Source organism: Brachionichthys hirsutus, chromosome 12 (assembly GCF_040956055.1).
Source record: "Brachionichthys hirsutus isolate HB-005 chromosome 12, CSIRO-AGI_Bhir_v1, whole genome shotgun sequence".
Classification (NCBI taxonomy): domain Eukaryota; kingdom Metazoa; phylum Chordata; class Actinopteri; order Lophiiformes; family Brachionichthyidae; genus Brachionichthys; species Brachionichthys hirsutus.
In genome coordinates, this window is record NC_090908.1 from 759577 (window position 1) to 829549 (window position 69973).

The window sequence follows — 69973 nt, forward strand, 5'->3', positions numbered from 1 at the left end:
CACCAAGTGGTCAATAGTAGGTATTACAGGAAGCCCCCCCCCCCCTCATAATAATATGACGAACCCTCAGTAAATGTTTGTTGTTCATGCCGAACATCAAACGTTCCTTCATGTTCGTCTGTTTCAAGCAGCCTTTTGCTCCACATACTTCATGAAAACGTGATTAAAGGTCTTCTCGTTTGTTCGTTCTTTTAGGATTTAGATTTGTGGTGTCAGTAAAAATGTGGGACAGTGTCAATGAAGACAGCAAAGTAGCAGCAGCCGTCAATAATGCGATGACAGGATGATCCCATGGTCAAAAATAATCATTTCATAACGTGGTGCAAAACGGCAGTTACAAATAACGAGAAATGAATGAAAGAATCAAGAATCACTTGTTCACATCTTTCACAGAGAACTGCCTAGTTTCACTCTTCAGCCCCGTCCGTTCTATTTCTGTGGCAGTTTGTTGCCATGGCGACCAAGGACTCTTATTATTAACTTCACAAAGGATTATTTTATCATGCTTTATGGAAATGTTCCAATTTTGATGGAAGGCAAGTCGCCAGCGTCTTCGGAAAGCGATGCAGGAGACGGCTACAGACAGGAAGTTCATGTGATTGGGTCTCCAGCTTCCGGTTTATAACAACTGTTTGATCTGCATCGGAATGAAAACAAACAAACAAACAAAAGATCAGTTGGTTTGAGGTCGGTCGTTTCTCAGGCTCCACTTCACACGTAAAAAAAATCCTTTTGCTCATCCTCATTATTATTATTTTCCACATCTCACATTGGGAGGAATACTCTAAGCCACAAATATAATTTAATTCACACTCGTATAATACTCTTCAGTATTACTGACACGTTGGTCCTCATGCATGTGAAACATAATGTGATCACACAGCAATAAATAACAGTCACAAGGATTTGTAGTAAAAGATTAACATGAAATGTGTTTTCATTCTGCTCGGCTGGGTCCCAAAATATATCACAGTACATCCAAGTGAAGTAGAATAAGTATTTCTGTCGTATTAGTATAATGAATATAAAAACATTATGTCTTTATCTCCAGGTCACGTGCTCTGAATTTAATCTATTTATTATTGGCTAATAATTAGCACCAAAGTATCCGGAACTATTTTCTGCAGTAACAGAATACAAACAGCATCGTGTGTTTTTGGTAGCGCAGTAATCAAAGTCAGATTAAACTCTAATTCCGTTCATTCCTCGGTATCTACGGGAAGCCGCGTGGCTCCGTTTGACCGCGATCGGTGCAGAATGCGTGTATCGATCCGTGTCGGGGCTCCTGATCAGGTGAGCGGCGGCAGCGGGGATGGATCGTCCGTGGGAAGCGGGTCCAGAGTGGGTTCGGATCTCTGCAGCGCACACTTCTTCTCACCCGTCCGAATCACACGAGTGGGTTCTCTGCTTGGGAAAAAGGTAATCCGTTTTCATCGTCGCGTCTGAACACGTCGGATCACGTCATCGCACTTGTTTCCTGTTCTTGGTTTTGCTTTAGCGCAGCGAGCAGCAGAGTAAAGACACTGATCCGGTCCCCGTGGGATTAGGATTGGGATTGGGATTAGGATTAGGATTGGGCTACCTTTCAGCCTGGATATTTCCCCGGCTTTGATGGCGCACAGGCCAATTGAAAACGGCATGAAATGAATTAGAAGTTTGCACCAAATCACGTGATCAGGTGAACCTGCTTCGTGCACACCTGGAGAGTGTTGGATGAAATCAGCGCAGCTGCAGGGAGCGCGTTAGAAGGTGCACGAACGAGAAGAGTCATTAAAACTAGACGTCATTTAAGATCATCATCCGCTGTGTGTGTGTGTGTGCGTGCGTGTGTGCATGCGCACGGGTGTGTGTGCGCCCCACACCTCGAATCCTTCCACTTTGAGGATATTTTCTGTATTTTTGTATTTATCTGGGTTTCACATCTCAACCCTACGTCAACATGGTGGCCTGCTTGGGCCCGAGACAACGGTCCGCTGTGGACAGAAAGAGGAGGACGGAGACAAGGACAGGGTCCAAAGCTCAGCTGTGGACAGAAAGAGGACGGAGACAAAGACGGGGTCCAAAGCTCAGCTGTGGTCAGAAAGAGGACGGAGACAAAGACTGGGTCCAAAGTGCATCAGCTCCCGGCGCTGAGGTGACGCAGTCTGCCAGACATGTTTGCTCTGCAATATCCTGTCGCTAAAACCAAACGGGTTTGATCTGATCTGGGGGCTGGACGTGCACGCTGACGTGCACGCTGACGTGCACGCGTCTCACCTGAAATACTTTTATTGGACTGCAGGTGATCAAACACAAAACCGTCATGCAGCACTTTATGATTCTATTTATTTGCTTGTTTTATTTTGGCTCTTTGATGTTGCGGCGTTGCTGTGACAACCTGCACCAGGACGAAAACGTCGTGCACCGACGTGCGCAGGTTCGCGTCTCTGATTCCACGGTGAACCTTCTCTGGAGCCGAAGGAAGCCACCGTGAGTTCTGTAAAGGACGGAGACGATTGTAAAACCGCACAACGGAGCCTCCAGATGTTTCCTAACATCTGGAGGACTGTTAGAGGTGTTGGTTGGATCAGAAACGCATTTCCTGCTGTTGTAATTGGCTGAAGTTTAAGAGTTTGACATGAAAGCAGAAGTCCCTGCTCCTCCTGGAGGAGCCCCTGTTTTTCCAGAAGTCCCTGCTCCTCCTGGAGGAGCCCCTGATTTTACAGAAGTCCTTTCTCCTCCTGGAGGAGCCCCTGTTTTTCCAGAAGTCCTTGCTCCATGTTTTTACGGTTGCCCTGCGACTCTGACAGAGGTCAATCTGCTCCGTTTCTCGCCGTATTTATTGAGCTGCCTGCTCCAGAGCGTTCCTCTCGTCCCTCCAGGCCGGCAGAGCGCTCCGGGGAAGACGTCGACACCATTTTGGCCCGTCTGAACGGCGTGAAGGCCTTGGAGAGATTCCCCCCCAGTTTGCTGCAGCGGATTTGTCTGTGCGGATTCTATGAGTGTTTGGAGAAAGGCATCACCTGTGAGTCGGAGTATTCGTATCCATACGCGTGTGATCATGCGTGAGTGGACCTGCTTCCTGTCGGGCTGATCCAGGAACTCCTGCTGCTCTGGTTTCAGTGTATCGCCAAGGCGACATCGGCACCAACTGGTACGCTGTCCTCTCCGGCTCGCTGGACGTCAACGTGTCAGAGACAGGAAGTCATCAGGTCAGACTTGGGTTTGGGTTTGACACGTTTGATCTTTAGTCTCACGCTGCTTAAACCAGTTCTTCTTCTTTTTGGGTCTAAATCTGCACCTTCCTCGAAATGTTTTAACTTTTTGTGAATGTTTGAATGATTATTTTTGTTAAGCCTTACAAAAGAATGTCTAAAATTAAACAGAAACAATATTCTGTTATCTCTGGCTGCCTGTTGCAGGATGCCGTTATCTCTGTCTGCCTGTTGCAGGATGCCGTTATCTCTGTCTGCCTGTTGCAGGATGCTGTTATCTCTGGCTGCCTGTTGCAGGATGCTGTTATCTCTGGCTGCCTGTTGCAGGATGCCGTTATCTCTGGCTGCCTGTTGCAGGATGCCGTTATCTCTGTCTGCCTGTTGCAGGATGCTGTTATCTCTGGCTGCCTGTTACAGGATGCTGTTATCTCTGTCTGCCTGTTGCAGGATGCTGTTATCTCTGTCTGCCTGTTGCAGGATGCTGTTATCTCTGTCTGCCTGTTGCAGGATGCTGTTATCTCTGGCTGCCTGTTGCAGGATGCTGTTATCTCTGTCTGCCTGTTGCAGGATGCCGTTATCTCTGTCTGCCTGTTGCAGGATGCTGTTATCTCTGTCTGCCTGTTGCAGGATGCTGTTATCTCTGTCTGCCTGATGCAGGATGCCGTTATCTCTGTCTGCCTGTTGCATGATGCCGTTATCTCCGTCTGCCTGTTACAGGATGCTGTTATCTCTGTCTGCCTGTTGCAGGATGCCGTTATCTCTGTCTGCCTGATGCAGGATGCTGTTATCTCTGTCTGCCTGTTGCAGGATGCTGTTATCTCTGTCTGCCTGTTGCAGGATGCTGTTATCTCTGTCTGCCTGTTGCAGGATGCCGTTATCTCTGTCTGCCTGTTGCAGGATGCTGTTACTATATGCACCCTGGGACCCGGGGCAGCGTTTGGGGAGTCGATCCTGGACGACACCCCCCGCCGTGCTACCATCGTCACACGGCAGTTCAGCGAGCTGCTGCTCATTGAGCGGGGGCCGTTCCGGTCCTTGTGGGAGGTGAGCATCAGCTCGGGGTCGACTTCCTACAGAGACGCTCCGGCTGCTTTATCAGAGAGAACCAGCAGATCAGCTGTGACTGGCTTTATAAGAGCACTGCATGCTTTCACCACTAGATGGCAGTGCAGCTCTGTGAGGAAGCTTCTCTGGGTCTGTTAGTTTCCTCATGTCTTTATTCTATGAGCAGGTTCTGACACCAGAAGATCATTTTAATTCATCAGTCAAGGAGGAATATTGGGATGCAAGTCATTCTCTAACAGGCTGTTGCATAGCGTAACAGTTTTTGAAGTTTCCCATTGGTAAGTTTGGTAGAAATATTAATAGTGCCATTCACGAATGAATCAATGATCAATTAACCTACAATGATGTGGGACGTTAAATAATAGGTGTTTTGAGTTCTTTTGTGTTCAAATCCACAACAAGATGAACCCTCAGGCAGCATCATGTATTTACAAAGATTAATGAACTTTATGAGATGAAAAACTTAAATAGTTTACTGAATTCATGTGAAGGTGATCAAATGTCATATTCTGGTTTATTCACGCGTCACACGGCGTCTAAACGTTCTGATGTTCTGCCATCACAAATAGTTTGGAAGTTAATTATAGCCCAATATGTAAACTCTTTACTAGTTTAAAATGGAAATGTCAATTTCAACTCAAGATCCGTCCGTCCATCCGTCCAACCGTCCAACCGTCCGTCCGTACGATGAGCCCTCAGGCAGCATCATGTATTCATGCCGGTTATTCAGCATCATGTGTTCATGCCGGTTATTCAGCATCATGTGTTCATGCCGGTTATTCAGCATCATGTGTTCATGCCGGTTATTCAGCATCATGTGTTCATGCCGGTTATTCAGCATCATGTGTTCATGTCGGTTATTTACTGGATGAGCCCTCAGGCAGCATCATGTGTTCATGCCGGTTATTTACTGGATGAACCCTCAGGCAGCATCATGTGTTCATGCCGGTTATTTACTGGATGAACCCTCATGCAGCATCATGTGTTCATGCCGGTTATTTACTGGATGAGCCCTCAGGCAGCATCATGTGTTCATGCCGGTTATTTACTGGATGAACCCTCATGCACGGTGCATGCTGCAGCTTCCCTGACCCTTTGCCTCTTGTGATTTTAATGCATGCACACGTCCACATGACGGACTCCCTGCCTGCCTGAAGGCCCAGAGGTGCCTTCATGCAGTAAACCTGCTTTGCGTTTATCTCATGGAGCCGCTGACGATGAGCTTCTGGTCGCTGTTTGTTTAGCAGAGCGGACTTGAGCCGAGTGCGACGCTCGCAGGCACGCCGGCCTGATCATCAATTTGCTCCGCTCTTTGTTTCCTGCTTCCGATGGCCGCGGCGATTGAAACAACACGATTGTGTGTGTGCGTGTGTGTGTGCGGGGTTCACTGCAGAAGAACCCTGGTGGGCAGCCAGTGGATAAATCTGATGAACGTGAAGCGTCAGCAACGCAGCGAGCCCTCTGGCAGCGGAGGCTTGGGTGGAGGAGATTGTTCTAACGTCAGAATCCACATGGATCCTCCAGTATTCAGCACGGGGGCGGAGCCAGAGTCCTTCCAGGAGGACAGTGGCTATGTCTATGTTGAAGTCGATCGCTGTCAGCAGCATTATTAAATCTTCAGAAGCCCAGAATCAGCACAGTGGTGCAGTGGGTAGAGCAGTTGCCTCACAGCAAACGGTCCTGGGTTCCAAACTGTCTGGGACCTTTCTGCCCCCCCCTGTTTGGGTTACTGACTCTGACTTGGCCACAGGCATTAATGTAAGTATGATTGATTCTTTCATGTGGCCCTACAATAAACTGGCGACTTGTCCAGGGCGCACACCCCACCTCCCACCCAATGCCAGATGGGATGGGCTCCAGCACTCAGAGGGAGAGAGAGAGGGGGGGGGGGGGGGGCTCAATGACTGGATCACTGAGCTACTGCTGCCCATCAGCTGCCTCCTGCCACCACTCTGACGGGCAGGCTGCGTCCAGCGGGGCTAGAACTGTGGGGTAAGTGGGGGGGGTGGGGGGGGGGGGGCTGCATGGGACACTGGAAACCTCTGGAGCTAATCTTCCCCAAACCCTTAACTGCATTTGTTGCAGGAGAATCACTGTGTTGCATCTCTTTACATCTGGGTAAGGTCCACTTCAATCCAGGAGTAAATTCCTGCATAATATGCATTAAATTAGTTCCTGGAATATACGGCGCATTGTAACTGTTCTTGTTCAGGAGTGGAGGCGGCAGGGCAGAAGTGAGATGGGAGTCTCTGACGTGTCTCTGACGTGTCTCTGATGTGTCTCTAACATGCCTCTGACGTGTCTCTGACGTGGTCTCTGACGTGTCTGACGTGTCTCTGATGTGTCTCTGACGTGTCTCTGACGTGTCTCTGACGTGTCTCTGATGTGTCTCTAACATGCCTCTGACGTCTCTGATGGGTCTCTGACGTGTCTGACGTGTCTCTGACGTGTCTCTGATGTGTCTCTGATGTGTCTCTAACATGCCTCTGACGTCTCTGACGTGTCTCTGATGTGTCTCTGACGTGTCTCTGACGTGTCCGCTAACATGCCTCTGACGTCTCTGATGGGTCTCTGATGTGTCTCTGACGTGGTCTCTGACATGCCTCTGACGTGTCCTCTAACGTGTCTCTGACGTGTCCTCTAACGTGTTTCTGACGTGTCTCTGACGTGTCTCTGACATGCCTCTGACGTGTCTCTGATGTGTCTCTGACGTGTTTTCTGACGTGTCTCTGACATGTCTCTGACGTGTCTCTGATGTGTCTCTGACGTGTTTTCTAACGTGTCTCTAACATGTCTCTGACGTGTCTCTGACGTGTCTCTGACGTGTCTCTGACGTGTTTTCTAACGTGTCTCTAACATGTCTCTGATGTGTCTCTGACGTGTTTTCTTACGTGTCTCTAACGTGTCTCTGACGTGTCTCTCTTCAGCAGTTCAAAGCAACAGATGAGAATCTCCTCTGCCATGAAATAATTTTATAAAAATGAGCAGAGTTGAGCAGTTTGATTGTTCTTTAATGGGTGAATAGAAACACACACACACACACGCACACACATGCACGCACGCACGCACGCACGCACGCACGCACACACACACACACACATGCACACGCACGTGACCCGCAAGGCGATTAAAGCAGCTAATATGATGATTGATTCATCTCGTCTACAAGAACATGGATGGATGGATGTAGAGCTCCTCACGTGACGGGGTCTCGACCCCCCAGCCAGATGCGACCCCTCAGGGAGTGACGCTTCATTGGCTCGGAGAAGCTGAGTTCATCTGATCCTGTTGGTGCTGCCCTGATCCTGAAAGCCGTTGATCTTTGTCTACAGTCACTGGAACATTTTCAAAATGATTTTGATCTGCGCTGCGTCACCGTTTATAATCCAACATCACACGCTTTCAGGGCTTTCTCCATTCCCAAGGTCATAAAGCGATGACGAGGGCGAAGATCCAAGCACTGCAGCGGTCCCTTTGATGCAGAGTGCACAAGCACTGCAGCAGTCCCTTTGATGCAGAGTGCACAAGCACTGCAGCAATCCCTTTGATGCAGAATGCACAAGCACTGTAGCAGTCCCTTTGATGCAGAGTGCACAAGCACTGCAGCAGTCCATTTGATGCAGAGTGCACAAGCACTGCAGCAGTCCCTTTGATGCAGAGTGCACAAGCACTGCAGCAGTCCCTTTGATGCAGAGTGCACAAGCACTGCAGCAGTCCCTTTGATGCAGAGTGCACAAGCACTGCAGCAGTCCATTTGATGCAGAATGCACAAGCACTGCAGCAGTCCCTTTGATGCAGAGTGCACAAGCACTGCAGCAGTCCCTTTGATGCAGAGTGCACAAGCACTGCAGCAGTCCCTTTGATGCAGAGTGCACAAGCACTGCAGCAGTCCATTTGATGCAGAATGCACAAGCACTGCAGCAGTCCATTTGATGCAGAATGCACAAGCACTGCAGCAGTCCCTTTGATGCAGAGTGCACAAGCACTGCAGCAGTCCCTTTGATGCAGAATGCACAAGCACTGCAGCAGTCCCTTTGATGCAGAGTGCACAAGCACTGCGGCAGTCCCTTTGATGCAGAGTGCACAAGCACTGCGGCAGTCCCTTTGATGCAGAGTGCACAAGCACTGCGGCAGTCCCTTTGATGCAGAGTGCACAAGCACTGCGGCAGTCCCTTTGATGCAGAGTGCACAAGCACTGCGGCAGTCCCTTTGATGCAGAGTGCACAAGCACTGCGGCAGTCCCTTTGATGCAGAGTGCACAAGCACTGCGGCAGTCCCTTTGATGCAGAGTGCACAAGCACTGCGGCAGTCCCTTTGATGCAGAGTGCACAAGCACTGCGGCAGTCCCTTTGATGCAGAGTGCACAAGCACTGCGGCAGTCCCTTTGATGCAGAGTGCACAAGCACTGCGGCAGTCCCTTTGATGCAGAGTGCACAAGCACTGCGGCAGTCCCTTTGATGCAGAGTGCACAAGCACTGCGGCAGTCCCTTTGATGCAGAGTGCACTACAGCCATGTCGCGGGATAATGTAAACCTGTCAGTCAGTTTCTGTGACTGATCATTCCTTGTGTTTTCTACACATCTATAGGAGTATCATCAGTGCATGGCTGGACTGCTCGCCCCCCCCCGCGGTGTGAATCAGTGCATGGCTGGACTGCTCGCCCCCCGCGCTCTGATGGAAAGTGACAGTAAGTCGTCTTCAGCTGCAATACATCCAAGTCCTGGAATGATATTCTTAACGGTTTGCAGATTTCTTTATTGTAATAATTTGTTTAGATATGTTATCTATATTATCTATAAGCATGCTGCACACCAGCAACATATTGATCCGACTGAAAACGTGCTCTCAGTGATTTGTGCTTGTTCAAGCACATCACAAATGGCTTTATAAATTATATAAATATACGCCGTCTTCTGCCAACAGGAATGCTGGACAAAGGAAGCATCAGCAGCAACTCGTTTGCTTCCGTCCCCAAACAGCAGCACAAGGTCGATTCCCAGACACACAGATTTCATCATCTGGTTCTCGAAAGCGAGAGAATTCTGGTTTATTGGCGCCGCTCCTTTGCAGCAGTCTTACCCTGAACGAACAGTTTGGCAGCTATTTTTAGCCGAGCCTGATTAACGGCATCCCTTAGCGTCCCTTTCCCCGGAGTGAAAGGTCAGGTTTGTTTAAAAGTAGAAGCGAGACGAGGAGTCTGTCTCCATCCTCATCACTTCCTGTCCCTCCTTCCTCCTGCTGCCGTTTCCTGATCCCTGGACTGATAGCGTCTCACCGTAGCAGACTTATGGTGCCTGGCGCTGTGTCTGCTGTGAATTATGTAAAATACTTGCTTTCCTGTTATGTAACAGACAAAAATAACCCTAATGTAACAACATACAAGGATATGTACGATATGAGCCAATTTTCTGATGACCTTTAAGGCTTTTGTGTAAATGCATTCGTTGTGCTTGCAGGACGCATTTTAAATGTCACAGCCCTGAACCCCCCCCCCCCCAGCAGGGATAAAACACACATCCTTACAGCAAAGCACGATATCTGTGTCCTTCTCAGGAAATGAACGCATCACTCAAAGATAACACTCATTATCACTGAGAAACGATATAAAGCTCTGAGCCAATGGAAGGGGCCGCTGATAAACGGAGAGGAAAAACCTTTGACGTTTTGTTCCTTCCCTTGTTGCCGTGGCTTCATTTGACCTCATGTTTAGTTTACTATCATCTTCACTCCTTTTATAATGCATTTCATTTAAAGCCCTCTTAAATGTTGCTTTATTTTGTTTTGCAGAAGTCATTCTTTGAAATTCCATCCAAAGCTCAGCTTAAATGCATTTCTCAGGTAGTAAACGTCGACACCCTTTGTGGGGGCCGATCGTTGTCTGCTTGGGGGGCCGCTCAGCAGGGGTCTAACATTCATTCTACTGGACAGGTCCCTTCTGAGGAGATGCTGTGGGCGGGGAAGGTTATCCGTAACGCCATCCTCTCCCGGGCGCCTCACGTGATCAGAGACAGGAAGTGCCGTATGAAGACCTGCAGGTTAGCTGACATGAACGCATTAAAGCGCTGCCGTCTGGGTTCGGGCAGCAGCATCTCACGGGGATGCTTCTCCTTTCCCAGGCGGTGCTGTGTGGGCTCAGAGCTGGTCGACTGGCAAATGCAGCAGGGCTCCGGCGTCCACTCCCGAGCGCAGGCTGCAGGCATGTGGCAGGTGCTGCTGGAGGGGGGCGTTCTCACCCGGGGTGAGCCCGACACGTCTGCGTTTGTGCACACAAGCAGGGCGGATCCTTTAAAACCAAACCCTGCTGTCTGGGCTTTTGTGGCTTAGTGGACCGGGAGCTGAGCTTTCAGGACAAATACCTCTTCTACCGCTTCTTGGACGATGAGAAGGAGGACGCTCCTTTTCCCAGTGAAGAGGAGCAGAAGGAGAGCCTAGAGGAGCTGAAGGACGCTCTGCTCCTCCTCTCGCAGATTGGACCTGACGCCCACATGAGGATGATCCTGAGGAAGCAGTACGGATTCTTAAGCGATAATATCTCAGCGAGTCGTTGAGGTGGGGACCTAATTAGCATATTTCTCATTTCCAGTCCGTCTGAGAGAACAGCTGATGATTTGGAGATCATTTATGAAGAGTTGCTGCACATAAAGGCCCTCTCTCACCTGTCGACCACTGTGAGTACAGGACGTCTGCAGACCGGGCCTCCGGTGGCGCCGTTCACTCGGGGCGCAAAACGGGACAGGCAGTAATTGTTGTGACTGGAATGCGTTCTGAATGTCTCCTCCGGGACTAGCAGGAAACTACGCAGCTCCAGAGCTTCCTAATCTCACTGTGTGACCGCTACGCAGTGACAATACAGGCTTTCTATTCTACTCTGTTCTACTCTATTCTACTCTGTTCTGTTCTGTTCTGTTCTACTCTATTCTACTCTATTCTACTCTGTTCTACTCTATTCTACTCTGTTCTGTTTTGTTCTGTTCTGTTCTGTTCTACTCTATTCTACTCTGTTCTGTTCTATTCTGTTCTGTTCTATTCTACTCTGTTCTGTTCTGTTCTACCCTGTTCTACTCTATTCTATTCTAGTCTACTCTATTCTACTCTGTTCTATTCTACTCTGTTCTACTCTGTTCTACTCTACTCTACTCTATTCTATTCTATTCTATTCTATTCTATTCTATTCTACTCTACTCTACTCTACTCTACTCTACTCTACTCTGTTCTACTCTATTATATTCTATTCTACTCTATTCTATTCTATTCTTGTTGGCCGGCTCCCCGCTGCACTATTTACCTGGAGGGTTTGTGTTCGCGCTAATCCCACTGAGGTTTGATTCTGTCTCTCGATGCTGCACAGGTGAAGAGAGAACTTGCTGGCGTGCTGATCTTCGAGTCCCATGCCAAGTCAGGAACTGTGTGTAAGTAGTGCAACAAAATACATCCTGTGACTCGGATGGTCTGCTGCTGAAAGCTCAACGCTGGAGGAATCCATCGCTTCGTCCAACCACGGAGGGGGTGTGTGTGTGGGCGTGCCCGACTAAAGCCCTGTCTGTATCTTCCCGCTCAGTGTTCAGTCAGGGGGGGGAGGGCACATCGTGGTACATTATCTTGAAGGGCTCAGTCAACGTCGTCATCTATGGAAAAGTAGGTTTCCCTCCAGATGAGGCTGCAACGCTCTCTGACTGGGTCAGCGGCCTGAGACTGACGTGTGTGTGTGTGTGTGCGTGTGTGTGTGTGCACGTGCGCGTGCCGCAGGGAGTCGTGTGCACGCTTCACGAAGGAGACGACTTTGGAAAGCTCGCGCTAGTCAACGATGCTCCCCGTGCCGCCTGCATCGTCTCGCGGGAGGACGACTGCCACTTCCTGAGGGTGGATAAGGAGGACTTCAACAGGATTTTGAGGGCAAGTTTCCGTTTATCATCTTCTGCTTTTGAAGTCACAGAAAAAAGTGCCAAAAAGTGTGCAATGCAGCGCTCAGCGGTTCCCCCGGCATCCATTACTCATCCTGTTGAAGATGAAATAGCGTTAATAACGTGTAATAACGTGTGTAATTATAGGGTGGAGCTCAAATTCACATTTTCTTGGTTGATGCAGAGATCGAACCGACTCTCTCTAGATATTTATTAGTGAAATAAACACAACGTCCTGCCTGAACATTTCACCAGTAAATACACGATTCAGCGGATCATTAATGACGATCTTTCTGATAACGTCAGTTGATGCTCATATTCACTAAACACAACTCCTAACCTTGAGTGTTCAATCTGCAGTTTCCTCTGTCCGATCGCGTGTATTGATGAAGTCGAACGGGGCGTTGTTCGTCCTGCACACTGACAGAGTGTGTGTTTGTGTGTTTGTGTGTCTGTGTGTGCAGGACGTGGAGGCCAACACGGTGCGTCTGAAGGAGCACGGTCAGGATGTTCTGGTGTTGGAGAAGAGTCTCAGCAGCAGTCGGACCTCCAGCCGTGGAGCCGCAACCTCCCACGACAAGTAGGTGGACACGCATTTCAGCGTGTGTGTGTGTGCGTGTGTGTGTCACACTGAAGGGTTGTTCATGATGAATTAAGTAGATGAGTTATTGTTTTAAAGTAACTAGTTACATTACAGGTTACATCCACTAAAAGATGAGCTACTTGCAGCAGCCGATTCTGCAGCTATGGATCCCTGCGTGTGAAAATGCTTCCTGCAGCTCAGCCGCTGTGTGTTTATTCCGTGCTGCTCCAGATACAAGGTCATGTCGGGGACGCCGGTGAAGATCTTGGAGCACCTCCTCGAAATGACGCGACTGGATTCTCAAGTCACAGAGTCGGGTACCGCTCAGTCTGTTAAAGTCCTTTCATCTCTGTCGTGTGTTAACGCCCCTCTGCTCTTCCTCCGCTGTCTTCATCGATGACTGGCCACTCAATAAAGAGCTGAACTGATTACTCTCACTTATTTGGACACGCATGGCTTTCATCTGCGTGTCGTCTTGATGCCCAATTCCGATTTGTTGCTTAAATGTAGTTTTGTCATTTCACGGTGACTCATAAGCAGCGTCTGCGTTTAAACTGCTAGCGCTCAGGGAAATGTCGTTCAGCCACACACGTAGGTTTGACCAGGATCTAACGTAGTGCGAATCATCCAAACGAGTGCTTCTGAAGCGTTTCCGGAACTAGAGGAGTCGTTGCAGCCTCGACATTCACATTTACAAAAGAATCTATCTTCCTGGATGAGTCTCTGACTCACGAGGCCTGACTCCACGGAATGTTCGTGATTCTCTCCCGAACGCGTTTCGGTGATTCAGAGTAAACTGGATGATCTGCTCTAACGGAGGCATCAGAGCGGTTTGTTCTCGTTACAGACTCGGCCTTGAACGACTTTGTGCTGACGCACTGCGTCTTCATCCCAAACAGAGAACTCTGCCCGGTGTTGATGGCCCAGTATCCTTAATGCGCCGTGCTGCAGGACGTTCTGCACGGTCCTGGACTGGCCCGTTAGAGACGTTCTCCTCCCCTCTATCGCTCTGAACTTTAACTGCCGTGCTGCTACCACGCCGAGGCCTCGCAGGGCACCGACCAGGAGAAGCTGGACTACGCTCTGAACAGCAAGCGGCGGGCGATCTGCCTGGTCATGCAGTGGGCCGCCGTGCACGGAGATCAGCTGCAGGAGGAGGACGCCTCCGTGGCCTTCCTGGAGGTCGGCCCGACAGAACCGCAGACGTCTCGTTCCGCATCAGTCACTTTGATGCTTCATTTGAACTCTTTGCTCTTTGCTTGTCGTGTTCTGCAGGAGTTTCTCGTGGCGGTATCCAAAGACGCCGAAGTCATTCCAGCGCTGAGGGATCAATTTACAAAGCTGGACAGAATTGTAAAGCAAAAGTAAGAAAGTGTTTTTAAAAGATTTTTGGATGGATGCATATTCACACGGGTCATTCGTATCGCACGCGTTTTCTGCGTGGCTGCTCTCTTCAGATGTGATTGATGGATGACAGCCGCATGTCTTCTGATTGACTGTCGCCCGTTTGTTTTAGCACCGAGGAGTGGGGGGCCTCACGGACGAAGGTGGGCGACCCGCTCTCTATCCCTCACATCTTATATATGTATGAATGTTCTGAATCTGAGAACCGTCATCACAGCCCAGAGTCCTACTGCGGCAGTTTAGTGTGGGAGAAGAGAAGCTTCAGAAGCGCCGGCCAATCAGGAGCAGCGATGAAAGTAAGTCAAGAACTCACCGCCGCTGCCCCCCCCCCATTAACAGTCTGCAGGTGCTGGCCCATCTGGAGACGGCACTCGTACAGGTGGAGCTTATCGAGTGTCTTCAGAAGCCGACCTCATTTGCATAATGAACAGTCCGTGTCTGCTTCACGCCTCCAGTTCTGTTCAAAGTCTACGGCGGCGACCACACCTACACGACGATCCGTGCCTCCGTGGCCGCCTCTGTCGGCGAGGTCATCGGCGCCGTGGCAGATAAGCTGGGGTCGGCGGAGGACCTCCTCCTGGTCAACCTCAGCTCGGCGGGAGGTGAGCGCTTCAGCGACTCCCAGCCAATCAAACGGCTGACAGCCCGAGTCGTGTGTTTCTATCAGTGAAAAGCGCCGCCTGTGAATGGCCGCTGCCTTTAAGACGATACAATCCGTCATTAATCAATACTGGGTTCTGGTGGCTGCTCCCACCTGTGGGGAAGCTTCGTTGTCAGAGCCAGACAGGAGAGGGAGTCTGATAGAACGATATTATTGGCATCAAAATGAATTTGTGTGTGAAACGTTTTCCATCCATTTCTTTTTTTTTACTTTTTCTTTTCCAGAGAAAGTTGTCTTCAAGCCAAATGATTTTTGCGTTTTCTCCACGCTCGGCGTAAACGGGCGGCTCTTTGCCTGCCGGCGGGATCAGCTGGATTCTCTGGTGAGTTCGGCCCACCTTCATCGCGTGCTGCAAGTCTCCTTTAACCATGTGCAGCTCTCTGCTCCTCTTACAGGTGTTGCTTCCGGATCATGCATTTTAATTTTAATTATGCTGTGCCTGTATATGTGAATATTTCCTGTATATTTAATGTTAAGAACTGCAGTTTTTACAGTTTAACTGTCTTCTGGTTCGTACTTTTTGATATTAACCTGTATCGTAAGACACAAGGTGCGCTCTCATTCTCCAGAGCCCCTTACCTGAGCAGGAGGGCACCTGTGCAGGACTCTCGTCCAGCTTGGACTTCATGAGCTCCAGGGATGTGGCGTTCCACATGACTTCCTTTGACTGGGAGCTGTTTCACTGCGTGCACGAGGTGCGGCTGTGAACGCAGCGGCGTTGCGTCTCCGGCCCGGGTGTCTGCGTTGCGGTCTAATGGCGGCTGGCTGCTTCCTGCTGTGTTTTCCAGCTGGAGCTCATCTATCACACGTTTGGGAGGCAGCATGTGCAGAAAGCCAGCGTGAACCTGGACCTGTTCCTGAGGAGGTTCAATGAGATCCAGTTCTGGGTCATCACGGAGATGTGTCTGTGTTCTCAGCTCAGCAAGAGGGTGCAGCTGCTCAAGAAGTTCATCAAGGTCGCTGCACAGTGAGCGCGGCGCCCCGCACGGCTTTCTCTCGCTTTGCGTCGGGCTCTGGTCGCTGTTCAACTCGCCGATGCTTCTCTCCCGTCCCAGCTGTAAGGAGTACGGGAACCTGAACGGCTTCTTTGCCGTCATCATGGGGCTGAGCAACCAGGCGGTGTGCAGGCTGAGCCAGACCTGGGAGGTGGGCACATGTTCACAGCCCAGAGCGTTTGGCATCGTCACAGCGACTTACGCTTTACGCCGCCCTGCCTTCACAGAAACTCCCCGGCAAGTTCAGGAGGTCTTATGGGGAATTTGAAAACTTGATGGTGAGAAGGATCAACCTGCTTCCACCGGCCCTTCCATTGCTAGCGGTGTCGTCCGTGGTTGGGATTAGATCCCATAACCGTGTGACCATTTCCACAGGATCCCTCCCGGAACCACCGGGCCTACCGGCTGATGGTAGCCGAGCTGGAGCCGCCCATCGTCCCCTTCATGCCGCTGCTGATCAAAGGTCGGGGGTGTTTGCCCGCTGACCATTTACTCCTAACCGAACCTTTTTGGATCTATATGTCCCGGCTGTCCTCTCGTCAAATTGCTTCTTGGACAGCTTTAATCGCTACAGCAACGCGTCTTCCCTTGCGTTTCCTCCAGACATGACCTTCACTCACGAGGGCAACAAGACATTTATCGACAATTTGGTCAATTTTGAGAAGATGGTGAGTTTCTGGGGAGTCGATTATTGTCTGGCGTCTTTGCTCAGCCCTTCATCGCAGACGTCGTCCACTGAGTCCAGCTCTTTGTCTTGCAGCGGATGATCGCTAACACGGTGAAGCTTCTGAGGTACTGCCGCAGCCAGCCTTTCAGTAAGTGTGCGTCTCAATAGAAATAACACACTCTAGACTCTGTTTAGGTTTTGGGGAATTTACGGGAACCATGACGATGCATATCTGTTCAGGTCCAGATTCACCGCTGGTCAGCAAGAACCATCCGGAGGTTCGGACTTACGTCCGCCAGCTCCACGTGATCGACAACCAGAGGACGCTCACGCAACTCTCTCACGGACTGGAACCCAGAAGGTCCTGAAGCCAGTCGGAGACGCCGGAGACACGACTTTACTCCATGAGACCCGCACGTTGTGTCGGAGGACAGCTATTTCCTGTTCCTCTTTGCAGTTTAGAACGGTAAATGTTAGTTTACCTGTTGGGGGATCTTATTCATCATCTCATCAGTTCAGATTTAAACATTATGGAATGAAGTCTGGATTTTCCTGATCAGTTGTTTCCTATTTTTTGTATGAAATTATATTTATATATTTAAGATTGTGAGTGTTTTATGTGCTGTAAACTGGATACTGATATTTATTTTGACCTCAGCACGAAGCGATTATTAGGATTATATGACTTGTCTCTGATGTACAGTTAACGACTCCAAACAGTTTAAGAGCTTAAAGTTCTGAGTATTTTGGATGTAAATGTTCGATGTATCCACACCTTGTGTCTTACGATACAGGTTAATATCAAAAAGTACGAACCAGAAGACAGTTAAACTGTAAAAACTGCAGTTCTTAACATTAAATATACATGTTTTTTTATTTAATCAATGCATTCTCTTCAATTGTTCACGTGGAATATCAAACTAACGTATGTTCTGCAGAGGCTGGTACTGCAGTAGTTTGTGAACCACTTGTTTAATTCATATCGGCTCCAGATAGCTGTCAGAGAGCCGGTCAAAGAAGAAAGTGAAACGGGAGCCTGAATCCACATAACTTTCTGAATTTACTTCCTGTACAGTTAATTTCTTATTCTAGATGTGTTATTGTTGTGTGTGTGTTTATTCCTGTTTCACTAATTCCTATTCATTTATTTAATTTCTTATTCTAGATGTGTTATTGTTGTGTGTGTGTTTATTCCTGTTTCACTAATTCCTATTCATTTATTTAATTTCTTATTCTAGATGTGTTATTGTTGTGTGTGTGTGTATGTGGTGTCCTTGAGTGCCGAGAAAGGCGCCTTTAATTAAAAGTTATTATTCTGATTATATTTAGTGTGTTTGTTTTCTTGTTTTTTGATAGTTTGAGGAGCTTTGAACAGCTTTGCATTAAGCCTATAGCTCTGACACTGCTTATTGACAGCTCTGAGAATTCCCTTCTCCACCAATCGCATCGTCTCCATGCTGAACTGATCACTGATCAATAGCCTGTTGGTGTAAATACTCCCTGTTCAGCACAGCGACGTTCTCACAGACGACTGATCCTGCTATTCATGGATGCTGCAGGCGCTCTTTCCAACATGGAGCCCTTGTTTATCTCTGCTCCCCCTAGCGGTGGACTGAGGGAAAACCTTTTTATATGACTGAAATAGCTGAATAGTTAGTCAGTGAACAGCCTTGTGGCTAAGAGGAAGGCTAACCTCATATTCTCTGCTCCCTGACCTTTGAATTCTTCAGAATTTAATCTCAGGTTGACCTGCTGGCCCAAGTTTGGCTCCGCCGAAGCTCTTCAGGGCTGCAGGGGGGGTTGCAAGTTTCTCAACCCCACCCTTTCAAAGCCCCATGTACACAAATTCACCGCTTGTTTCTTTTCTAAGTGTCTAATATTTCACTTTGCATGCTTTTTATACAGACAGCAGTATAATTGTCAAAAGAAACCTCAATAAAATGTCGCGTCATTTTTGTAAGAATTACTTTCGTCTTGAAAATGTTGTGCTTTTGAGGATCGTTATTCAAGAGCTTGGGGATCCGAGTGGAAACCTGTTTCTATAGGAATATTGTATGCAGCATTCAGATCAGGCCGTGATTGTTACTCAAAGTAGAAGGGACATTTGGTCAGATGGCTTTTGTTCAGAGCGGGGTCTTTAGGGTCAGCGAGGTCTGCGGCGTTTTGCCCACGTTGTCCTTCAGTTTAACTCCTCGTTGCTGGGCCTGAATAAACGTGTCCACTGACCAGCAGGTGAGGGGTCGGAGAAAGGTCCTTCGTGTTCGCAGTGGTGACAGGGTGATGGATGATGCAGCTCCTCTGTTCTGCTGCCCCGAGCTTTAGAAACGGACCAAAGGATTTACAGAAGGACCGAGCATCGGTCTCGCTGCCTCTCCTCTAGTTCCCAGGAAACCTTGCTGACCCAACAGCCACTCAGTCCAAGTCTCTTTCATGTGTAACCCCTCCTTCCTGTCATTTGTCATGGTGCAGTGGTCAGTGGTGAATTACTGCAGTGTCCACCGGGAGCGCCCTCCAGAAAAAAGAAATGGAAAAAACAACCAGAGGGATTGTTGTTGTCTTCCCTCCAGGGTACCTCAAACCTGCACAGATGGATCGAGTTTACGCCACCGAGCTTAAAAACAGACGAGGACGAATCGTTTCCGTATCCGGTCGGAGTGAAAAAAGTAATATATTACTTTTGGAAAAAAAATTAAAGTAATATTATTACTCAAAATGAAAAAGTAACAAGTTACACTACTCGTTACAGGTAAAAAAAAAAAAGTAATATTACTTTAAGATACTAGTTACTTTAGTTACCCCCTCTCTATCTACCTACCTACCTGAGCCCGTGCCTTTGTGTTCCAGCAGAGGGCGCTGTTGTCCTCCGGACCCTGACCCAGTGGGTGCTGCTGGGAGAAGTTGTGTAACCAGTAAAACCACCGCGAGCGTCACAGAAGCTTTCCCGGAACTCCACGGAGAGATTGTGCAGCTTCCTCCGTGAGCTCCACCGACGGCCCGAAGCCCCAGCTGGACGCTTAATGCCGGTACGTTTGTGATTGATTGGTCGGTTGATTGATGACTGGAGCAGTCCGTCCGTATTGATCACATGTGACGATGTTCGCTGTCTGCTGGGCCTCGAACCCGAGGATGGTGATCATGAGCCGGGACGGGATCCGGACGCGTTCGCTGTCGTTCGGTCTGTAAAAACATTGCTCTTGTTATTACGCTCGTTATAACACGCACCATCCAAACAGGAAGACATGCATCAATAGCCCAAGAAGCTGGATGCTGCTTCCTGACGTTAAAAGACAAAGTAACGCAGCCTGATCAATAAGTAAATGATCAGGCTGCTTCTTTAAGGGACACTTTTATACTGCAGATCAACTAAAGGATGTAAAAATCATCCTGTGTGCTGCAGCTCGGCGGTATCTCAGTTTATTACCCCGTCTCCAGCGTGTCTCCAGCGTGTCTCTGGACACATCGCTGTCTCCAGCGTGTCTCCAGCATGTCTCCAGCGGGTCTCCAGCATGTCTCTGGACACATCGCTGTCTCCAGCGTGTCTCCGGACACATCGCTGTCTCCAGCATGTCTTCGGACACATCGCTGTCTCCAGCGTGTCTCTGGACACATCGCCGTCTCCAGCGTGTCTCCAGCATGTCTCCAGCATGTCTCCGGACACATCGCTGTCTCCAGCGTGTCTCCGGACACATCGCTGTCTCCAGCGTGTCTCTGGACACATCGCCGTCTCCAGCGTGTCTCCAGCATGTCTCCAGCATGTCTCCGGACACATCGCTGTCTCCAGCATGTCTCCGGACACATCGCTGTCTCCAGCGTGTCTCTGGACACATCGCCGTCTCCAGCGTGTCTCCAGCATGTCTCCAGCATGTCTCCGGACACATCGCTGTCTCCAGCGTGTCTCCGGACACATCGCTGTCTCCAGCGTGTCTCCGGACACATCGCTGTCTCCAGCGTGTCTCCGGACACATCGCTGTCTCCAGCACTCGTCTTTCCTCCGGAGACTTCGTTGAGTCCTTCCTTCCTTGTCGTTGCCCTCAGAAGCTGCCTCTGTGCCGTGAGACATTATGAGATGTCGTCTCCCACCTCCTCCTTCGTGCAAATCGAGTTCGACGACGTCCTCTTCTACGAGAACTGCGGCGGCGGCAGCTTTGGCAGCGTGTACCGGGCCCGGTGGATCTCCCAGAACAAAGAAGTGGCCGTGAAGAAGCTGCTCAAGATTGAGACTGAGGTAGGAGACCTCGTTGAGACTGAGGTAGGAGACTTAGCTGAGACTGAGGTAGGAGACCTCGTTGAGACTGAGGTAGGAGACTTAGCTGAGACTGAGGTAGGAGACCTAGCAGAGACTGAGGTAGGAGACCTAGCAGAGACTGAGGTAGGAGACCTAGCAGAGACTGAGGTAGGAGTCCTTGTTGAGACTGAGGTAGGAGACCTAGCTGAGACTGAGGTAGGAGACCTCGTTGAGACTGAGGTAGGAGACCTAGCAGAGACTGAGGTAGAAGACCTAGCAGAGACTGAGGTAGGAGTCCTTGTTGAGACTGAGGTAGGAGACCTCATTGAGACTGAGGTAGGAGACCTAGCTGAGACTGAGGTAGGAGACCTAGCAGAGACTGAGGTAGGAGACCTTGTTGAGACTGAGGTAGGAGACCTCGTTGCTTTTCATATACGTTTTAGTGTAGTAATCATTTTAATTATTATGCTCCCACACGCGTGGAATTATGCTGCAGAAGAAACTTTGTAGCCAAATGAAAGAATCCCTTAAAGTTTGTGCTCATTGTCTCAAAAACAACAAAGAATTCTCCTTGAAGTCCCTCCAGGGACATCAGTTGGGCTGAGATGAAGCATCATTTGTCTCCTTTATGGAAGACCCGAGATGAGCATTCAGCTCCAGTCAGCTGATGAGAGCTGATTGTCCATGTTATCTCTCACCTTGGAAACGTTCTCTGTTTGATCTCACAGTGAGCTTCCTGGTCTCATCATATTAATGTCCTCCCTTTATTCCACCCATTGAACAGATTGACGTTTACAGAGATATTCAGTATGTGCTACAGAAGTGTTGTCTCTGTTTCCGTCCTGATGAGGCGCATCGCCGGTGGAATTCAGGCACTGATGAATGTTTGTCTCCTTCTTCTCCTTCCTTGGTTGTCTCTCAGGCTCAAATCCTCAGTGTCCTCAGCCATCGTAACATCATCCAGTTCTTTGGCGCCATTGTGGAGGCTCCCAACTATGGGATTGTCACTGGTAAGACGATGTTTAAAAGCATTTCCACATCGACGCATGTTCACCCTCTGGAATTCACCCTCTGGCATTCACCCTCTGGAATTCACCCTCTGGCATTCACCCTCTGGCATTCACCCTCTGGCATTCACCCTCTGGCATTCACCCTCTGGAATTCACCCTCTGGCATTCACCCTCTGGCATTCACCCTCTGGCATTCACCCTCTGGCATTCACCCTCTGGAATTCACCCTCTAGCATTCACCTTCTGGAATTCCACGATTTAAAAAAAAATGATATTATGAATGAATGATCGATAAAGGTAAAGGCGGGTCTTCTTCTTGCTTCCTGGAATTCACCCTCTGGCATTCACCAAAGAGCCCCTAGAAACAGCCGGTCTGGGACACGGGCTGCTGTGTGACTGCTGCTGTGTGACTGCTGCTGCCTGCCTGCTGCTGTGTGACTGCTGCTGTGTGACTGCTGCTGTGTGACTGCTGCTGCCTGACTGCTGCTGCCTGCCTGCTGCTGTGTGACTGCTGCTGTCTGCCTGTTGCTGTGTGACTGCTGCTGTGTGACTGCTGCTGTCTGCCTGTTGCTGTGTGACTGTTGCTGTGTGACTGCTGCTGTGTGACTGCTGCTGTGTGACTGCTGCTGTGTGACTGCTGCTGTCTGCTTGCTGCTGTCTGCCTGCTGCTGTGTGACTGCTGCTGTGTGACTGCTGCTGTCTGCCTGCTGCTGTGTGACTGCTGCTGTGTGACTGCTGCTGTGTGACTGCTGCTGTGTGACTGCTGCTGTGTGACTGCTGCTGTGTGACTGCTGCTGTGTGACTGCTGCTGTGGCGCCCGATCAGCGGCTGCAGCGTTTCATAGAGAAACTAATTGTGTTTGAGGAACTTGTTGGCGCCTCCATTTATCAAAGCCGAATCTAATTAGCAGCAGATGCATGGAGGACGTCCACGCCATGTCCAATCAGCTGTTGGACATGTCCTTCCTCTGTTGACACAGCGTTTATTGTCTCTGCTCACCTGCTCGGCTTTAACACCTGCTGTCGCTCAGCAGCATCATAAACCTGCATGAATGAAGCTTTAGCATGTTGCTAGCCTGCATGTCGGTTCTCCTGAGACGCAGAACCAGGCTTTCTGTTCTTTCACACGGCTATCTGTGGAACGTTGTGGAATGCAATGAGGTGCAAAGTACAGAGGCAGAGTACTCGTCTGTAGTGAGTACTCACCTGCACAGAAAGGTGAATAAGGCCAGCCTCTTAACCAGACATATTAAAACACGAGTGTATGACGACAAAGGTCATTGTGGGCGTGGCAATATTAAAAGCCACTGGTGTCCTCTGTGCTCGTTCACAAGTCCTGGTACCAGAGTAGTTTTACATAACTGTGTTTTTGTACACAAATGGAGGTTTCCTGCTATTTCAGCTGGTCTGGTAGTTCTTGTCCTTCGTTTGTGTTGCTTTTCTTATTCTATTTATGTATTGATTGTTTATATTTCCATTTTTGTGAAAGTCAATCATGGATGAATGGATGAATGAAACTTTCAAGGCGTTGCTTGTTGCATTGTGCTGTGGCGTGATTCGATAAGGTGTGGCTCCTGACCGGCGAGCGAAGCTGCCGTCTGGTTGCGCTGCTCTAAATGAGCCCCGCCCACAGGAGCAGCGACACCAGGACGCTGTGAACGGGACATGCCGCTGGTTGGCGCCGGCGCCGGCAGGTGTTTCAGTTGTTTTCATATCGAGGGCTCTCATATTTCACTCGATGCACGAAGCAGAGCTTCAGGATAACGCCGAGACGTTCCAGCTTCGCCGTCACGCCGCTTCCACTGCTGCAAACAAATTCCAGCTTCTCCCTGCAGAGTACGCGAGCGGGGGGTCGCTCTATGATTACCTGTCCAGCGACAAGAGTGAGGAGATGCACATGGGACACATCATGAGATGGGCAGCGGAGATCGCCAGAGGTAAAAAGACTCTTCCAGATTCCACAGCGTTTTCTTGATCCCCCGTCTCTCAGTCATTGAGAACGTTCACCTGTTTAGATAAAATAACAAGTTACACATAATCCTAAGGATTATAAACTGCAATAATCAGATCCACAGTAAACGATGTCTGTGTAATGAACTAGAGGTAATGAAAGTGCATGTTACCAATATCAGTACATGAAATACAGAAAAAGGAGAAACGGACCTTCGAGGAAAAGAAGGAGAAGAAGAAAAGAGGAAGCTTGAAACAATATTTTTACATTTTCTGTCAAATTCTGCCCAGAAATGATCCAAGATAGTTTGCTGTTTAAATAAAGTTTACAAGCTTTAAAAAGCGTGTTCATTTCCGTTTCAGGGATGCACTACTTGCATTCAGAGGCCCCCATTAAGGTGATCCACAGAGACTTAAAATCGAGGAATGGTAAGAAACAAACACATTCATTGACTTTGAGCATAATTTGCTGTAATTCAAAAATGTAAACATATAATTTCTCTTTCAGTTGTTTTAACAGCAGAAAACGTTCTCAAGGTGAGTTTTCATCATGACTCGTCCTATTATTGCTCGTGTGGCGTGCGTATTCTACATTTCTGTTTTAAACCTTTTTCTTTTACCGGCTTTTGTACTGTGTTGCGTCCAGAGGACTCTGTCTGCACGGGGGAATAAAGTGCGTCGCATCGTATTACGTTTTAGATCGGGTAGAGTTCTAGTTCAGATATGCAGCGGCTCCTTTATTAATCTCCCACACATGAACACAAGAGGGCAGCGAGTAACTGCAACAAACCACGACCATCGATGACTCGGCATGCCGCTCCTATTTCTACTCGCTAATGCTGATTTATCATTCTCATTCTCATGCATCATGCCCCCTCTCCTTTTGTGTGAGGTTCATGTTGGCTAAATATAACAATATGACATCATCAAAGTAGACTCCCGTATGAATAGTAACACGGAAAGATGAGCTGCTTTGATTAGTGCGTTTCAAACATGGCGGTACCTGCAGTAATCTTTAGATGATGCTCATGTCACACATGTCCAAGCCGTATTCTCCATTCTGCTGTCTTCACTTCAGATCTGTGATTTTGGAGCATCCAAGTTCCTGACCCACACGACCCACATGTCTCTGGTGGGCACGTTTCCCTGGATGGCTCCAGAGGTGATCCAGAGCCTGCCTGTGTCTGAGACCTGTGACACCTTCTCTTACGGTGTGGTGAGTGAGCAGCTCTGGTGCGTGCTGCGGGCTGCGTGCTGCATGCTGCGTGCTGCAGGCTGTGTGCTGCATGCTGTGTGCTGCATGCTGTGTGCTGCATGCTGCGTGCTGCATGCTGTGTGCTGCATGCTGTGTGCTGTGTGCTGCGGGCTGCATGCTGTGTGCTGCATGCTGTGTGCTGCATGCTGTGTGCTGCATGCTGTGTGATGCGTGCTGCATGCTGTGTGCTGCGGGCTGCATGCTGCGTGCTGTGTGATGCGTGCTGCATGCTGTGTGCTGCAGGCTGTGTGATGCGTGCTGCATGCTACAGGGCCAACACTACAGGGTCGTAAAATGAATGTCTCTGACGACCTTGTCTCTGACGACCTTGTCTCTGACGACCTTGTCTCTGACGACCTTGTCTATGACGACCTTGTCTCTGACGACCTTGTCTCTGACGACCTTGTCTCTGACGACCTTGTCTATGACGACCTTGTCTCTGACGACCTTGTCTATGACGACCTTGTCTCTGACGACCGTGTCTCTGACGACCTTGTCTCTGACGACCTTGTCTCTGACGACCTTGTCTTTGACGACTCTTACAGGTGCTTTGGGAAATGCTCACCAGAGAGGTTCCCTTCAAAGGCTTGGAAGGATTACAAGTGGCTTGGCTGGTGGTGGAGAAGAATGAGGTACTCTAGTACTACATGTTACACGTACAGTCATCATGGTTCAGACCTCTTTGGGGTGATAACTTAAATGTATTGAGTACCTTCAGGAAACACTGTCTGCGCCTAAAGTCAAACGTTCAAACGTTTTCATTTAGTTTGTTTCAACTTCCTGAACTAAAGGCGGGAGACGGGATGTGAATGCTCGTCTGTGGAGCCCCCTCACTGGAGTGAATGCTCGTTTGTGGAGCCCCTTCTCTGGAGTGAATGCTCGTTTGTGGAGCCCCCTCTCTGGAGTGAATGCTCGTTTGTGGAGCCCCCTCACTGGAGTGAATGCTCGTTTGTGGAGCCCCCTCACTGGAGTGAATGCTCGTTTGTGGAGCCCCTTCTCTGGAGTGAATGCTCGTTTGTGGAGCCCCCTCACTGGAGTGAATGCTCGTTTGTAGAGCCCCCTCTCTGGAGTGAATGCTCGTTTGTAGAGCCCCTTCTCTGGAGTGAATGCTCGTTTGTAGAGCCCCTTCTCTGGAGTGAATGCTCGTTTGTAGAGCCCCTTCTCTGGAGTGAATGCTCGTTTGTAGAGCCCCTTCTCTGGAGTGAATGCTCGTTTGTAGAGCCCCCTCACTGGAGTGAATGCTCGTTTGTGGAGCCCCCTCACTGGAGTGAATGCTCGTTTGTCGAGCCCCCTCACTGGAGTGAATGCTCGTTTGTGGAGCCCCTTCTCTGGAGTGAATGCTCGTTTGTGGAGCCCCCTCACTGGAGTGAATGCTCGTTTGTCGATCCCCCTCTCTGGAGTGAATGCTCGTTTGTGGAGCCCCCTCACTGGAGTGAATGCTCGTTTGTGGAGCCCCTTCTCTGGAGTGAATGCTCGTTTGTGGAGCCCCTTCTCTGGAGTGAATGCTCGTTTGTGGAGCCCCTTCTCTGGAGTGAATGCTCGTTTGTGGAGCCCCCTCACTGGAGTGAATGCTCACTTTCCCGCTGCCTGCGTTTCAGAGGTTAACCATCCCCAGCGGCTGCCCGGCCAGCTTCGCCGGCCTGTTGAGGAGCTGCTGGGTGACGGCCCCCAAAGTAAGTGCTCTGCAGAACTTTGCAAACAAATAAACAACACACATATTTCCATAGATGAGACAGATTGACGTAACGGTTGCATGTTGGGATAGGAAAGGCCACTTTTCAAGCAGATCCTCTCAACTTTGGAGTCCATGTCTAAAGACAGCCAACTTCCTCGACAGTGCAACTCCTTCCTTCACAACAAGGCTGAATGGAGGTAATGACATCAGGCAGTGTATTTATAACTCTCTTTCTGCTCTAATATACTGCCTCTGCTTAAGTGCAACTGTTTTCAAAGAATGATGTGGAAATGTTGCTAATGGAGCCGAGAAAGGAAGACTCCAGATCATGCATATAGATCTTTAATAATTACATTGATGGCTACATAAAGGCATGAAAACCTCCATCTGGATGTACTTCCTCTCTTTACCCATAAGGCCCTAAAATAATCACCATCTTTTTCATGTACAAGTGTTTAATTGGGTTGCATGAGCAGCTGGAGGTTCGGTGATGTTCAGCGCAGCCTGAGGCTCAGCTGTTACTTTATTCTCTGCCTGCCTCTCTGCCGGGCTTCGTTCTCATGGCGTTCTAACGGCGTTCTCATGACATCATGTCCAAGTCGTCATCTGAGCAGGTTAGAGTGGAAGTCAGAAACAGAACATGTGCTGCCGGTCTAGGGGTCCGGTCCATTATCCATGGCGTTCTGCTGTGAGGATGGACTCACAAAATGAAATAGCAGTTGTGATCAGAGTATATTTGTTCACACAATGACACAATGGATGATTAGACAATAACAGGTCTAGTTTAAGATCTCATCCAGAGATACTTTAATGTGGAAATAAAATACCGGTACTGTATCTTCTGATGTATCTACACACAAAAACCCACACAGAGAAACATTCCACGCAAACACACATCATCGTTCTGCAGATGCACGCCTCTGATTCTGCTTCTACTTAGAACACATCCTCTTACAAACCCGCCGTTAAGCCGTGGCTGTTCTGGTTGCTTCGTTTTAAAAGGAGCAAAAGGAGCAAATGAAATAAAGAAACGTGAGAAGAACTTGAGTTTAAATAGTTTGGAGGGTGGAGGAAGCAGCGGACTGGGATTTCCTGTCTGGGCGACGTGTTTATTTATTTGCATGGAGCTATTTTATACAGGAGGCTGTGCGAGCGCCACCTTCTGGAGAAAATAAACATCCCTAGTTTGATGTGCTGAGTTTGTCCCGTCCTGACGACACAAAGCTTCACCAGCTGTATGACATCACTGCGTTGTTTCCAGAGGAGTCTGTTTCACTACTCCTATAAACCATCCATCCATCCACCCATCCATCCATCCATCCATCCATCCATCCACCCACCCATCCACCCATCCATCCATCCATCCATCCACCCATCCATCCATCCATCCATCCATCCATCCATCCATCCATCCATCCACCCATCCATCCATCCATCCATCCACCCATCCATCCACCCATCCATCCATCCATCCATCCATCCATCCACCCATCCATCCATCCATCCACCCATCCATCCACCCATCCATCCATCCACCCATCCACCCATCCATCCATCCATCCATCCATCCACCCATCCATCCATCCATCCATCCATCCATCCACCCATCCACCCATCCATCCATCCACCCATCCATCCACCCATCCACCCATCCACCCATCCATCCACCCATCCATCCATCCACCCATCCATCCACCCATCCATCCATCCATCCACCCATCCACCCATCCATCCATCCACCCATCCATCCACCCATCCACCCATCCACCCATCCATCCACCCATCCACCCATCCATCCATCCATCCATCCATCCACCCATCCATCCACCCATCCATCCATCCACCCATCCATCCACCCATCCACCCATCCATCCATCCACCCATCCACCCATCCATCCATCCACCCATCCATCCACCCATCCACCCATCCACCCATCCATCCACCCATCCATCCATCCACCCATCCACCCATCCATCCATCCATCCATCCATCCACCCATCCATCCACCCATCCATCCACCCATCCATCCATCCATCCACCCATCCATCCATCCATCCACCCATCCATCCATCCATCCACCCACCCACCCATCCATCCACCCATCCACCCATCCACCCATCCATCCATCCATCCATCCATCCATCCACCCATCCATCCATCCATCCATCCACCCATCCACCCATCCACCCATCCATCCATCCATCCATCCATCCATCCACCCATCCATCCACCCATCCATCCATCCATCCACCCATCCACCCATCCATCCATCCACCCATCCATCCATCCATCCATCCATCCATCCATCCATCCACCCATCCACCCATCCATCCATCCACCCATCCATCCACCCATCCACCCATCCATCCATCCATCCACCCATCCACCCATCCCATCCATCCATCCACCCATCCACCCATCCATCCATCCACCCATCCATCCATCCATCCATCCATCCATCCATCCATCCACCCATCCATCCATCCATCCATCCATCCACCCATCCATCCATCCATCCATCCATCCATCCATCCATCCACCCACCCATCCATCCACCCATCCATCCATCCATCCATCCATCCATCCACCCATCCATCCATCCATCCATCCATCCATCCATCCACCCATCCACCCATCCATCCATCCACCCATCCATCCATCCATCCATCCACCCATCCATCCATCCATCCATCCATCCATCCAATACATCCTATAAACAAGAGCCCAGCATGCACGAGTTAGTTTCACAAACAGCAAACGTGCAGCCAGACTTCCACGTAACTTAATTATTAAATCCCAGAGGAAAGTTTCCAAAACTGTTCAGATTCAATGGAATGATGCAAAGAATGTGGAGTTTTGACCTGAAATGATGAACACAAGGTGGCAGAATATAGATAAATAAAGGTGTGTAGCTTGAATTATAATTCACAAACCAGCTTTTCAGAGCTAAAAACACATTCTTGACTTTCAGCATTTCATTTGGTGACGCTTTTTATTGTCAGTCCCTCTTTCCCATCCGGCTGCCATCAGATCTATATCCTGCCGTCTGCAGCTGAACTATGACCTCCAAACAATCCACTGGAAGCATTTTTAAAATGACCTTTAGTTTGCTCAGAAAGAATTCAGAATGTTGTTGTTAAAAATAGAAATGTTCCCGTCGTCTTTAACATATCGTCCCTCACATTTATTCCTGTTTCCTGCAGGTGTGAGATTGAAGCCACTCTTGAGCGACTGAAGAAGCTGGAGAGAGACCTGAGTAGCAAAGAGCAGGAGCTGAAGGAGCGAGAGCGGCACCTGAAGATGTGGGAGCGCAAACTCATCGAGCAGTCCAGCAGCCCGGTGAGCTCCTCTTTGCCCCCCCCCCCCCCCCGGATGTCACGTGGCTCCTGCGTTTCACTTCTGAACTGTTGTGTTCATGCATATTCCCTCAATCGGAGGGGGACAGAAATCCTGGGAAGTGGAATGGAAATGTGGAATGAAAAGTGAAGAAAGGATTATATTCCTTGCTTGTCCTTCAGTCGGCAACATTTTGTTTTCTCAGGAATGTGTGTAACTGAATAGTAGCGGAGAGTACACACACACACACACAAACACACACTCCAAAAAGCATCGCTCCTATAGTTTCCTGTCTATTGTGCGGTTGTAATTTGTTGTAATCTAATTTGCTTTTACTGTCCCGCTCACTAAATCACATCTTGGCTTTAAAATGTTCCCCTTTTCTGTTCTGCACTTACTTTGCGGTTTGAAACTGATCACTTCTTCTTTCTTTTCTATCCTCTCCTCTTTTCCTTTAGTGCTGTTTCCCTGCTCTCCACCTGTCTGTGCTAATTTCTTGTGGCAGAAATTATTCAATCAGTATAAGAAGAACAAACCAAAGCGTTCGCAGGCCTCCCGTCAGATTGCAGCCTCCAGCGAGGAGGAGGTGAGTCCGCCGTCCACGCTGAGCAGCTCTGAGGATGCGCTGCCTTCGGACTTGGGCTCACGTAGCAACGTGCAGGTTAGCATGCAAGTTAGCATGCAGGCTAACATGCAGGTTAGCATGCAGGTTAGCATGCAGGTCAGCATGCAGGTCAGCATGCAGGTTAGCATGCAGGTCAGCATGCAGGTCAGCATGCAGGTTAGCATGCAGGTCAACATGCAGGTCAGCATGCAGGCTAACATGCAGGTCAACATGCAGGTCAGCATGCAGGTTAGCATGCAGGCTAACATGAAGGTCAGCATGCAGGTCAACATGCAGGTTAGCATGCAGGTCAGCATGCAGGTTAGCATGCAGTTTAGCATGCAGGCTAACATGCAGGTCAACATGCAGGTCAGCATGCAGGCTAACATGCAGGTCAACATTTTGTTGATAATTTTATTGCTTCATTAGTTATCTTTATTCCTGTAGATATCTTATTGCCGTATTCTCTCTTCAACTCTGTCCATATTATAATCCTGATGTGTTCTTCAGAACATCTGGATTATATGCATAAAAAGCAAAATGGCTACCGGTAATATTAAAATGATGATAATATCGCTTCCCTCCAGGAGACGATTTAGCACTCGGAATCACATCTCAAGACCTGCACTTTACAGCGGAGAAGATTATATTAGTACTATTGCTCAGTCTGGTATTATGCTTGATCTGGGGAAGGACATGCTCACTTGAGCGGAGCCCATTAGATTCCCCCCCCCCCCCCCCCATATTCCTGTTAGCTTCCATTCCCACGCATAACGACAACATCTCCCTGTATGAAAGTATAGAACGTAATGAATGTCCAGCCCCCCCCCCCCCCCCCCCCCAGCGCTCAGCATCATCACATGACCAACAGTAAATCACTTCAGCTCTCTGTCAGTCTCTTTGTGCTGATTTCATTACTTTCTGGCTGTGGTACTAGAAACAAGCGCTTCATTGCCCGAACCTTTCCGATCAATAGTGCAGCTAATAACTATTGATGAGCTGCTTTTTGTGAGCCGCTTCATAACCCTGCATCCGTGGTTGACTATCGTCCATTTAGTCCACATGGGGGCAGAATTGTGTGAACAAAAACCGACTCTGTGTCCTTTTTAGTCCTGCAGACACACCATGCACACATAAAACTGCTTTGCAGCTTTGTTAAGAGCGTGCTGCGGATCTCAACGGAGGAAGCGTTCGGAAATGCAAAATGCAAGACTCTGCCAGGGGAACGGTGCTTCTGCGTCTGTTTACTTCCGAACGGCAGCGCTGGAGGAGGCGAACCCGTTTGCAGGGCTGAGTGGCTTTGTGAGGCAGCGACTGTCTAATCTGAGCTGCTATCAGATGTTGGAGGAAGGAGACGGTGAATGAGATAACGCCTTCGTTTAGTCCTCTTTCCATTGCATTCCTTCTGTCGTCACACACCAGGCTCAACGATGACATCTTTATTTTGGCTGGCGCGTTTCTGCCTGATTACACTTAATGAGCAATGAATGATTGATCATTGAAATCCATCATGTTAGATCAGTCAGATGGACATTTCGGTTTGATGGACTGTTGGAGGCGAGTCGTCTTAATCGCACAGCACGGAAAACGGTCGGCTTCAAAGCGTCGAGAAGAGACGGCTGTTTCCCATTTGAATAGCATTTCCTTCCATCTTGTGGCTTTCTTCAGTATTCGTCCGTGTTCTCTCAGTTACTTCTATTTGTGTTTTGCTTTTCTTCAGTATTCGTCCGTGTTCTCTCAGTTACTTCTATTTGTGTTTTGCTTTTCTTCAGTATTTGTCTGTGTTCTCTCAGTTACTTCTATTTGTGTTTTGCTTTTCTTCAGTATTTGTCCGTGTTCTTTTCTTCAGTATTCGTCCGTGTTCTCTCAGTTACTTCTATTTGTATTTTGCTTTTCTTCAGTATTCTTCCGTGTTCTCTCAGTTACTTCTATTTGTGTTTTGCTTTTCTTCAGTATTTGTCCGTGTTCTTTTCTTCAGTATTTGTCCGTGTTCTCTCAGTTACTTGTATTTGTGTTTTGCTTTTCTTCAGTATTCGTCCGTGTTCTCTCAGTTACTTGTATTTGTGTTTTGCTTTTCTTCAGTATTCGTCCGTGTTCTCTCAGTGACTTCTATTTGTGTTTTGCTTTTCTTCAGTATTCGTCCGGGTTCTCTCAGTTACTTCTATTTGTATTTTGCTTTTCTTCAGTATTCGTCTGTGTTCTTTTCTTCAGTATTTGTCTGTGTTCTTTTCTTCAGTATTTGTCCGTGTTCTTTTCTTCAGTATTCGTCCGTGTTCTCTCAGTTACTTGTATTTGTGTTTTGCTTTTCTTCAGTATTCGTCCGTGTTCTCTCAGTTACTTGTATTTGTATTTTGCTTTTCTTCAGTATTCGTCTGTGTTCTCTCAGTTACTTGTATTTGTGTTTTGCTTTTCTTCAGTATTTGTCCGTGTTCTTTTCTTCAGTATTCGTCCGTGTTCTCTCAGTTACTTGTATTTGTGTTTTGCTTTTCTTCAGTATTCGTCCGTGTTCTTTTCTTCAGTATTCTTCTGTGTTCTCTCAGTTACTTCTATTTGTGTTTTGCTTTTCTTCAGTATTCGTCCGGGTTCTCTCAGTTACTTCTATTTGTATTTTGCTTTTCTTCAGTATTCGTCCGGGTTCTCTCAGTTACTTGTATTTGTGTTTTGCTTTTCTTCAGTATTCGTCCGTGTTCTCTCAGTTACTTGTATTTGTGTTTTGCTTTTCTTCAGTATTCGTCCGTGTTCTCTCAGTGACTTCTATTTGTGTTTTGCTTTTCTTCAGTATTCTTCCGTGTTCTCTCAGTTACTTCTATTTGTGTTTTGCTTTTCTTCAGTATTTGTCCGTGTTCTTTTCTTCAGTATTCTTCTGTGTTCTCTCAGTTACTTGTATTTGTGTTTTGCTTTTCTTCAGTATTCGTCCGTGTTCTCTCAGTTACTTGTATTTGCGTTTTGCTTTTCTTCAGTATTCGTCCGTTTTCTCTCAGTTACTTGTATTTGTATTTTTCTTTTCTTCAGTATTCGTCTGTGTTCTCTCGGTTACTACTTACTACTTTGTGTTTTGCTTTTCTGCAGCTGCTGCCCACGCTTGATATCTACACATGGACCGAGGAGCATGTGGTCAGTATCGTAGCGTTCACCTCTTAGCTGATTTAATTCAGAGTATTTTCATTAGAGCTATATATATATATACATTAATACTGTGTTATTCTATTCCCTCAGTACTTCTGGATGCAGCAAATCTTTGACCCAGGTTTGGCTCTTTCCATTCTGGATTGGAGATGTGACTTTATTTGTTCTTTAGAGCATCTGTATGTCCCGTCTCAGGGCACGGCGCGTGTGGAATGCTGCTGTATGCGGACCTGTTTAAGGAAAATCACATTACTGGGAAGAGGCTACTGCTGCTCACAGAAAACGACATGCGGGACATGGGAGTCAAGTCCAAAGGCCACGTCATGCACCTGAAGGCAAGCGCCACGCCTCACTGCGTACAAGACCCGACCTCTGCCCGACCTCTGCTGACGGACACTCGGGATTAACGGGATTCATCTCTGTTCTCTTTGACAGTGTGAGATTGAAAAGCTAACGAACGACTATCTTGGGTTTCTCCACTTCCCACCTCTACTGAAGGTAGAAAGTTTCATCTTTGTCCTCACAATCATCTTGTTGTTCTTTATCGCGTGTGTTTTTGGGCCTGAACGTATTTTCTTCCCAGGATGAGCTGGAAGAGGAGGTGGGGAAAAGTAAAACTGTTCATCTTGAGCTGGTGTTCGGGTACCACTGGAAACCAGGAACAGGAAAATCTGTAATTTCCAGTGACACACACACACACACACACACACACACACACACACACACACACACACACACACTGACTGCATCGACATGTTCTGGAGCACAGTCACAAACTCGAGGGGCAAACCTTCACCAAAGCTCAAAAGAAACAAATCGGTGATCCATAACTTGATCTGGGGCTGCCTGTAAATCCTCCTCCCTAATCCGGATCCCTGTGAAGGATAATAATATGGAATCCTCGTTGATCGGGGATGTTATTACTCCATTACGCTGTGTGGGATTAGTTTTACAGACCGACGCTTTTATCATCCTCCTTGTGCTGAAGCTGTTTGTTCTCAGGATGCTGGCGCTGTTTGTTCCCGTGACCTTTGAAGGCATCACTAGACTTGTGGAGAAGCAGACAAACACGCAGCACATGCAGCTCTCCTCGCTCTCAGCCCTTTGTTAGGCGCTCAGACTGCGGAGAAAGGCTGCCTCTTAACTTGCTGTTTGAGTCTAATCAAAAATAGCCCATTTAGCCAGAAGTCATTTTCTTTTTAAAAGGCAAACGTTATTTAATCTTTCAGCTGTTCATTGTCCCATCATAAATAGTCCTCTTTCAGTGTGTTCGGCGGGGCTGAAACGAGCCTGCTAATTGCCTCCCATTTCTCCTGACATGTGGTGGTTTAGTGGGTAGAAAACACAGCAGGGAGAAGGAAACAGGAGGCTGAGAAAATGAGAGCTAATTATTTTCCCCTGCCTGGTGTCAGGTTCTGTGTCAGCCTTGTTTTTACAAACTGGAAGGCTTTTTTTGCACTAAATAAAACAAACCGGCGCTGCATTTTTTCCTTTGCCCCTTTTCGCTGGCGATGTCATGGAAGCAGCTGCACTTCTCAAAGACGAAATGAGGGCCTGCGATTGTGCGGCCACCATCTGACAGCCACTGAAGGCCCCCTACTAATGAGGATATCACCGTGCAGCCAAGTGAAAGGTGCTGAATTATGTATGAGTTGTCATTAGACGCACTCGGGCCCGAGGCATCATTACCACACATTGTTTCTGCTGGAGTGATTAGACGAGCCCGGACCTGGGAGCCCCGGTGCGACCGTCCAGCGCCGGCGCCAGGCCTGCGCGGAGCCACTGGTGTATTCCTGAAGCGCCCCCCCTTTCAGCCTCTCCCAGCCCCGGGGGACGGTGCGGGAGATGCTCCTCAGATGAGTGTGTTAGTGCCACTTCTCTGATGTCTTTCTCTGTGATCACGACCCCATGGATGGGCCTGTGCCGCCGACCCTGGGCGGTGGAGCGGTGACCTGCGGCTTCGCAGCCGGCGTTGGGGTTTTATCATTCCTGCTTGGTCAGCATTCAGTGTGCAGGAGAAGAGGGTGGAGGAATTAGATTAGATGTCTCCTACAGGCTCATCAACCAGATTCCTCCATCAGTTCTGGATCCCGCTGGGAGGAACATCAAACATCAAATGTTGTCGGATGTTTGACAAGGAAGGAATTTACAATCCCCATAAAAACATTCCTCAGTGCATTATCTTTCTCTTTTTAAGTCCTTAATGAAGCTCTTATGTCAGAATGCGAGGCTTCGTGCCCACCGGCGTTAAACTGCCTCTAGGTTGCGCTGTTGGTTTATATACTAAACCAACTTATCAAGTTCTGTGTTTCTCAATGCAGTATCTCACCATTAACCCTTTCTTTCTAAGGATTGCAAATGGAAGATGTACGTTGAGCTCGATGGAGACGAGGTTGCAATAACCTACATCAAAGACGTAGTCTTTAATGCCAACCGTCAGGATATGGAAATGCTGCGAATGACCAAGGTGATTTCTGCTATACTCGGTGAAGTCTATGCTATGCAGTAGCAGTATCAGTATGCGTAGTACTTGTGATTTTGGTTTTCTTACAATGATTTTCAACTCGTGTTCCGTGTTTTCCTTGCAGCCGCCTTTCGTAATGGACAAATGGATCGTGGGATTACAGCCCAACCAGCGGGTGGATTACAGCGTCAGCTATGAGGTGAGGCACGGACACTTCCTGAAACGTCAACGCACTAAGACGCCATTGGTCCCTTTCAGAATGACGTAAAGTCACCAAAGAGCACCAGACACAGCTGTCCGCTGACGTGGAGCCCGAATGGGGGGCCGGATGAATTTAAGGTTGTGGAGCTGCTGATTGAAACGGCACCAGCTGGCATCAGCTGCAACCCTCGAGACAAGTGCAGCCCGGGTATGGATCACTGCTGGACGAAGAAAGACACAATATGGCTTTGCTGCTCGTGGATTCTTATCTTCTTTTTCAGATATTGATCCCAGGTGGATGTACAACGTGAGGCGAAGGCAGATCATGACTCAGAAATCCCAGCCGACGTCGGCTCCTCTGACGGCCTTCACCAGCTCGGAAGCCCGCACTCTGCCTCAGTTCCTGTCTGCACATGAACGCCAGGAGTTTTCTTACGCTGCAGCTGTGCGTTGCTCTCCAAACCGCCACCGCACATCTCCGTGGACGAGCTCACGCAGCTCCTCGCCTACTGCGAGCGCGTCAGCCAAGCTCGCCACGCTCCATCTCGGGTCAAAGGGCAGCAGTCCATCGAGCACGACGTCAGACAGCGCGTCGGAGAGGGAACGCGAGCGGCCCCTCAGTGCTGGGGTAGTCCACGACTACCGGAAAAATCACTTCTTAACTGTGGCCGCTGGGCAGGGGAGGGGTCACGCATGGACTGGTGCCAGAGGTAACTATAGTAAACCTAGCAAGGCCTGGCGACAGCCCGGGAGGCCACGCTCCAACAGCTACAGCGCTACGCCACAGAACCGCCCGCTGGCGATTCCAGGAATATCGTCTGTGGCTGGAAACCCCAGCGAGGAGCAGGAGGGGGCCAAAGCCAGCGAGGGGGGGTGGATCAAAGTGGAGCGACAGAAGCGATTATCACGGCAGGACAATAAACAAGTCAGAGGTTGGCAGAGAAGAGGGGGCCGGGGGGGGCGTGGCGCTGGAGGGAGGAGTTAGCCTCCAGTCCGAACTGACAGCCGCTCGCCTGCATGCTCAGCGAGGAGCTGCTGCTGTGGGAGAATCAATATAAGATTATATTATTATTATTATTATTATAGTCTATAAAATGTTCTTGTTCTTCACAATCTTCTCTCCATAGCGGTTTCTTATATTCCAAGTTCAGTTCTTCAAGAAGTCTTTACCGAGTCAGAAGTGGATGAGGACTGAAGGACACGACACACAAGATGGACTCCATCTTTCCTTGTGAAGCTTTCTCACCACAAAAACTCTTCGTCTTCCATGTTCATTGCAGAAACTACGAGGCGAAACAGAAACCGAACAACAACTCGGGTGTGAATTATGCTAATTTTACAAACTGAGAACACATCTTCATTTGGTGATAGTATCTGCTAGGTGAGGCCGAGGCCGGAACATTTTGTAATTGCACGGGACAATATGGCGTTGCACCTTTCTCCTCCGGTCACAACGTGATTTACAGCCGATCCGGGGACAGCGTCTCCTTCCAATGTACTCCACTTCTCTGCCCCGTAGACGAATGATCTTCCTAATGGAGGTGGAACATTTGTGATGCGCAGAAGCAATGATCAAATGTCTGGACATCTCTGCAAAAGGATGGCTGGTGCATGCAAAAAGATTCTATCCCAGGTAGATTTCAAGACCCATCGAACAGTAATGGATCCTCCTATTATTAGTAAAATATATTTAAGAACAATAGTATATATATCGATAATATCCAGATCCAATCCAGATTAAATTTGGCGGTGAGTTAGAGCCCCCCCCCCCCCCCCCTCCTACATAACTGCATCAAATTCCATAACATCGGCCAATAATCAGCCGAGATATTGAGGAATACATTTTGAAGCTCCATTTACTGCAATGTTATCGAAGATTTCAAATTGATCCAGATTCCGGGATCTCTTCTGGATCATCACCAAAATGTAATCATCTGTTCCCGATAACATTCCCAACACGTTCTTGCTAACAGTTATCGTGCTAACAGACAGACAGACAGACAGACAGACAGATAAACCCATAACATAAAACATAAGCCTCATTTGGATGTAATAAAAGGCAGGTTGGATAAAACAACACATGACTCTATTTTATTTATCTTTAGTAGCTCAAGAATAAAGTTTTTTTTTCTTAACTGTTTCTTCAGTGTATTTCTTTTTCTAACTTGATCTACTGTTCTCATTATTTTACACTGGTTAAGGAAGTGGTATTGATCTGCGGTTCCCTGGCCTTGTTTTAATTATTTTGTGTATCGGTTTTGTCGTAAACTTTATTTTCGTGTCTTTCATTCAGCGATCCTGTTCCTTCCAATAACCGACCTTCCTTTGATTCCTGTATCAGATGTAAACCCTATCAGAATCTAAATCATTGATCACACTCCCTGCAACAAAGTGGTGATGCAATCTACGATCACGTGCTATCCAACCACGTGACCTTCCGCTGGACTCTGTCCTTTTAAATGCTGCCTTGTTGCCAGAGGGCGCTCAGAACTTTACGCGCCTTCTATGCAAATCTCCCTACTAAACTTCGCGCCACGTCGAAGGACATATAAGTACCGTAGTTTCCGTGCCTCGCGTTATAAACGTAAGTTGTTTATAAAGTTTTATTTGTTGAATGAATGTCCAACAGAGAGCTCTTGTATCCATTGTTGTACCTTTTGTATTTTATATGCGTCTTGTGTTCGGTTAAACTCTTTGAACGTCCTTTATGGTCCTTCCAGGACCGTCGGCGGGCGCGGGAAGCCACCGGCTCGGCTCCTTCGTTCTGCCGCGGAGCTGCTGCGTTTTTCCGGGACGACCTTCTCGGTTCTCACGGAGAGGAGATGCCTTCCACCCGCTCCACGGTAGGAAACCCGGCGCGTCTCGTTCCGCGTCGCCGCGCTAGAAAACAAGCCCGTTTGAAACGTCACTGCTGTTCAGTACACGCTAAAACCAGAAAAGTAACGACGCTAAATATCAAGTCATCAAAAGAACTACTTCGATACTTCGCCAAAATTTACTCAACGTTGACCTGGAATAAAGTTCAAAAGGACGAAACTGGAAGTTTTGATGGTATATTTATTGATGGTATATTTATTGATTGACTTTTGCCAATAATAGCGTTAATTTATGCATGAACCATAACTAGTGTTTGTTGCAGACAAGGGCGTGTCCTTTATTGATAAAGATCTGAAACGTTGATATTTAATGACCTAATCGGTTGACGTAAAATGATTACTAAGTATTAAACTCGGCCCAAATCGATCCTGCCTTTAGTTTGAGTGTTCTGTTTCTATCTCTTTTTAATAACCTTTACTAACTAGCGGTAGAAGCACCAGATTATATTTCAACACATTCTGAAGTAATTCTCTACATTTATGCGTTTCTCTCCAGAGACTGGCGGCACAGCCTCCGTCCACGAGGATGAACCTGAGGAGCTTCCGGAGCGCTCCTCTGATTCCCATGGAGACCTCCTCCTCCTCCTCCTCCTCTTCCTCTGATGACAGCTGTGACAGCTTTGGTTCAGATGGCGGCTTTGCCAACACGGTGAGTGAAGTCTGGCTAAAGGTGCTGCTGGTCTTTGTGGCGTCGTCTGTAACTTCAGCTCTCGTCTGTTCAGAGGAGCAGGTTGAGCCGGACGAGGAGGACGCTGGAGACGATGTCGGAGGAGGGAGCGTGCAGCGGGTTTGAGGAGAGCGCCATCAGCAGTCGGATGAAAGCGATGGTGGGATGACTGCAACGTACCCTAAAGGCCTTCACAACTCGATCAACGTCCCGGAAAGAAACGCGTTCTCTTTTCTTCCAGAGCGTAAAGATCAAACATCTGGAACGCAGCCGCAGGCCCGACGGCCTGACGGTTGCCATGGCAATCCCTGCCAAGAGGATGACCACGAAGAGGCCCGCGTCCGAGGCCCTCGCTCAGAGAGGAAAGGACTCCAATCCCGAGGAGGACAAGCGGGCCCTAAATATCAAGGAGAACAAGGAGATGGTACGATCCGTGCGTCTCGGTAGTTAAGATGAGAGACTCGGGTAGTTAAGGTGAAAGACTCGGGTAGTTAAGATGAGACTCGGGTAGTTAAGATGAGAGACTCGGTTAGTTAAGATGAAAGACTCGGGTAGTTAAGATGAAAGACTGGGGTAGTTAAGATGAGAGACTCGGTAGTTAAGATGAGAGACTCGGGTAGTTAAGATAAGAGACTCGGTAGTTAAGATGAGAGACTCGGGTAGTTAAGATGAGAGACTCGGGTAGTTAAGATGAGAGACTCAGTTAAGATGAAAGACTCGGGTAGTTAAGATGAGAGACTCGGGTAGTTAGGATAAGAGACTCGGGTAGTTAAGATGAAAGACTCGGGTAGTTAAGATGAGAGACTCGGGTAGTTAAGGTGAAAGACTCGGGTAGTTAAGGTGAGAGACTCGGGTAGTTAAGATGAAAGACTCGGGTAGTTAAGATGAAAGACTCGGGTAGTTAAGATAAGAGACTCGGGTAGTTAAGATGAAAGACTCGGGTAGTTAAGGTGAAAGACTCGGGTAGTTAAGATGAGAGACTCGGGTAGTTAAGATGAAAGACTCGGGTAGTTAAGATGAAAGACTCGGGTAGTTAAGATGAGAGACTCGGGTAGTTAAGATGAGAGACTGGGGTAGTTAAGATGAAAGGCTCGGGTAGTTAAGATGAGAGACTCGGGTAGTTAAGATGAAAGACTCGGGTAGTTAAGATGAGAGACTCGGTTAGTTAAGATGAAAGACTCGGTTAGTTAATATGAAAGACTGGGGTAGTTAAGATGAAAGACTCGGGTAGTTAAGATGAGAGACTCGGGTAGTTAAGATGAAAGACTCGGGTAGTTAAGATGAGAGACTCGGGTAGTTAAGATGAGAGACTCGGGTAGTTAAGATGAGAGACTCGGGTAGTTAAGATGAGAGACTCGGGTAGTTAAGATGAAAGACTCGGGTAGTTAAGATGAGAGACTCGGGTAGTTAAGATGAGAGACTCGGGTAGTTAAGATGAGAGACTCGGGTAGTTAAGATGAAAGGCTCTGTTGTGATTGTTGAACCTTTTTTTTTAGCTTGCTAAACTCATGGCCGAGCTGAACGAAGTTCCTGGACTCCTCCCGAGACGGACGGCGGCGTCCACTACGGTGATCTAAGCGAAGACGAAACGCGTCTCTGCATCTAGTCAGTGTTATAACGCGTGATTTTAACTCCTTCAGCCCCGGCGGCCTGTGGGAACGCCGAGATCTCTCCGGAGGAACCCAGAGCGAATGTCCCGACCCCACACACGGTCCCGCACGCTGGTGGACGGACCCCCCAGCCCGACTCCAGAGGAGGAGGAGCCAGAGGACAAATTTAGCCTGGTTCGCAAAATCCGCCACTACGAGGAATATGACGAGCCTGTAAGTTGTGACATCACAAAGTCTGCATCGCCTGTTGACCCTTGGAGCTCACGTGGTCGTTTCTTTCCTGCTCAGCCCCGGCGCCGCTCTCTCATTGGCTCCAAGGCCATCCCTCACGTGGTGCGGCCTGTGGAGGACGTCTCCGAGTCCGAATTGCAGAACATCTGCTACAACGTGCGGGACAAAGTGTACAGCGGCAGCGCGGTAGGTCCCGGGCGCCGCCCGCAGGGTCCCCGCGCCTTCAGCCCAGGACTAAGATGGCTGCTGCTGCTTCTTCTCCTCTTTTATTCAGGGCACCACTTGCCACCAGTGCCGCCAGAAAACCATCGACAGTAAAACCGGCTGCCGTAACCCGGAGTGTGCGGGCGTGAGGGGTCAGTTCTGCGGGCCCTGTCTGCGTAACCGATACGGCGAGGAGGTCCGGGATGCTCTGCTGGATCCGGTGCGTACCTGAAGTGTTTGGGGTTGAAGCCCCGCCCGTTGTCGGCCATGTCTGACTCGCTGTGTTCAACCAGGCGTGGCTCTGCCCGCCGTGCAGAGGCATCTGCAACTGCAGCTTCTGTCGGGCGCGGGACGGCCGCTGCGCCACCGGCGTCTTGGTGTACCTGGCGAAGTATCACGGCTATGATAATGTGCACGCTTACCTGAACAGGTGAGTGGAGCGTGTGTAACACTAGTTTAGACCCCCCCCCCGTCTGTTAACGCTGGCGTTCTTCGTTGCAGCCTGAAAAAGGAGCTGGAAGAAGGAAGTCGGGTGAAGATGGAGGACGTTGGGCCGGACCCTGAATGACCTTTTATCTTCACACGTTCCTTCTCTTTGTGAAGCTGTTCCAAAGAGCGGAGTCTTTGTTTGTGATTGATTGATTATAAGCCTCGTGATGTTGGACGCTTGACGATGCCGTTTGGGTTCCTGATCATCCAAGCTGCTGCGAACACGCCGTCCTTCGAGGCTCAGCTGTTCTCGGTCGTTATATTTTACGCTTTATTTCAGCTGCCGCTTCCTGCTTCTGTTTATCTGCTGAAAGTGTAAATGTCGGGTTAAAACCTCTGAGCTGAAGGTTTAGCTTTAGTCGGGCCGTCCTGAAGGGTCTGGAGCTGCAGCTGGGGGGCCTTTGACCGGGGGGGCCGCTGCCTGAGAGGAACGGCGTGATCTACTGCAGCGCCTGGTTAAATATTCTTCATCAGATAACTGCCACTAATGGTGTGGAAACAATTAGAAGACTCTAATGGGAGTCTCGTACCTGTAAATCGTCTAATCCTCTTGAAGCACGCTCTCGTTCTCGCTCTCGCTCTGCTCCGGTCTCTCGCTCGCTTTCTGCTTTGCGCTGTTAAGTAGGGATGTTTGAGTTATGGCCGCCGCTCTCCGTGCACGGAACGGAATTAACCTTTCTGTCGTCTCTCTGAGTTGGACTCCGTGCGACCTGCAGGGACTCGCTGCTTACATCATTCTAAAATAGTCCGGTCAGGAGGTGATCCTCCTCAGCGGGGGGGGGGGGCTGAACTGTGCATTTTCATTAAAGTGTAAATTACTACAGAATCCTGTTTGATTCATCATTTCATCCAGAAGAGTGGCGGCTCCAAACGACCCGCCTGCTGCCGGCGATCTGGACAGAGGTCTGGCCTCCATCTCCTGGTCTGAGACGGGAGATCACCTGAACAAGACGTCCCCATTTCAATCACCCCGCTCCATTTTAACGAGACACTGGGCTGAATAAAGCAGGTATCGTAAAATGGGAGGAATATTTTAATGTAACATCAAAGAGGAAACTTCTAATAATATTTCGTTGCTGCATCGAACATTGTTCCGTTTGATCCTGTCTATAAACTGCTTCTGCAAACGTCCAGCGAAGCGCTGCGCCAGAAAGCAAAACGAAACGCAAGCAGCGAGTGGCCAGATTAAACCCGCAGAGCTCTGGAGTGTGAATGGGTGTGTGAATGGGTGAATGTGAGGCCTCATGTAAAGCGCTTTGAGCACCGCGAACAAAAGTGGATTAAATACGCAACAATGTTACAATTCTGACCCAACAACAAACCATTCAAGTGACTAGCTAGTCGTGTGAGAGAGAGCCTGTACGGCCTCGTTTTGATTCAGAGTGTAAGAAAAATAACATTTAGAAAATAATTTAATGAAATTCAGAAGATGTTTATTTTTTCACTGAGGGAATTATTTCCCTAAATTGAGCTTCTCTACTGAGAAATGAATATTTTCCTGTTAAAATTATTATATACGTTATTATTATATAAAGGTTCAGTCAGAATGCAACTTATAAATACTACCTCCTATATTTTTTGTCAAAAATATTAGTATAATAAAGATGCACTTGGAAATACTAGTCTTGTATTAAATACCAACGATTATCCACTTTGGGGTGATGAATATTGAGAGAAGTGATTGTTTACAACGCTCTGATCTGGTAATCAGGCTATGAAATACAATATTTATTCATTAGAGCAGATTTAATGAGGCCTCGCGGCGCTAATTATGAAACCCAGTGTAGCAGTAAATGAGTAGCGCACGGCGGCGGGCCGCGGGGGGGCACCTGTAAGGAAGGACTGGGGGTTGAAGTGCCCCGATGCCATGGTGGCACATCACCAGACCTGCAGACGGCCTGCTCGCCCACATCCAGGAATGAAGGCTAGATTATCATCCAGCTAATCTGTTTACTGCACATGAACTAGTGGCAGAGAAACTGCGTGAATGCAGGAGGGCTTCCTGCGGGTCACGGGCTTCCTGCGGGTCACGCGCTTCCTGCAGGATTACGGGCTTCCTGCGGGTCACGAGCTTCCTGCGGGTCACGGGCTTCCTGCAGGATTACGGGCTTCCTGCGGGATTACGGGCTTCCTGCGGATCACGGGCTTCCTGCAGGATTACGGGCTTCCTGCGGATCACGCGCTTCCTGCAGGATTACGGGCTTCCTGCGGATCACGCGCTTCCTGCAGGATTACGGGCTTCCTGTGGGTCACGGGCTTCCTGCGGATCAGGGGCTTCCTGCGGGTCACGGGCTTCCTGCGGATCACGCGCTTCCTGCAGGATTACGGGCTTCCTGCGGATCACGCGCTTCCTGCAGGATTACGGGCTTCCTGTGGGTCACGGGCTTCCTGCGGGTCAGGCGCTTCCTGCGGATCAGGGGCTTCCTGCGGATCACGAGCTTCCTGCGGATCACGCGCTTCCCGCGGATCACGCGCTTCCTGCGGATCACGCGCTTCCTGCAGGATCACGGGCCTCCTGCGGATCACGCGCTTCCTGCAGGATCACGCGCTTCCTGCAGGATCACGGGCTTCCTGCGGATCAGGGGCTTCCTGCGGATCAGGGGCTTCCTGCGGATCACGGGCTTCCTGCAGGATCACGGGCAGCTCTGTAGACGCGCTGCCAGCACGGAAGCTGAAGCGGCTGCAGAGCTTTTGTGTCGTTTCTATTTGTATGCAGGTCTGGAGATGCGGGCTCGGATCTCACAGCATATTATGGGCTATGATTGACTGATGCTTTCATTATGGCTGCAGGGTGGCGTGAAGAATGTTAATTTGCTTTTTGAGTCCTGCAGGATTGTGATTGTAGTCGAGCCACGAGAAAAGATGAATAAATGAAACTCGAAGCGGCCAATCACAATCTGTGGGTCAAAATCACCTGATTGATTAGAATTCAGAATCAATCTTTGCAATGAAGACTTTTAGGCATGCTGCTTAATAACCAGCCTTTCATGGGACAAAAGCAACGGCATGGCGCAGAGTTAGTGCAGTGACTATCAAACCCGGGTAAAACAAACAGGAATCCTCCTGCTCTAGAGTCGCTCTCTGGCTCTGAGCCGTCCTCGACGTCCCAGAAGGTGCCGTGAGGAGATTCTGGAATACCAAGCGTGACTCTGGCTCCTGCAGCCACGCGGATTTCACTCTGTTATTTCATGTGTGAGACTATTCTGCTGCTTTAGTCTCCGACACCTGAGGGGGGAGCTCTAATACAGGAAACCTGCAGCCTTTCAGCTGCTTCAAACTTTCAGCAAGTCTGGAGGGAAAGTGAGCAGAACTTCAGAGCTCTACGTCATGCAGCAAATGCATTTAGTCAAATAAGAGCATGCAAAGAGAGTGTTCTCCAGCGTTAATCGATGTTCTCCAGTGTTAATGGATGTTCTCCAGCGTTAATCGATGTTCTCCAGTGTTAATGGATGTTCTCCAGTGTTAATGGATGTTCTCCATGGATGTCCTCCAGTGTTAATGGATGTTCTCCAGTGTTAATGGATGTTCTCCATGGATGTCCTCCAGTGTTAATGGATGTTCTCCAGTGTTAATGGATGTTCTCCATGGATGTCCTCCAGTGTTAATGGATGTTCTCCAGTGTTAATGGATGTTCTCCATGGATGTTCTCCAGCGTTAATCGATGTTCTCCAGTGTTAATGGATGTTCTCCATGAATGTTCTCCAGTGTTCTGCAGATGACACTTTCTGAGAACAGCGCTGTGACGCGTCACTTTGAATTCTCTACTAGTCCAATCGCACGCTTGAATGTGGGAGGGGGGTAATTATGACCAGGGGAACGCAGGCTGGCCCCTAATCTGTAAATCTGGTCCCACCTTAAGTGAAACTGGTACATTGGATTGATTTTATTGAGATCATACATGATAAATGGGGCATGGAGGAGCGTAGAGCTTTGAGATGGCGGTGCTCACGTGCTTCATTAAGTTTTACTTCATTAACTCTCTCCTTCATCGCTGGCCATGAATCCGGGCTGCAGGCGAACGGACCAACCCGAACCCGAGAGGATGTTCAGCGCAAAGGATGCAGCGGCTAATGCTGTCGAAACAAATCAGTGGAACAGGAAACAGACGACCTGATTCAGGCTCTGATTCAGGCTCTGATTCAAGCTCTGATTCAAGCTCTGATTCAGGCCTTGATTCAAGCTCTGATTCAAGCTCTGATTCAGGCCCTGATTCAAGCTCTGATTCAGCCTCTGATTCAGCCTCTGATTCAGGCTCTGATTCAGCCTCTGATTCAGGCCCTGATTCAAGCTCTGATTCAGCCTCTGATTCAGCCTCTGATTCAGGCCCTGATTCAGCCGCCGATTCAGCCTCTGATTCAGGCTCTGATTCAGCCTCTGATTCAGGCTCTGATTCGGTGGGAGGTAAAGAAGTGATTGACTCTTTCAGCACCAGTGAGAGTGCGTCTGTGTCCTTTGGATGGTCACACAGTGCATGTAAAGTTCTTGTGTTTTCACCAGAAGCAGGAACGGTGAGCCGCTTTGATGACTTCAAACACCGCCAGCACACTTCTGTTTATAACAATGGCCTTTCTTTAAAATGCTTTGGAAGTAAATCCACTTTTAGTGTAAACCTACGACAGATCACTTGTTTCCTCTGTAAGATGTGAAGAATCCGTGTTGAGCAACAACAAGCAGCACTTCTGAGTTAAAGAAGGCTTTACTGAAGTTACGCATATAGTCTCATAAAGGAACGACATCTTGAGCATGAGATTTCTAAACGCAGGACTTGGATGCAGCCGAGTGCTTCAAACGTGTTGTCAGACTATTCCCTCAGTGAGCATGAGAACAACTCACCAGTGAGCCGGGGCGAAGTGTTCTTAACGTTCCACATCCGTCCGGGCAGCTGCTCCGGGGAACATTCGAGAGGAGCTTCCCGCCGCTCATGCTGAGATGATGATTCAAACCATTCTACAAAGCAAACAACTGAGAATTCAGTCAAAACAGAGATGGAAAGATCTGAGAGGAAGACTTAATAGGAGCCGAAGACAATTAGCACCAGAGACCACTCTATAATCTTAGGATTATTTTCACCACTTAAAAGCAGCACACATGGTTTGTATTGCGCCGAGGCCGAATGAACAACACTCAAGTGGGTTTGATTTGGTCTCGCTAATCTGCATTTCCTTTAGCAAGTCTTTCTCCTGCTCCAAAATGTCAACCGTGAGCAGCTGGAATGAGCCAAGAGTGTCATCCTATTTACAGAAGATGAGTCCCAACAGGACAGAATATGGGGGTGGGCTTTGTAGCTGCTGATGTAATGCAGATTTAACGTTTTAGTGTCGTTTCTGGTGAAATAAACGTTCATCTCATCATGACTGTAGCCCACAGTTAACGCTGCGTAGGCTCAGCCCACATAAACCACGGTTCTACTCATTATGTACGAGTTAATAAACACTCAATTATGTTTGCAGGAAAACAGAAAAACATATTGAATACTATATAGATGTCTTATTGATGACCCCAAACCAGACAATTCTCCTCATATAAAACTACACGAGTTAAAATGGAGTGAAATTAATCTAGAATTAATTTTCCTGGGGAGTCTCCAGGGCACGCCGGCGTCCCCCCGGAGAACCCAGACCTCACGTTGAGAACCGCTATATTGGTTCTGGTTGACGTCCCAAAGCTATGCTCATTTAAATAACATATTATATAACTGTAAAATGTAACCCCGGAGCTGTTGCTGAGCCAAACATGCTCAGGCTGCTCCGACTCAGTCACAGAGGAAATGTCTGGCGCACACATGGAATCCGTTCTCTGAAGCCAAAGGCAGGAAAACAATTAGGAGTCTGCTGCAGAGTTCACTGTGCACCACTTGACACAGTTTCTCACATCACTGGGGCAATTGTCTGCAGGGAGCGCGGGGACAAAGCCATTACACGTCTCAAAGAGACGCCATTGTTACGTCCTGATTTAGAAACAGTTCAATTAAAGCTACTGATGGAGACATAAACATAATGATGGGAAACTTGTGCTGTTGTCTTTTGTGCCATCGCGTCCATTTACAGGATGGTTCCTGCTGTCGCCCACATCCAGCGGTGTGTGTGTGTGTGTGTGTGTGTGTGTGTGTGCGCGTCACCATCATCCAGAGCTCGTTCCCTCCTCAACCTTTGTCTTTCATTCGACACGGAGTCCTTTCAAAACAAGGTGAAGTTCAGCAAAGTTTCTCTGCAGCGCTGATCAAACAGTGATGGCGAGGGGGGGGGGGGGGGGGGGGGCAGTGAATACAGAGCAGCTTTAATTGTGCTGGCCTTCCTGCCTCTGTCTGTCAATCCCAGCCTTTGAATTGGTGAAAATTTGCTCTGCTCATTCTGTTAAATGACGTATCCAATTAAATGCTTTAGAATTCATGATCTCCAGTCAAGGTTAAATGAAAGCAGTTAGTCCTGTCAGCGAGGTGATTAAAAGCCGACGACATCAGGCACATTTTTTTGTGCAAAAATTTAAATTTGGGACTAAAGCATGAATCTTTATTCATTATGCACAGGCCTGCTACATAAATGTCCGGCACAGTCGCCCTTAATCACCTCGCTCATTCTACATTTCTCTTTATTCGCTTTTATTAAAAGGCATCTAGTATTCAAACGAGTGTTTTTCACATTCAGATTAACTTTACACAGAACTTTCTCCAGTCCAAATGTCTCTTCATAAACCACTTTGGATTTGACATTATGGAAAAGAGAAGGCGAGAGCCTTTCAAAGTTCATTGCATTTGCTGATCGCCATCCAGTTTAATATAATGCAAATACTACAGTTGTCTCATTACCTTTTTAACTATGATTGAAGGCATACAGCCACCCCTGCCCTGCAAAACAAAGAAAAAGGGTTTTGACAATTGCTTTTAATGGACAAGCACTGCACCACATCAAGGAAATTAATTTTCTTTCCAGCAGGATGAATGTTGCAGCAGATTATTAATGAGCACATCATGTGCGTGTGCAGGTAAGTTTCCTGTGTCGCTGTGATAAATGTGACGATGGAGGGGAGATGCATGTTGACTAATGAGTGGTGTCCAGGGATCTGATCTCGGTGTCCACCAGGGACAAAGACACTGACTGGATTTTACACACGACAAAATGTGAATAGCCCAAAATCCACCAGTCGAGCTGCTGACTAAACAATCCCCCGCTTCCCTTTAGACTGTATGGAATCAAAAGTTATGCAGCCTCTAATTGTTATACTATTTGCTCCGGATGAGAATATTTATGGCACAAACTATTTTGTGTTATTTAAATATTAAAATGACTTCCTTTGTCAAAATTACATTCCCTGTGTTTCTGCCTATAGTTTACACAAGACAATATTTTCACGTCAAATTGGAAACATTTCAAAAAGTATAGCATTTGAATCCACAATTGATGCATGGAATCTATTTTAAAATGCCAGAGACTTGTGAAATACCTCAGAATGTCGGACGCTGCTTCAGAGGCCAGAATGAAAAGATGCCCCTGCAGCGAGGGGAGCTGCTGCACAGCTTTCTGGAACAGATTTATGAGAGACAGGCCTTAAAACATAAAAGGGAACAAATTGAAGCCGTCACACGTTGGTCTATGTCACGTCCTTTAGATGTGACGGGGGGGCACAGGCCTGGGGGCCGAGATGCACATTGAACCAGGATCACTCAGGGGTTCATGGTGAACAAATAAGGCTGCGGCTTGCATGGAATCTCTACTCGAACCCCGACCTCTGCTCAACGCTCCCAGTGTTGAGACCGTTTAAAGTCTAGAAGGGGCCAAACATCAGCAGTCGGTCTCCTTTAAACAAGCCTGAGCAAAGTAGAGAACTAAATAAAGCCTCCGGCGCTCTACTTTAATGTATTCAATTAGCTGGGGCCCCTCTGGAGAACTCCAGCGCACATCGCCTGCAGATGAATCCGCTGAATGCACTCATTCTGAAGACCATGATTGGAAATCTTCCTCAACAGGTTCTTTCTTAATTAAACTTCCCTTCATCTGACTTTCTGTTGCTTTCCTTGAAAGCCACGGAAACTTTCTTCCCTATCGCTTGTTGTTTACCGGGTGAGTCGGATGATAACCTTCACCGCCAGCGTGGAAAGTCAAGTCAGCCCGAACGAACAGAGAAGTAGCAAAGCGCCGATTCAAAACGAGAGGAATTCAGCAGCAGCCATGTCTGAGTGGGCGGGGTAATTATCTGCTAGTCGTTACCGCTCCCATAATAGCATTTAGCGACATTCATTTACTGTATGGACATATTGCACTGGAAATATGTAAGATGCAAATAATCAGGTCTAAAATATACTAAATCCGGTGTGCTGAGAAACGCGTTGATAATGCCCGCGAGTGGATGATGTATGTTAGTCTCATTATCTCTGATACGTCTCATGAGGATCCATTCAGTGTTCCTTTGTGCCTTTTCCTCCCCGTGCAGCAATTCCCCAACAGCCCCCCCGTCTATTAAATCCCATCGCCCCCGTCCAGCGATTGCTGCACCTTTTCCATAGCAGATGAAGTCAATCAAGCTTATTATGCGTCATTATTAGCTATTTATTATCAACCTCTATGTAGCGCTAGCATGGCCCCCCTCCCTCGCCTGCCCCCCCTGATACCGGGATTGTCTTTGCAAGTCGCTTCTAATTGTCTTTCATATTGTTGTTTAAAGACAGGAGACGTGGCATTATTTTACTCCGCAGTTTTAAAATCTTCATCCCATGCGGGGGGGGGGGGGGTTCAAACCCGATCTCACAAGGGGCTGAAATTCAAGACAGACTTTGTTGCGGGCCAAGGAGATTTGACATTTATTGTACTCTCAAGTACCTGCAATATTTCGACCAGAAAAGTTCAGTTTGAAAAGATTATACTTTTTCCTGAATTGGTTTCAGTAAATTGGTGAATTTTGTCTGCAAAGGCATCTAGAAGTTGCAAAGTTAAATTCTGTGAGGAAGTAATCTACTGAAGTGAAGTGACATTTCCGTTAATGGCCAAGCTGTACAAGGGAAGTGGAAAATGAGCATTGTGAAGGTACCCCAGCTCCCCTTTGTGTGTAAGTGTGGCGCTAAGCACTGTGCACGCTCCTTAATGCAGCATGGCAAATGCATTTCCACAGCTGCCAGGGTGATGGACAGGGGGGCGGAGTCTCCCCTGCAGCAGCGTGCTGCTACCTGAACACAATAGACCCACAGGATGGGAGAAAGGGATGATGCGCGTTGCCGTGGAGGAGGAAGAGCAGGAGGAGGAGGGTTTGAAGGGTGCAGGGAAGTCTGTCCCATCGCAGGAGTTATTAAGTTTGTCTCTCGGACACACTTGGTTTCACCAGGGTGCTCGTCCCTCATTCCTAATGGATGCTAATCTGTTCAGGGCTGACTGATGACAGAGCTTCCTGCCCTTCATAGAATTAGTCCTCAGCTTTATCAAAGGACCCAAACTGCCTGCTAATTAGACTCATTTCCTCCTGCATGAATTATTTATTTTCATTGTAACCGATCAGGCGATTGTTTTCACACAGATGTGCATGAAGTCTTCACCGCAGAGACGGGTTCAAATAGGCCGCAATGGTTTAAATGACACCTTAGAAAAGGAAGTGGGTTAGGAGTGACAAGAAGTTAATGCTAAAACCCACGCGGTCAGTGTGAACCTGCTCCTCCTCACACATGCAGGAGAGCTCTCAGAGCTCTCAGAGCTCTCCCAGGCTCTCCACAAGTCTCTGCTTCTGTTCCATGAAACTACAGATGATCAGTGTTGCAGTGTAATATGTTTAGAGTATTAGCCCTATCCTTTAAAGGGACAGACGGACACTTCCTGCAGCTCCTGAGTGAAGCTTTATGGATTTATTCCATAAGTTCTGTGCTCGTCATTAAAGCAGTCGCTCCCTAATTACATCTCGTTAAGCAATTTTCTTCAAGGGAAAAAAAAAATGTTGTTCTTAATTGCATTACTATCTGGAAGGCAGAAGTACGCCAAGCGAAAAAATGTATAGCAACGTGGGAGAATTGCTAATTAGTCAGACATTGGGTTTGCGTTACCAAATAGAAAATGACAACTCACACTGATGGGGGGCTAAAGAGAGGGAGGCTTCTGTTCTTGAGACCGTAATCACACAAAGACAGATGCACAGATAAACACGGGGGGGAAAGTTTGGATAATTGTTCATCTGCTCTCTCTGATGTTTCCTCTTGGGGGGGGGGGGGGTCATCTTATTATAGTGTCCATGTGGGCGCCTGCCTCTGATCTATAGGTGATAGGCATCAGAGCGAAGTGTGCAGCTTAGATTATTTATCGCTGATCACGATACCTGCAGATAAGGTCAATGAAAATACTTCAGGTATTACAATAGCATGAAATGTACAGTCCCTGAAATACTCCGTGTTGTGCTGCACTTCAAATGCACACACTTACAAATCAGCCCAGTGCAAAATGACAGGCTTCTGGAGCCCGACACAATGTGATCCGGAACCCTGTCATTTTCTCCCCCGGAGGGGGGCACAATAAGGCTCCGTCTGATCGCACAATTTGAAAGTTTATTCAGACTTTCAAATTGTTGCTCTGCAGAAACACTTTGCTCCTTTGGCTGCCATTTTCACACGAACAATAGGAAATTATGTCGAGGCAGAAAAAAATATCATTCATAATGAATACCACATTTAGTGATTGGAAGTAATTGCGTTAAGTGGCTTATTTGCCTTAGGTCGGGGAGGGTGACTCCTGTAGAAGTGATACAAGGATCTGAACCCTCACCCTCCCTGATGAGGCCTATTCACAGCTCGACTGCCCTGTGCCCCCCCCAGCTCCAACCTGATGAGGAGTCTGTTGTTAAAGTTTCAAAGCAATGATTTTGTACAATGATATTTTTACCTCTGTTAAGCAGCAGGAAGTAGAAGGCCACTTCTTTTCTCAGCCTCGATAGCGGAAACACGGGATGATGATGATGATGATGATGATGATGATGATGATGACGGCAAATCAAACACAAAACCTAAATACCCGGTACAAAAACCGCTTTACAGGACAGAAAAACAAAGCGTGGTGTCCATAAAACGGAATCTATCTGGGGTCCTAAATTTGAACAGGATTATACAAAGCAGTACTTTTATGTAAAGTTCAAATAGTCTAAGGTTTAGTTATTAGGTGGGATGGGAGCCCTTATTGGAGTAATAAAGATAAGATAAGTTACCACTCTTTGTGCTTCATTATGCGCTCTATAAGGAGATTTGTTTTAACACTATTTAATTTCAGATGTAAATAGCGCTGCTTTACATTCGTGCATCAGCTGGAGCTACTTTGACATTTTTGTGTCAGGAAATCGTGAGCAAAAGATTCAAGGTCTCAAAAATATATTTTTATTATAATATTGCTCTCTCAAACTGACTGGAAAAAAAAACATCCTGTGTACTTTTTGTGTACTTTTAGATGTAAAATGAGAACTTTAAACCTAATCATTTGAACATAAGGATTTCCACGTCACCCTGAGTTTATCTCATTTTAACACTCGAGTGTGGTGTTAAAGTGAACTTTGGAAAGTAGGAGTTACTATCTTTGGCACACCTGAAGCCTACTATGACAGGGTTCACACCAAAATGACTGCCTCTGCTTTGTGCCGGTCTCACCCTTCCTATTTGGCTGCGTGCAGTCAGCTTCCCTTTCATGGGCTGTTAGCAGCATTCTGGCAGCTGCTGGGAAAAATATAGAAATGTTTGTCTACATTGTCCTCCCGTTGAAAAGAGATACCCAGGGAAATCATCAAGAGAACAAAAAGCAACCAAATAATTCAGGATGCTGCAATAATTACTTTTGGGTATCCGGTGCTCTCTCATGGAATCTATCAGTGGCCACCATGTCTGGGGTTTGACCCAGAGTTGCTCCAGGAAGCTCAGGTAAATGAAGCCCAGCATTGAACCGCCCATCATGGATGTACTGAACAAATAAATAAAGCCCCAAACTGACCACATGGACAGTAACAAAACTGATATATATATATATATTCAGTCTTCACAGCAGTTATCAGCAACTCTACTCAGGGTGCAGCGATTTATAGGCCTTAAAAATAAAAAATAAAGTTACCTTCATTTTCAAGAAGAGAGAAAGTCTAAGATCAAGGAAGATAAAGACGATGAGTGTTTCCTTTCTGAATCTGTAGGATTCAGGAATTTACATTACACATTTATCTAAAGCTGACTCTAAACGAGTTTGTTCCAGAGTGTTGTACATTTCAGGATGAATGTTTGGGCTGTGATCCTTCCTGTGATAGAGCCACGGTGAACTCACCAGATCTGTCACCCAGAAGCCTATCAGGGCCCGCGCCTGAGCAGCACGCCGTTAAATCATGTCTCCATGCATAATGAGCACTCAGGTCATGTTTAATGGCTAGAGCGCTAATAGAGGTTGGGCTAAGAGAGGGAGAAGTGACTCACCCGACATTGTCAACCCGAAGGAGGAGCAAAGGGCCGCTGATTGCTGCTCGGACTCCAGCAGGTGTTTCCTCAGCCGGGCAAAACACACAACCTGATCAATCTGGGGCTAATCACTTCTCCATCATGCAGAATGACATTCTGCACACGCAGAACACATGCAGAGTCATCACGCATCACTCCCATCCTCCGTCCAGACTGCTCTGATGTAATGGATGTGATATTTGCTCTGGTTGACACATGCTGGATTGCTGTTGGTGTTGCGCTTCATGCTGGGTGTTCATCACAGAGCTGCACTTATGGGCTTCCAGTAATAGCAGGGACAAAGAGACAAAGACAACATGACACATAACGTAAAGCTTTGAGTCGACGCCTTGCTTTTAATGGAGAACGATGAAAATATCAATAGCAGCTCATTTAGAAATGCATTCTGTAGCCCGGTTATTTACAGCTAATTGATTTTAACAACCGTACGGGCGATGTAGCGAGAAATCAATTGAAGGGCCAAGTTAAGTGACTGCAAGACATCTCATGATGTAGTCGATCCCACATGGCCCAATCTGAAGAGACAACAATCCTGAAGGGACGGGGAGGACAGCCCGCCTCGCTCCACAACAGTCGGGAAGAATAGACGAGAGCAAGTCGAATAAATTCTGCTGGTAAATGTTATTACAAACACGAAGCGTCCCCGAAGAGAAAGAGCAAAGAGCAAAGAGCAATCAGTGCAGACCGACTATTCTGTGAACTGTGATCAGCATCAAATGCTATTTCATGCATTAATACCCCACAAACTACCCCCCCCGACACACTCATTCACGGAGCGCTTGCCTCGGGGCCCCTGCAGGTCCGGAGACCAGGCTGTCAGGGTGATGTGATCAAGGTAGATGCAGGCTGGGGGGGGGTGACGTTCTTTGATTTTTAACCATTACAGAGTTTTCATAGAGCTGCAGTCAATTCCTTTTATTTATTCTAATGAAGAGCATTAGCAGTGCCACACTGTGCTGCACTGCACATTGATCGCCTCGTTAATCACACTTTGCAGAAACTCGCAAATCAAGTTCTAACAGCAAGCACTGAATCAAGCGCAGTGAAGCAGGAGCTCCTTCACAATTTATGATCTTTCAAATTGCATCTTTTCAACCATTAAATTGCAAGATACCATAAATTTTTATCCTCTCTTCTTCAGTCCTGGTATTGATTCTGTCGTGTGAAAAACAGAAGAGCAGTAAATTCAGGCAGTTAGACAAAATTTAAGGCTCGTCTCCGGAAAGGAAACTGAATGGCACAAGGAAGGTTGTTAATTTGCCATCGAGAACAAATATCAGGAGTGATAAAAATGTAAAAGTCCAACAGGGGCTCCAGAGACGTGACTCAGTCGTCTGCAACCTTGAGCGCTTTTCCTTCACTGCCTCTGAAAGGCCAGAGCACCTTCAGGGTCCTCTACCTTCCATTTCTTAAGATTAGGTACCCAATGTTCTGCAGAATTAAAATGAAGTCCTCAACTTAGGTGAAAATGAAAGAAACAGACCAACACAGATTCGTAAGGCAAGGATGTGAGGTTTCATCTTCTTTCTCATCCTGAACAAAACCAGCCAGGTCTGAATACGAAATAAAACAGCACACAAATACTGATGTTCAGTACTTCATGGGCTCGTTATTACATTTAACCTGTTAAAGTTCTATTCTGGCATTAGAACCCTGCTGTTCTCAGGAAGTGGCATAATTGTTCTTACATTGCAGCTCCCTCACTCCAAGCTGAAAAGGACACTCGAGGTTGAATGAGTTCTCTGCGACTAAGCACGCCGTCGAAGATTTATCCATTACATTATGAGTCCAGGAAAAGAACGAAGAGCGCTGTGATGATGTAAAAGGGAAACGTGGAAGTGGCTTCGTAAAGCGAAGCGTTCGGGACAGACTTCTGCTGACACTGTGAAGACGTGAAACAATATCAGACATGTCTGTGTGTTTCTGAAATCTGATTCAAACACTCCCGTGATCCATCCATCCACCCATCCACCCATCCATCCACCCATCCATCCATCCATCCATCCATCCATCCATCCATGGGAACCCCTGGAAGAGCTGGAGGAGGTGGCCGGGGAGATCCCTGCACGCTTTCAAAGAGAAATCCGTCGGCTAACTAGATGAAACGGGTTTACGGAATAAAGGCTTCACTGTTAACCCCAAAAAGGTTCATAGAATAACTGCGTTGTCATGGACGACAGACGGTGCAGATGATGCTGCACATCCCTGGAGGTGTGACGCTGGTCAGGCAGCTCGAGTGTTTGTGCTCCGGACCCCCCCAGGAGAAGGAAAATCACGAAAAGGAAACAAACCGTAATAAAAGGCATAAAAGATCCCAGACATTGCATTGATCCGATAATTACAATCCATCTGGCTTGTTAAACTCAATCTGCTCCTTTTGTTAAATGTTCTGGTGATGAGAACAGAACAGAACAGAACACGAGGCTGATGCTACGAGAAAGCTGACTGTAGTTTAAAGGTAAATAAAGGTTTGTAGCACATCTATTATTATACTAATCTGATGCATGCATTGATTTTAGTCCTTTTGTTACTGCTGCAGATGGTATCAAACCACACATTAAAGTCTGATGCTGCACTTTTAATGGCTTCATTTGTCGAGTTGTATTTTTTATTGTCATTGTGTTTTCATGCTGCTTCAGTGCGAGAGCTCAAAATCCTCTGACATGAATTTAATTGTTGAGGTTGGTTTCAACGTAAACAAGGGTTCTAAAAACGCACGAGAAAAAGCCCGTCTGGATCGATCCAATCTATAGACACAGTATCACACATTGTGATGACACGAATGGATAACGGGGCCAAAACACAGTCTGACTCCATCAACACGCACGTCCACCGGCCCAACAAAGGAGCGTGCGACGGGCGCTGACAACTTCTGGTGAACGACAAAATGCTGCGTGACAAGCGTCCGGGGGACGCTCGAGCTCCGGCAGATTACAGAGATCTTTATCTTCTCATCGGAGTCAGCGTTTAAGTGCCGATGACTGAGAACACAATCTGAATTGTAAAGTGTGTCGCAGCCATTACATGGAGCTGGGGGGGCAGTAATGGGGGGAGTAATTGTGTGATGACAGTTTCACTGCACAGTGACATCATCCCTGACAGGTAACACAGGTCCGTCGGGAATGGGGTTTGCCATACAGTTGGAGTTTCTTCTTCATAAACATGCCCCCCCCCCCCCCCCCCCCCCCCTTTACTTACAGTTTTGTCAAGCCCTGTCTGGAACTCTCAGTGGCTTCTCACTCCAGCTGCAGGTCTGAGCGAGGTAATTAGACGTTAATGTGAAATAATGGAATCATGGCGGGTTGTTACGTCGGGAGAAAGGCAGACCTCGGCACCGGCTCGGATGAAAAGCACAATTGCTTAAAAATCAAAACAGGCTGTCAGCGGCTCACCTGAGCAGCGGAAAACGCCGTGACTCTGGAATACATTACAAAGGTAATTGCTCTGACAAAATTACCTCGTCTAAGATGAGCTCGAACAGACATCCGAGCGAGACCCGCATGCTCAATTTCATGATCATTGGGAGGCTGAAATCAAGGCCTTTATGCGAGAGGAAATCAATATCTGACCGGAGACATTACGCTGAATGTCAGAGGGAGCGTCATCGTTACAGAGCGGCGTTACCAATTCATTTAAAGCCACGGCGTACTTTAAAGAGCCGTTCCGCAGGTGCAAACAGTCGCGTGGCGTCCGACAGGACACGCAGGTGGCACACGCAACACGCTCAAATGAAGATGCTGCTTCACTTATAAAGTAAAGTCAGCGACGCGAGAGGCCCGACGCCTCCTCTGATTGGTCCTCACAGGTAGCAGGGCGGCGAGAGTTAAAAGGCCTCTGGTGTCTGTGATCTGATGAGGATCACCTTCATCCGAACTCACGCTGCGTGACCCGAGAGCACGTTTTTCCAGCATGTTAACAAACATGTCATTTCCGTAAACGCGGCCCGTGACTGACGGCTTGATTTGGGCTCTCCGGCGAGCCGACAGACCGTTCTTGGCTGCTTTCACGCCGGCAGCAGAGGCTTACGGCCTCGCCAGGCTGCTACGAGCTGCTGAAGGCCACTAACATTCTTTATCTTGTTGGATTAGACCATGGGCTGTAATTCGGGATTACAATTAAACAAACAGCAACTGAAGTGAAGCAGCAGCAGCGATGCTTTTGACATTTAAATCGAGCTAAACTATTATGACAGGAGGCGGATCAGGCCTCACACAAGAGTCCGATTTGATCAATTTAACACCGTCTCCAGGCTAAATGATACAATGCAGTCAAACATGAGGGACTAATGAGGACCCTTCCTCGGCTGATGCTACATCACAGCTACCAAACAGAAGGCCGCACCTTTACCTGCTGACGTGTGACTCAGATATTACATCACTGCGGTGGATTCTGTGCATCCTTTTGTTGTTGTGGTTGAGACGACATTAAACCCATCTGGATTTTCTGCTTGAACTTCAGCGGCCCGCTCTCAGCCGGGTTCCAGAGCAGCGGGAGAATGAGGCGAGCGCATGAAGAGAAACGGGCTCAGATGAATCTGTATTGAACAGTGTTAAGGATGTTAATACATATTAATGGTTATAGCAATATTTGCAAATGAATACACTGGCAAAGGGGATTAAGCGTAACTCTCCATAGAAGGGGAGGAGTCATCACTCCCATTCTGGCGTGGGACTCGCCCATATCAGATTCATCCCCGTGCACATTGCCGGCAAACACTAAGCCCTTATCTCTCCGCTGGGCCTCTCCGGAGAGTTTACAATTTCTCGCTTCGTTGGAGCCTGAGCCGAGCTTGTTACTGGCACAAAGGCAGCGAGGTGGCCTGCTTGAGAGCACAAAGCCAGCCTCACCTCTGGACAGACACATTTCCCTCAGATAACGGACGACTTGTTGGACAGCAGCACCGGAGTGTCCCTGAGTATTAGTAAGACAGACACATAGTGCAGCGCACAGCAAAGTTAAAGTCAGAAAAACGTTTCTGCTACACCGACCACCAGACCCTTGTTAATGAGCAGAGGGACTTGAACTCAGCAGATGGGGTCTGGCCCGCGGGGGACGCGTTACCGTCCCGTCATGGGTGTTGTTCTCTGAGGGCATCAGACAACGTCCCATTCGCTGAAGGGATTCATAATAATGAAAACCAGACATGAAATGACAAATAAACGTGCCTTTTAACCAAAATGAACGTCATTGTTTTCTGTGGCAACCCTTAAAAGCACTTCACAGAAAGGCCAGCATGAACGAGGAACCAATCAATGATTAGGCCATGAAGCGCATGATTTAATTTCAATTGTAGTAAAGGTTTAAGTGATGCAAATCAAATCAAACACGCGAATTCTGACGTTAAAATGTGATTTCAGCGTGAGAATAATATACCTTTAATAAAATAGACTGGTATGCCTCTGAAAATAAGCCTGGTTTACATTTATTACCACGAGAACTGAATAGATAGTGAATTATTCATGGCAGAATATTGACTGGACAAGTTCCAGTTTGTAGCTGATTTATAACGAGTCATTTCTCCGTGAAGACGCCTGCAGAGACCACGCCACGACGTCGCCGCGCGGTTCTAGTGGCAGAAATGCACGTTTATAAAGGTAAAGAATGCAAACCAGACATCAGCAGATTTTACATTGGGCTGCTTCCTGGTTTGCAGCAGCTCCCTCGCGTTGCTGAGACAGCTCTCGCATTGTTTCCTGGGACACACTGAAATCCTATTTTCAGTTTTACTCAGTGCAGTAATTATCGGCATTGTTGGTGAGAATAAAGAAAATAAAGTGCATGAATATGTGCCGGTCAATTGGATTCTGTCAGTTGAAGCAGGATTGGGTACACAAGCGAGCAGCTTGTGATAACGATGGTGTTGGTGTGGAACGATTTCCCCTGTAAAGCAGCTCATCAGCGGCAGAGAGAGTCTGTCACCCCGCGCACGGAGTGACAGGCCGTCTGCATCGCTGTCTGTTATTAACATGTCTCTCACGACAAGCTCAATTATCTGACACTGCCCGTAATTTCCATTTCTTTTTCTGGCACAATGTAAAGTTCCTCTCCTTCATTTTCAAAGCTGGTCGTTTTGGATCGGGCAAATAGCGATATAAGACGTGTGTGTGGGAGGAGGAAGAGAGAAGCTGAGGCGAGTCGGGTCGGGGCAAAGTCGTTCCAGGCCTCGAGCGTTTCTGCCACTGAAAGAACCCGAACACAGAATTATTATTATTATTATTATCATGACGCTTGCTGTGAAGTATATCTACTATTAAATTAATCAAAGATCGACAATTCTGTGAAACTCAAAAATCAAACTGACACTAAACTCTTAAATTGGCACGTAAACAGACCTTTTGGCCAAAAGAAATAAATTAAATTTGGACAAAAACTGATTAAGGAAAGAAAAACAAGAAAGACATTCTTTCCAATGTGAGGACCAGATATTGATCAGAACAGATTGATCAGCAGAATTCCGGTGGATTTGTGATCAGATTGTGTTTAATCTCCTGAACCGTTTTTAACGTAGCGAATCTGATGAACTAATGAAAGAAGCTTATTTTTCGTATTCATTTTAATGAATATTTTATTTTCAGCCTCATTTTTAGATGAACTCTCTCATTTTGAACGACTCGGCTTCAGATGATGAATCTCATATTCCTCGTATTCTGACGCCTTTCTTCATTTATTATCATCTTTTGATCATTTCCCTTTTGACAAACATGGTTCTCAGTCTGAAAGGCTTAAGATTCAAGATACTTTATTATCATTATGCGAACATAATAAAATCTTGTAAAGGCCCACGGCTTAAGGCACACATCATAACATAACCAAAATCAGAAACAAAAACTAAATTCTCTCTCTTAAGAAACAATATATATATAAGTCACAATCGTCGCTTTGAGTTGAAGCTATTTTGGAAACGTTATGTTTTATTGCCTGTTAGAGGTTGCCTGACGGCTTCCGATCTCACACTGCCTCCACCCACCTTTAGGGAACACGTGATAAAGAGTGAAATATCGCTATGGGTGGGAGTGTCTGGGAAGCTGTGGGGGAACGTTAGAGGAAGTGGTAATGATGACAGCTCTAACTCAGGGCAAGTGCAGTAAAGCATGGCAGGTTGGTCAATTGCCCAGAACCCATTACTTCTCCCCCGAGAGCAACCTTGTAATGTGCTAGGTAACTTCTGTAAGGGATTGACCTATTGTCAATAGAGAAAGGCGTCATGTTTTACATAAAGACACGCGTGTGCTTCACAAGGTTACAAAGGCAGGTGCACGGTGTGCACGCATGTTTATTATTGAACTGCTGGAAGGCCTTCTCTGTGCAGAAAACAACAGAGCAGTGTCGACTCGGTCTGCGTTTCATGCTCGGTCTTGTTCGGCAGGCTTACTATTGGCCCATGCAGCTGCGAGAGACGCTTTGCATTTAGCAGGCGTCCAGCACAATGACGGTAAAATGTAAAATTCATGATGGTTCTCTTTGTGAGTGAAGCTCGAAACATTTGTGACGGCGCTGGGGAATGGAAATGGAACGACCTTGGGAGCCGGAGACATTGCTGTTCCTGTGTCATCTTCAGACAGCCGCTGTTTGACCACCATCTAGCAGATGCATTCTATCCGACACTTGTAACAATAGTGTAAATGGGATGAAAATTGAGCTCACCTTAAAGGCGGACTTCAGTCCTCTCGAAGGCTGAAAGCCCTGAATGAGTCCAGTGCGCAGTGGCGGCTCAGAGTCCTTGTTTTGCTCCCTGAGACGTGTGTAATCAGAGAGAAAGTCCAGCACAGATTACAGTCTTCAATCAGTCAGGGAGGAAAATGATATGTACATCATTGTCTCTGTCAGCCTGCATGCATATTACCTGTGTCACAGCTGCCAGGGACATGACGAGGGAAACCGAGTGTCATCGCAGAGCCGCCACTCAGGGGGGTGGGGAGTCTTTTTGAGCGCAGCAGCTGGATTCAGACTACACAGGGACTCTACTTTGACCTCAGAGGTGTTGTTGACACCGTTTAACATACATAAGATCGTTTTTCAATGTCCTGAAAAACACAGAAGGGAAGCTCTTGCCACCAAAAGACAAAAGTGAGCACACAGGTCTGAGGAAGTCGAAGCGATTGTCACATTTGACCTTGAGGCGCACAATAAAGAGAGTTATTACATACAATGGGAAAGACTGCTTGGATGAATGGCTAAATGAGTCCTAAGTAATCTACTCATAGATCTCCAAGCCACTAAACACACACACTGTGTGCGGCACAAAGGACGACACAAAGTGGGAGATCAGTTGCCTCATTGTCACAGTTGGATGTGGAAAAACATACATGCAGTAAATGCTAATCATAGAAGAGAAGCAAAGACAAATCCAAATGCACTCTCCTGAAATAGAACACAGACCATCATTTCCCTGAAACAAGAGCGTTTAATTGGAGGCAATGAATGGCGCCTCTGCATTTAAAAGTATGATGGAAGATGATCTGCAGCAACACACACAAACCACATTTCTCTATCCAGCACACATATTTAAATGTTAGCATCCACCATAAATAATGACCTAAAGCACATGGAAATGTGAAACCATGGCTATTGGGTTCGGATAATGGCACGGCCGCCCCACACCAGGTTCACCTTCAGAAGCCCAAACCTAAACACAATGTCAGTGGAAGCACTTTCTAGGTTGACGATTCTGATTGGCTCTGCTGGTCCTGCTGGGGCTCCAGAGGGAGGTCGCCAAATTGTCTTTGGAATAAAATAAAATAAAAAAGGCGATGACCTTCTGCTAAATTGGCCACATAGATGGAGAATATCAGGTTATTGAGTTGATCCATGCTGTGCTGCCCTGCCTGGGGAGAAGGATCTGCGCTATTGTCTGCCTTCTGCAGTGGATCAAGGGCAAGAGTGTGTCTGGAATGGAGAAACACGGGACACTTCCCTGTGTTCTCAAGTATCCTAATGGTTTACGAGAAATAAATTAGCAGCCTGCTGTAAAGAAAACACTCAGCAGGGTGGTGAGCGCTTCTCAGGACGTTGTAACAGCTCTAAATCCTGATGCTTCTCAGAGGAGACATATTGTAAATGCATGCAGCTGCAGAACCCCAATTGATTGCACTGTACTTTCAAGTTGTTGATTCCCTGAGAAAGCCAAATAATATACACTTTGCAAAATTGCAGGCGTATTCTTCAACAACTCCAGGACAACAAATCAAATTGGGCAGGAATGGGGACGGAGCTGTCCTCTTGCTGATGCGTTTTGTGTTTGGGACAGAGATTCACATTATCCTCCTGTGGTTGAGACCCATAATCCCAACAGCATTTTAAATTCTATCAGATGCATGTTTGGAAATGTTATTGCATGATGACAGTGTTTCTCCAGCGCTGGGTATTGTAGTTGTGTGTTTTTCATGCAGTGTGTCATTAAACTGAGCTCCAAGAAGGAACTGATTGAAGGAATATCTGAACCCAGATTCTTATTATTGAAAAAGCATTTCAAAATGATTTGTATAGCAGGTTTGAATCCCATCTGTGCAGCGTTTGCATGTTCTCCGGTTTCCTCCCACCTCCAAAAACATGCAATTTAGGTAAATTGATCACTTTAAATTGTCGGCAGTTTATGAGTGGGTGCGGGAATGGTTGTCTGTCTGTGTGGCCCCGCGATGCGCCGGCGACACATCCGGGGTGTACCCCGCCTCTCGCCCATAGCAAGCTGGGATTGGCTCCCGCACCTCCCGTGACCCGCAAAGCGGAATAAGATGGATGATCTGAATATCATGCTGCAAAATTATCTTCACATAATGAAACTACATCAGTAACAAGGACGGACTATTTTCAGGAGATGTTTTCCTCCATACATTCTTCACTTGCCTCGCACTAATAATAATCTACTCTGGACTCAATAACGCCTAAAATGGCTGAATGCTCAGACATACCTGCACCAGAAGCAGTCCTCCAACCCAGGTGGTCAGCAGAAATAACAAGTGTGGACAGTGTCACGCTCCGCCGCCACGCAATCTCCCTTCCTTCAACCTGCCGGGCAGCATCGCCCCCACTGATGGCAGCTTTTATCTGCGGCAGCCAGAACCACTGTGCCTCTTCCTGTTCCAAGCCGATGGCACCTTGTCAAGCAGGACAAAGTTATCCTGACTCCAGAGCCAGACAAGTTTCTCAATGCATTTCCAACTATTGGTGAGATCTGCGTAATAAAAGCTGGATGCACATCATACTCAAGAGAGCAATAGCAGAAATAGTTCTGAATCCAGTTGCAAAAAATATTTACTCGTATTCCAGGTGGGAAAAACAAGATTCTCACCTTCGACTGTCCTGGAGGTCTGTGTTTCAGAGATTTTATTCCTGCAGAGGAGCAAAGATTATTACAGTATTCAGATTACCGAGCATGGGAAATTAATTGGACTAATTAACATACAAGTAAATGATGATACCGTTAACCCATTTCATTAACTCAAATTGTCATTCCATGTTCCTGGCGCTCCCTGTACTGCATTACAATGAATTGAAGTCATTAAATTATGCAAATCAAAGGAAAGACGGATCGTCTGAGTCCCTCTAAACGTTATGGACCAGATTTTCTGACTTATTTTCTCACAAAGAATCAAATGGTTCTTTGCTCTGATTTACCAGATAACCCTTTTCATAGAATACCGATTTAATTATATGTTCATAATTAGATGCACAAAAAAAAAAAAACTGGTATTCTACAATGTACTTGAAATCCTTTATCATGCTGTCCTAAATAAATAGCACCAATATTTGACTCAAATGTCCCATCAGGTGTAACAACGTACAGGATAGTAAAAGTCTTATTTGTAGCACAATAGTGACATTGAAGCAGTCTGAATAAATAGTTTTTGTCTCATGTGTCTGCAGTAGTCTGTCCTTCAGTGGCAGAATGAGGCACTTGTGGTTAAATTAGGATGCATGCCTCCTGCTGGCCTCGTGACTTCTGCTGCATGGACAAGGTCAAAGGGTCAGACATACCTCCTGTCCTGCTGCCTTGGCTGTAGTGACATCTACTGGACTACTAACCCTGAACGTAGGACGAAGCAGGACAACAAGTCTTTGAATAGACACAAAAGTTCAAGGAACATTTCTGATTTGTCTTGTATTTAGTAAGTGGAGAATGAAAAGTCGCTCAGCAGACATTGTACAACTGTGATATATCAGAAACAATAAGGAGAAAATGAAAAAGATTTATAATGCTGTTATGACATTTATAGAAAAGAACACTAAATGAGAATAAACCTTCAATGTTTAGTACATAATATAAGGATGCTCTTTGGATGTTTCTACAGCATCTCATTAGCTGACGCAAAGGATAAATAGAAACAAATAAACTACCATAATTCACCGTTCAGTGTGTATTAAATTTAACAATATTCAACAGGCAGTTCAAAAATAAAACACACAACATGGAACCAGGAAGTGTGGCATACTGTTAAAGGGAGCGTCAGCAACACGAAGACACAAACATTGTACATTTTCTCAAAATGAATGAATAGCATGTTTTTTGGGGAGGTATACACAGAAAACTAAATTATTAGCAAAAAAAGTGTACCGCTTTGAGTAATACACTGCATGACAGGACCGATGGAGGCATGTCCGTACGTAAAGAAAAGCTAAAGACATGCACATGGGGGGGGTAGACCAACGAGCAAAGGTAACATGGTGACGGCTTCCTTCATCCAGCTTTTGGCCCATCAAACAGAATTCCTGCAGCACACCCCACCACGGACCGAGAAGCTGCCGGGGTGATTCACTCCATTTATTCACACAGTCACAAGTCACCCTGAGTTTGTAGTCAAATTTGGCAATAACCTCCAGAAAAATGGCTTTTTCTTTTTACAAAAACACATTTAAATGAAGCCATATGAAAGATTTTGGACTCATATTACAAATGCGATCTCTAAATAAAGCCAATATAAATAGCTGTTCAGTCAAAATATATAACAAGCAAATGATGTCTATCATACAGTATATCTTCAAGAGGAATTTATGGTACAAAATTTTGATTGTTTTGATTTGACCTGTAAATTGTAGTTGGTGTGAACTAAGTGTCTAAAAACAAAAAATGGGAGAAGGGCTCCCTCATTTGCATACATATGACTGCGTTGACGGCACAGATAAACATATATTTAAAAATCAAAAACGCATAACATGAATACATTTGCATTGACACAAGCAATAACATTTCAGCTTGATAAAATTAGCTCTGTTGTGAGATTTAAACTTGCTATAAGGACGTCAAGAGAATACACCAAAAAACAAAAACGTTACGTGCTTCCGTGAGAACAAAAAAATAAGTAGATTCAGAGAAATGTGGCATTCTACCTTTCAAACAACGTTAATATACAAAATAAGGCATTTCCTTGTGTGTTTACTGCAATGTCTTTCTCTAACTTTAACTCCTTTTAGTCTCCACTGCTAGTTACTCCTCACTAAAAACGAGTATGGACATGTTAAAATATATATATATGTATAATCTTAGTCTTTCTTCAAAACGTGAATAAAATTGTAGATAAAAGTACACAGTATGAGAGTTTGTAGACGTTGGTAACAGGAGTAGAAATCACTGCATGACTTGACCGGCCGCTACCGCGGTGACGAGCTGGAGAGGGATCTCGGCGTTGGCCAGGATGTCCTGGGCGTGGCTGGAGCCCTGCTGGATGTTGGTGAGGATAAGCGTGGTCCCGCCTGCTGTGGTGATGATACTGTCTGAGGACCCCGTGGATTCCATCGAGGCCGCCACAGAGTTCACGCCCTTTTTGTTCTGATGCGTTTTAATGTGCTTTGCCAGGTGGTCGCTCCGCATGAAGCGCTTGGAACACTCTGGACAGACAAACTTCTTCTCTCCTGCCATGGAAAGATATGATTTAGAAAATAAAATAAAGAGCAGAAAGTTGACTAGATTTGTGGGTCAAACATTAAAGCTATTAGCGTGGTACATTTCAATGTCGAGGACAGAAGTTTAAAAAAAGTGGTCAACAAGCAAACATTTTAATGAATAAAACATCACATTATTGATTGACCAGCTGAATGTCGTAAGATAAAACCCACAAATACTGCAAGTGGATTATAAATGTATGGCCTGCAGCAATTATCACTAATTAGAAATATAATTACTGAATAATCAAAGTTCTCTGTTAATGCCAACATGCTACGCTTGAAGCTGAAAAGCAATTTTAGTCTGTCGACTCGCTCAGTTTAGGGCCAGGGTTTAGAAATTCAGCAAAAGTACAAGCAAATGGTCAAATCTGTTCCGCAGGTAGAGCAAATGTCATCAGATATTCTGCTGCTATTTTCATCATGTGCAAACACTTAGGGAGCGGAGAAAGGGCACCTGTGTGTGTTCTCCTGTGTCTCTGCAGCTCGTCGCTGCGTGTGAACCTCTTCCCACAGAACATCCAGCTGCAGGCAAAGGGTCGTTCCCCTGAATGCCAGCGCAGGTGTGCTCGCAGGTGCGATGTCTTTCCATATACTTTCCCACAGCCTGCAATGTGGCAGATGTGCTGCTTCTTTTTCCCCATGCTGGAACCTCTGAAAAACAAAGGCAGGAACAGTCGGGTCCCTGATACGTTTCTAAAGTAGTGCGAGGTGTGAGCATTCAGAGAGAACCAGCCCATCCTGCTCACCTCCCCCCCGACTCCTTACAGTTGGGGCAGGTACATGCCACTCTGCGCAACCGCTTGCCCTCCTGACCCAACTGATCCTCCTCGTCCACCAGCCTGACGCGAAGGTGGGACAGGTCACTTGTGTTCAGGGTGGAGTCTGTGCTCAGCTGCCAGTCTGGCTCCTCCTTTATCTGAATACCTGGGATGAATGCGAACGCTAAAATCAACACGACTTCCCACACACAGTGAGAGCAGCTTCATTACTGTATGCGACCGACAGCATGAAAGCATCTTTCACTTGTGAAATTCTACATCAAAGGCAGTGATAAAGTAATACAAACGACTTGATTGACAAAAAATGTATCAATGACAAATGTCATAATTAATTAGCCATACCCTGTGGACTTTCAGCTCATGAGTGGCATAAAGTGGACAGGAAAACATGTTAAACCCTGTTTAAATGTTAATTGTGCATATGGCATCATTCCATGACAACTCACCAAGAATTAAGGATTATTGCACAAAAGTAAAAAAAAAGGAGCTGGTGAGGCTTAAAATAAAACAGTAACCATAAATGAGAACATTTAACTCAAAGGGCCAGATCTAAAAAAGATTTACAAATAAAGGATGTACTGTATTTGGTATACAACTGCAGGATTTGAATAAATGCTTTCCTATCTGACGTAATCTGAGCGATCCTAGCTGGTGTGTAATATACGTAATTATCATAGGAGGAGACCCTGAATGGAGATGAAGGAAAATGTACCAAAACAATGAAGTTCAAAATATCAAGGATTCTTAAATATTTGAGCTTTTTAGTTCATTTCAATGGAAATTATTAGAGATTATTTTTTGATTGCAAATTATTGAACGTTCTCACCAGAGAGCACTACTGGCAAAAGGACACACCAGGACCAGGACTAAATCTATGTACTTCTACTACTACTACCTATTTTTATTATAATAACTGCAACAATAACTACTCCTAAGATATAATAACACTGACGTGATTAACAGGAGAGCGATGGCGTGTTAATCAAGCACTCTACTTGTCTCACAGTCCTTCAAAGGACTACAAACGGATATTGCTTGTGTCCGTTTCAATATATTCCAACAATATAAAGTATTACTGTACCTGCCACACCGTCTGTGTCGCCTTCATTCTGGGCCACTGTTACCGTCTGCAGGTTGGGAATCTGTCCTGCGTTGATGCCGCCTGGACTGGAGCCCAGCGACAGGGTCTGCACTGGAGCCAGGGTTATCTGCTGTGGTGGTGTGGTCGGCAGCTGGAGGTTCTGCAGGTTTTGTACCCCTTGAACCTGAAAGGTCTGCCACTGTATCTGACCCGATGGGGTGACTGTCTGAGCTTGGATGATGAAGGTTCCTGGGTTGATTAGTTGCAGGTTTTGCAGACCAGGCCCAGCAGCTGCCACAGTCTGGACCACCTGCCCATTGCTGGCCTGAATGGGCACCTGCTGCAGCTGAATGATGGGCTGAGCGGATGACACCTGGATGCCCTGTTCTGAATTGT

General features: G+C 47.2%; 4 protein-coding genes across 5 annotated transcripts in view; 3 read left to right on the forward strand and 1 right to left on the reverse strand.

Moving 5' to 3' along the window:
* Positions 1-1312: 1312 nt before the first annotated feature.
* On the forward strand, positions 1313-16838 carry rapgef4a (Rap guanine nucleotide exchange factor 4a). The gene is made up of 31 exons (XM_068746448.1): positions 1313-1419; positions 2862-3004; positions 3103-3191; positions 4092-4238; positions 8847-8903; positions 9176-9247; positions 10047-10097; positions 10188-10294; positions 10376-10497; positions 10584-10767; positions 10843-10927; positions 11608-11668; positions 11818-11894; positions 12006-12152; positions 12625-12740; positions 12975-13060; positions 13591-13669; positions 13775-13925; positions 14019-14107; positions 14260-14290; positions 14365-14443; positions 14603-14749; positions 15033-15130; positions 15378-15503; positions 15597-15775; positions 15864-15954; positions 16031-16081; positions 16179-16266; positions 16407-16471; positions 16564-16618; positions 16711-16838. The coding sequence occupies exons 1-31, from the start codon at positions 1313-1315 to the stop codon at positions 16836-16838; spliced, it is 3108 nt and encodes a 1035-aa protein (XP_068602549.1).
* Positions 16839-19434: 2596 nt separating this feature from the next.
* On the forward strand, positions 19435-38424 carry map3k20a (mitogen-activated protein kinase kinase kinase 20a). 2 transcript variants are annotated; one of them, XM_068746185.1, is made up of 20 exons: positions 19435-19493; positions 20506-20695; positions 21618-21705; positions 23540-23641; positions 24018-24083; positions 24163-24191; positions 24733-24870; positions 25455-25541; positions 26508-26582; positions 26675-26781; positions 29789-29924; positions 33595-33639; positions 33742-33772; positions 33847-33986; positions 34087-34149; positions 34235-34324; positions 36002-36118; positions 36240-36314; positions 36374-36524; positions 36598-38424. In XM_068746185.1, exons 2-20 carry the CDS (start codon positions 20537-20539, stop codon positions 37299-37301), a joined length of 2403 nt encoding a protein of 800 aa, XP_068602286.1. In that variant the 5' UTR covers positions 19435-19493; positions 20506-20536; the 3' UTR covers positions 37302-38424. The 2 variants fall into 2 exon arrangements, with proteins under 2 accessions (XP_068602286.1, XP_068602287.1); XM_068746186.1 differs by lacking the exon at positions 19435-19493 and having other exon boundaries at positions 20534-20695; positions 36374-36478; positions 36552-38424.
* Positions 38425-39138: 714 nt separating this feature from the next.
* Positions 39139-42472, forward strand: cdca7a (cell division cycle associated 7a). The gene is made up of 10 exons (XM_068746449.1): positions 39139-39159; positions 39689-39841; positions 39900-40019; positions 40101-40283; positions 41356-41427; positions 41500-41682; positions 41758-41886; positions 41975-42124; positions 42198-42334; positions 42406-42472. Exons 1-10 carry the CDS (start codon positions 39139-39141, stop codon positions 42470-42472), a joined length of 1215 nt encoding a protein of 404 aa, XP_068602550.1.
* A 24928-nt stretch (positions 42473-67400) lies between these two features.
* The window catches only part of sp3a (sp3a transcription factor), a 5330-nt gene continuing 2757 nt past the window's right edge, over positions 67401-69973 (reverse strand). The window contains 4 exon segments of the mRNA XM_068746451.1: positions 67401-67684; positions 68172-68368; positions 68464-68641; positions 69578-69973. The exon segment at positions 69578-69973 is cut by the window's right edge and continues 808 nt beyond it. Of these exon segments, the coding sequence (XP_068602552.1) occupies positions 67401-67684; positions 68172-68368; positions 68464-68641; positions 69578-69973 (1055 nt within the window).

Excerpts from the sequence above, each read along its gene's own strand:
- rapgef4a (XM_068746448.1), top strand. The coding sequence starts at position 1,313 with ATGGATCGTCCGTGGGAAGCGGGTCCAGAGTGGGTTCGGATCTCTGCA. Across the intron at positions 12,153-12,624 it reads ACTTCAACAGGATTTTGAGG|GACGTGGAGGCCAACACGGT; the intron begins GCAAGTTTCCGT and ends CTGTGTGTGCAG. Across the intron at positions 15,131-15,377 it reads GGGATCAGCTGGATTCTCTG|AGCCCCTTACCTGAGCAGGA; the intron begins GTGAGTTCGGCC and ends CTCATTCTCCAG.
- map3k20a (XM_068746185.1), top strand. The coding sequence starts at position 20,537 with ATGTCGTCTCCCACCTCCTCCTTCGTGCAAATCGAGTTCGACGACGTC. Across the intron at positions 21,706-23,539 it reads CAACTATGGGATTGTCACTG|AGTACGCGAGCGGGGGGTCG; the intron begins GTAAGACGATGT and ends TTCTCCCTGCAG. Across the intron at positions 34,325-36,001 it reads AACCAGGAACAGGAAAATCT|GATTGCAAATGGAAGATGTA; the intron begins GTAATTTCCAGT and ends TTTCTTTCTAAG.
- cdca7a (XM_068746449.1), top strand. The coding sequence starts at position 39,139 with ATGCCTTCCACCCGCTCCACG. Across the intron at positions 39,842-39,899 it reads ATGGCGGCTTTGCCAACACG|CTCTCGTCTGTTCAGAGGAG; the intron begins GTGAGTGAAGTC and ends CTGTAACTTCAG. Across the intron at positions 41,683-41,757 it reads ACGAGGAATATGACGAGCCT|CCCCGGCGCCGCTCTCTCAT; the intron begins GTAAGTTGTGAC and ends TTTCCTGCTCAG.